The sequence below is a fragment of the Humulus lupulus genome, chromosome 3 (genome assembly GCF_963169125.1).
Source record: "Humulus lupulus chromosome 3, drHumLupu1.1, whole genome shotgun sequence".
NCBI lineage: Eukaryota > Viridiplantae > Streptophyta > Magnoliopsida > Rosales > Cannabaceae > Humulus > Humulus lupulus.
The window spans coordinates 24,051,907-24,123,415 of NC_084795.1; the positions used below are offsets into that span (position 1 = coordinate 24,051,907).

At 34.2% G+C, this 71,509-nt stretch overlaps 6 protein-coding genes across 9 annotated transcripts; 4 read left to right on the top strand and 2 right to left on the bottom strand.

The window, feature by feature from the left end:
* Positions 1-16,822: 16,822 nt before the first annotated feature.
* Positions 16,823-17,502, bottom strand: LOC133823795 (uncharacterized). Its single transcript, XM_062256645.1, has 2 exons — positions 17,211-17,502; positions 16,823-17,136 (listed from the first exon to the last, which is right to left on the bottom strand). Exons 1-2 carry the CDS (start codon positions 17,500-17,502, stop codon positions 16,823-16,825), a joined length of 606 nt encoding a protein of 201 aa, XP_062112629.1.
* An 837-nt stretch (positions 17,503-18,339) lies between these two features.
* On the top strand, positions 18,340-25,572 carry LOC133822331 (ATP-dependent DNA helicase Q-like 5). 2 transcript variants are annotated; one of them, XM_062254616.1, is made up of 21 exons: positions 18,342-19,859; positions 19,948-20,001; positions 20,182-20,294; positions 20,456-20,668; positions 20,768-20,846; positions 21,167-21,220; positions 21,305-21,379; positions 21,512-21,565; positions 21,753-21,797; positions 21,881-21,975; positions 22,054-22,183; positions 22,385-22,483; positions 22,824-22,879; positions 22,977-23,079; positions 23,461-23,589; positions 23,939-24,108; positions 24,282-24,306; positions 24,401-24,516; positions 24,895-25,013; positions 25,115-25,195; positions 25,398-25,572. In XM_062254616.1, exons 1-19 carry the CDS (start codon positions 18,669-18,671, stop codon positions 24,986-24,988), a joined length of 2,895 nt encoding a protein of 964 aa, XP_062110600.1. In that variant the 5' UTR covers positions 18,342-18,668; the 3' UTR covers positions 24,989-25,013; positions 25,115-25,195; positions 25,398-25,572. The 2 variants fall into 2 exon arrangements, with proteins under 2 accessions (XP_062110601.1, XP_062110600.1); XM_062254617.1 differs by lacking the exon at positions 23,461-23,589 and having other exon boundaries at positions 18,340-19,859.
* Positions 25,573-27,633: 2,061 nt separating this feature from the next.
* Positions 27,634-30,343, top strand: LOC133822333 (uncharacterized). The gene is made up of 5 exons (XM_062254620.1): positions 27,634-28,038; positions 28,730-28,886; positions 29,198-29,248; positions 29,432-29,524; positions 30,029-30,343. Exons 1-5 carry the CDS (start codon positions 27,899-27,901, stop codon positions 30,104-30,106), a joined length of 519 nt encoding a protein of 172 aa, XP_062110604.1. The 5' UTR covers positions 27,634-27,898; the 3' UTR covers positions 30,107-30,343.
* Positions 30,344-30,414: 71 nt separating this feature from the next.
* On the bottom strand, positions 30,415-34,405 carry LOC133822332 (uncharacterized). 2 transcript variants are annotated; one of them, XM_062254618.1, is made up of 11 exons: positions 34,028-34,405; positions 33,646-33,728; positions 33,429-33,564; positions 32,703-33,196; positions 32,573-32,620; positions 32,169-32,343; positions 31,823-31,935; positions 31,625-31,721; positions 31,306-31,522; positions 30,994-31,147; positions 30,415-30,893 (listed from the first exon to the last, which is right to left on the bottom strand). In XM_062254618.1, exons 1-11 carry the CDS (start codon positions 34,233-34,235, stop codon positions 30,489-30,491), a joined length of 2,130 nt encoding a protein of 709 aa, XP_062110602.1. In that variant the 5' UTR covers positions 34,236-34,405; the 3' UTR covers positions 30,415-30,488. The 2 variants fall into 2 exon arrangements, with proteins under 2 accessions (XP_062110602.1, XP_062110603.1); XM_062254619.1 differs by lacking the exon at positions 33,646-33,728 and having other exon boundaries at positions 34,028-34,151.
* Positions 34,406-42,123: 7,718 nt separating this feature from the next.
* LOC133823796 (uncharacterized) lies at positions 42,124-43,382 on the top strand. Its single transcript, XM_062256646.1, has 3 exons — positions 42,124-42,151; positions 42,239-42,747; positions 42,924-43,382. Exons 1-3 carry the CDS (start codon positions 42,124-42,126, stop codon positions 43,380-43,382), a joined length of 996 nt encoding a protein of 331 aa, XP_062112630.1.
* An 11,674-nt stretch (positions 43,383-55,056) lies between these two features.
* LOC133822334 (remorin 4.1) lies at positions 55,057-58,403 on the top strand. Of its 2 annotated transcripts, none has more exons than XM_062254621.1 (4): positions 55,057-55,478; positions 55,687-56,987; positions 57,155-57,236; positions 57,865-58,403. In XM_062254621.1, exons 2-4 carry the CDS (start codon positions 56,110-56,112, stop codon positions 58,072-58,074), a joined length of 1,170 nt encoding a protein of 389 aa, XP_062110605.1. In that variant the 5' UTR covers positions 55,057-55,478; positions 55,687-56,109; the 3' UTR covers positions 58,075-58,403. The 2 variants fall into 2 exon arrangements, with proteins under 2 accessions (XP_062110605.1, XP_062110606.1); XM_062254622.1 differs by having other exon boundaries at positions 55,057-55,270.
* Positions 58,404-71,509: the final 13,106 nt, after the last annotated feature.

The window sequence follows — 71,509 nt, forward strand, 5'->3', positions numbered from 1 at the left end:
CACTCCTACAATATATACACTCGCAACCCATCAAGACATGCCACAGAGCATGACCCTGGCAGTATTATCCTTCTACAATATATATAACCACTATTAACTAAAACATCTTTTTAAGTTATTTTCTTGCATGGCAACTCATACCAGCAGAAATGAGTTGATCAAAAGGTTTAAAAAGGAATGAAAGCCTTTTTTATAAAAAGTTTTGGTAGTGATTGATCATAACAAAATCAAGTTTTAGATGCTTTAATGTGGTAGAACTATAATATTCAATTCAAGAACTAACAGTTACACCCAAAATTGGGAGACTAAAATTAGACTGTATACTCTTTTATACAAAAACATAGTGTACAAACCAAGGTATTTTGTCTATTCAAATACAATCTAGGAATAGATTTAATATATATTTATATCAAATGAAGAAATATCAATCTTGGGAACACAATAAGTGTTGAAATAAAGATCAAATATAACCTAAACAGAAACCAGAAAGAAGAAAAGTGATGAAGTGAATGTCCAAAAATCAAATTCACAGATCATGACATGGAAAATTCTTGGAGTGAATTGAATTCAAAGGCATAACAAAGCTAATAATTAAGAGTGGGAGAGTTTATTACATAACCAATAAATGTCTCAACTTAACTAGATTCCAAAGAACTCAACTCATCGGTCCGATCCGCTTGTTCTTTCTTGAACTTTTCAATCTTTCATAACCACTACATTCATAGTATATATAACCACTATATATATTAGTATGCAAGTTCTCTCTTATTATTATTTTTATACAATCAGATATAGATGTAGTATATGCAACAGCAGCGGTAGCATAGCAGCAGGGCTGAGTTATTTCAAAGGTGTTTGAATTGAGAGAGAAAGAGAAGAATATGTATATATAATAGAAATAAGAAGTAGAGTTTATAGCTGACACCATGGAAAAGCCTCCTTCTCATCTCTCTCTGTATAAATATATGTACATATATATACGAAAAGCTAACAATATAATTACAAAATCTCTTTCGGCTATACATATTTGGGAATAATTAATACATTTACATATTATGTACTAAATGGCTATAGTGCAGTGCTATAGGAAATGTGATCTTCTACTGTGTATAAGTATAATTATTCTTAATACAAGTATTAAGAACTTTACTGAACCATGTTTATCATGGAAAACATATAGCTGTCTTTATTGACTAAATCAACCATGGAAAAGTTACATCAGAACCTCAAAATACTATATCAAATACTTCAAAGACAACCATTGTCGGTGAAATTTGATTAAGAGAACTCTCAAACTAGTAGTAGAGAGAAGAAGGTACATGTTGTTATATCTTCAATCTCTCATTCCCAATTTATTATTGATACTTTAACAATTTAGCATTGAGAACCAAAGACACAATAACTAACATAAAACACTACCAAATTAAGTATTTAAAAAAAAAAAAAGAATACCCATTTTGAGACTTAATTCACCTCTAAACCAAAAACTGTGAAACTAGAAAACTAAAAACATTCACATATTATTGAAGATTAGAACACTATTAATAATTGCAGAGTAGATATTCAATATATTTATATTAAATGCATTAACATATACTTCATTGAGAATTGTAAAGAACCTAAAATAAACTCAAAAGACTATAAAAGATGAAACTCCTATCGTTATATTGGCTACCTAAAAGACTATTATAAATAGACATCCTTGCATGGGTCTACTCAATCATCATTCAATCAATGGCCAGCAAAATACTTTCAATCATCATTCAATCAATGACCACTCCTTCCATTTGTCCCTTCTACTCAATTCTAAGGCCCTCACATGAAAACTGTTCAAAGCATAACCAGCAATGATTTTGCTATTACAAAAAAAAAAAAAAAAATGAACCTAACATCTTATACCATGTTTTCCTAAATCTCATTAGAGCATTATTACAAACATATGGTGGGCAGAGGCCAAAACTCTCTCAACTATAACGTGAATCATTTAACTTTACAACAAGCCAAGAAAAATTAATCAAACATTAATGTACATAAGCTGCCAAATCATTAGAACAAGAGCAAAACTTATACTAAAAATACAAAAAAAAAAAAAAAGACTCTAAAAGAAATGAGATAATTGACTATTAAGCTAAACTAAGCTATATTGAAATTGAGAGTGATGAAATTCTCATGGAAAATAAATCAACCAATAGAAGCTGGAAAATCATTCATAGAAGAAATTCAAAGATTCTTTCTCAGATTTGAATCTTTTTTCTAGGGCACAAAAAGAAAGAGATAAGAGAAAGATATGGATAAACCTTGATTGAGTGAAATGCTCAAGAGAATGGAGATGTTGAGGCTGAGATTAGTGTAGAACCATTGGAGCCAAAGCACTTCGTAGGGAAGAACTCCATTATTGCTCTCTCCTTTGCTCTTTGTTTGTTTTCTGAGAATTTTGAAAACACACTTAAGTTGTTTTCTGAATTTTCTATTTTTTATAACTCAGTTTTTAAAAGTTGTTCATAGAAAACAAAGCCAAACACTACTACTTGTTCTCTAAAAACATTTTTTTATTTTTTAGAACGGAAAACTATTTTTAAGTTATGAAGCCAAAGAGGCTCTATGAAACTATCAACTTTCATAACCCCAATGCAAAATATATTTTCCATCATCTAAGTTCTTATCTCTGCTTGATCAGTCCCAAATGAACAAACAAACAAACAATTCCATAAAGGGGGGAGACAGAGAACTGACATAGAAGAAACCCAGTTCAGAATAACTTAAAGTCAAAATTCATCAACTTAAAGTCTAAAACTCACTAAAAACTGCCATAATTTGACAAATGAACAAATTAATAAGAAAATAAAACTGCCAAAATTTTCATCACCATCAATCAAAACCGAAAAAAAGATACCTAAAAATACAGAGAGAGAGAAAAAAAATCATTTAAACTATCAATCAAAATACGAAGAAACGAATCCAAAACAGAACAATAGCTTGAACAATCTCAGGTATCCATAAACAAATGAATAGAAATTCAACATAATATTAAAAAAAAACCTGTTGCCGAGACCATATGCAACAGTGCTGCCGCCGAGACCCTCTGCTACAGTTGTCGGAGCCGAGAGAACCTAGGAGTCGTACGTGCCTTCTTCTCCGCCTTCGTACGCCTGCAGCAGGAACCCACATCGACGACAACACACCAGTCGACTTCACCGTCTGCAGCAGGATCCTTCGTGGTACGCGCGCCTGCCGTGGAGATCGTCGACGCCATCGCTGCCCTGCTGCCGTCGCCCCTGGTTTCAAACCCAGCAGCCGAGACCCTATTCTCTTCTTTGTGTGCTGAAAAATTTCTATGTGGATCCCTAAGTAAAAATCCCCAATTTCAAAAATATTTTAGTGTATTTATCAAATTTTAGTTAATAGTTAAAAGTTTTTAGGGCTCACTTTGGGAGTTAATATTTTTTTAGGACACTCAAAGTGAGTCCTTAAAAGTTATCACTCTTAAATATTTTATTCAGGTATTTTAGGATTCCCACATGTTTTTAAGACTCTTATTGCGAGTCCTAAAATGTGATTTTTAAGAACTCTCAATGAGAGTCCTAAAAACTCCAAAGACATTTTTTAGGACTTACATTTAGGTGCGTGTCCTAAAAAAGTGTCCCGTAAAGTATATTTTGTAGTAGTGACGTGTCCCAGCAGACCCACATTTCTTGTTAGGAAAATATGTGTTTTGCCTCAATGGAAATAATAATAAACTACAACTCTATCCAATATATTTCAAATAAATAATGATTGATTAAAAAGAGTTACAACTCTATAACTGAAAATTACAAATAAACAAAGAAAATGAGAAGATAATGAAGAAGAAGAGAATAGTAAAATACAACTCTAAGAAAAATGTTACAAATAAAGTAAAGTGTTTGAAACAAAAGAAAAGAAAAGATTTCAACTCTTGAACAATAAATACAAGTAAATAGAGAAGAACAATATAAATATGAAAAACAATAGAATGAAAGAAAGGAACAAGAAACAAAAGATAAACAACTCTCACTCACACTACCAAAGTGAAGAGTGTTGGGGATCACCAACTTGAACAAGGTTTGAAACCTTTGTCCAAAAGCTTATTTTCCCCTAACTCAAGCACTAAGGGATCTCTCATAGATTATAGGAAATGCTTTCTGGAATTATCAAGCCTCAAGGTGTTTCTAGCCAAGTGCTCTAATGGATCGAAATGTTGTGTCTTACAAGTGAGCTATAGGCTCCTATTTATAGAGTTTAGAGACAACCTTTGAATTTCAAATTCCATCAACCCCCATGGCTGTTACCAATGTTTAATTGGATTAATATGGAATTAAAAATGAGATTTGGGAGTTATTTGGGTTTTTTGAGCCGTTCAACAAAGATTGAAAAAACTGAAGAAAAAAAATGGTCAGTTTTTAGCCTGTGGCCGCGGCCACTAGCCTCTGTCCCACAGGTCGCGGCCACCGACCATTTTCAGCACTAAAAAATGTGCTGTTTTTCCAAACAGTTCCAAACCCTCCCAAATGATTTTGTAACTCCCAAAACACATTATTGGGGTTAAAATCATATCTCTAACAGCCATATCACATATGGCTTTATGAAATTCATCTCAATATTGTGTAACAAAAAATTTACACAATAAAGGGTAATATTTGGAAGTTACAAATTTGTAACACCAAATATGTTACATTATTTGGATACATCTCATATATCTAAATATTGTTACTCTCTATTATATGTTACAATATGTGACACTCTTTGTCACATTTATTTAATCTAAAACATTATATTATAAAATAATATAACATTCCCCCACTAGATTAAATAGTTATCTATTGTAACACTTATTTAATCAATCATTATATTTTAAAATATAACATATCCCCCACTTGATTAAATAAGAACTCTCTATTATAGGAGTCATTGCATTAGTGCATAAAGCAAAGTGTTTTTCAACTCAAACTTTACTATAGTGTAATTATCATAAAATTTGTCGAAAATTTGGTTGCACTAGGCATTGAACCATCTTTTCATGATAATAAATCAGTGATAACACACACACCTTTGCGATGTTCACTTGAGACCTCTATGTCTCGCTTTGCACCGTTAATGGCCATGTGCACTTTCCATTCATGGACGTTCTTTAGAATACTCTCAATTCTCATGAGAGGCGGTACCACCCCTAGGTCCATATAGGTAGAATTCTTACAGTATTTTGTTACAAAAAATACTTGTCTTTACAAGACTGAATTCTATTAAAAAACCTTTCGGTTTTAACCCTCCATTTGGTAACACACAAGTACTCAATATCTCATATGTGACTTGTTTTGAGTACAACTAATATTCACTTGATTAACTTGTTATTACCTATTGAACCTAACACTAGTTGAATAACTAGTGTTAAGATAGGTTACCATCAATCGTGAATCTCTTTAGGGAGTTTAAGTCTCATCCCTTGAGATGATGCGGCCACTAAATCCCTCGTTAGTGGCTTAGTGAAAGGATCCGCCAGATTTTCACTTGTTCTCACATAGGATATTGAGATGACTCCTCTTTGAATCAATTCTCTTACATATCCATGTCTTAGACTAATGTGTCTAGACTTCCCATTATACACTCCGATGTATGCTCTAGCCAATGTCGCTTGGCTATCATAATGTATCGATATAGTAGTACATTCTTTTTTATTAGGGGAATCTCTATCAACAGATCCCTTAACCATTCGGCCTCTTTGCTGGTAGCAGCTAGAGCTATGAACTCTACTTCCATAGTGGAATGAGATATACAGGTTTGTTTCTTGGAACCCCAAGAAATTGCACCTCCACCAAGTGTAAATACCCAACCAGTTGTGGACAAGTTGTCCCCAAGATTGGATATCCAACTTGCATCTGTATATCCTTCTAATATCGAAGGAAATTTGGAGTAGTAAAGGCTTAGTTGTAACGACCCGAATTTGCTAATAGGGCTTAGGGCCTTGATTAGTGTGCCGGGAGGGCAATAAATGATTTAATATGTGGATTTTTATGTGAATATATGATAATGATGCATGTTTAGTTGAGTTAAATGTGCATGTGAGCCCCGTTTGGATATTAGGGGTATAAATGTGATAAATGTTGTATATATGTGATATGTTTGTGTAGCACGATCCGAGACAGTCCTGAGGAGCGGTTAGTCAGAAAGTCACAACGGGGTGGAGAATCCGACTCGGGGCGAGTCGAGGGGTAATTTGGGCATTAGTTATTATACGGGGTTATCGGGTTAAGGAAATAAATATTTGGAGATATATTTGAGGATAGAATGTCCAGGAGGGAATATTGGGGAAATTAATATTTTGGACCTCAAGGACTTAGCGGGATTAGGTAAATGACTAAATTGCCCTTGAGTCAATTAAGGTTAGGGGCTAAGCTTAAGAGGGCAGCTTGGTCATTTTGTAAGGATAAAGTTAGATATAGTTAACTAAGGAAACTGCTGAAACAAAACAGAAGAATCATTTTCTTAAGCTTAATCCTCTCAAGTTCGGTTTATTGACTTGGACTGTGGCGTGTGAGCTTGGGAGAATTTCAGCTGAAATCCAAGGCTTGAGGCTTACTGTGAGAGAGCTTTGAAGGCAGAGGAGCAAAGAAGGCTAGGGATTATAAGCTGAGGTAAGGAGTTTAACCTTTAAATCTCTTGAGTTTCAGTTGAGTTGAAGTTAAATCATGAGCTGCATGTGATTTGAGATTATGATGTTAGGTTGGATTGTGAGCTGAGTTTCTTGGCTGTATGAACTTATAGCAAGTTTAGATGGTGTGGTTGGGAGACTTAAGCTTGATTTCCAGGTTAAATTGTTAGGTTAAGTTGATTGTGGATGAGCTGGTTTGAAGAAAGTACAGGAAAAGAAGGAAAATTCTGGGTTTGGAGGCTAGGGTCGCGGCCCGTGTGCGCGCGCAACCATGGGAGGCCGAGAAGTTCATGCGCGTCGCAGTCCGTGTGGGTGTCAGTGAGGTGCTAGCCTCTATTTTGAGGCTAGCCACGACGCTTGTGGGCAGGGTCGCGCCTCTTAGTGCCAGTTTGTGTTTTTAAGGGTGTTTAGGCTTGGGAACTCAATGGTTAAGGCTCGGGATGGATTTTATCACCCGGATTGATAGAATTCAAGGTCCCGAAGGTTAGAGTTAAGGCTCGAAGTTGTGACTAGGGTTTCGATGAGGCTCAAGTTAGAGGACTGTCCTCGGGACATCGGTGCTCGGAAAGCTCGGGACTCAGGTAAGAAAACCCTTGTTCCCATAGAGCTTGTATGCAGGGCTGAGCCCAATGTGTTTGAATAGAATTGGTATGCAGGGCTGAGCTCAATGTGTTCGAACTACAGGGCGTAGCCCTTTGACTGAATTTGCTAGAATTTTGTACTTGCTTATTATGCTATGAATGTTATTATGTGAATGATCGGCAAGAGCCGGGAACGGTGTAGGCCGGGGTCGGCAGGGGGCCGAGAACGGCATTAGGCACGATGAGTGCAAGGCCAAGTACGGCAAGGGGTCGGGAGCAGCGTTGAGCACGTGGAGTGCGAGTTGCCAGGGCGAGTCCCTAAAAGGATACCTGGGATATCCTCACGGTGTGGACCGCGAACCCAGGGCTTGGTAAACGCCTGGGACGGCTAGGCCGTATGTGTTTAGCCCATTGGTGGCCTGTTTATATGCTTGATATATGTGTTGCATATGCTATCTATTTGTGGGTTTTCTTGATGGGCTTCGGCTCGCAGATGCTCTGTGGTGCAGGTAAGGGTAAGGAGAAAGCCAACCAACCATGAGTGTAGCAGGCGTGAAGCGGCGTGTACATGTTGGGCCAGCTTGGCTCCCACAGCCAGAGGATATTGGGATATGGTTGTAAATAAACTTAGATTTTGTCGTTTAGTTGACTTGGTTCGATTTTGTCGTTTAGTTGACTTGGTTCGATTTATAAGATGTAAATGTTTCTAAACTGTATTTTGGGATCCCAGGTGTCAAACTTTTATGATTTTCAATGAAATGGAATTATTTCTAAAGTTTTTCCTCTGTTTATGGCTTAATGACACTATTTGTTCTAAAACCTCGATTAGCGAGTTGAATGCACATTTTTAAACTCACTTAGTAACGGCTCTAAGGAAGTAGGGCATTACATTAGTCCTTTAGTTTTCTTGAGATAACCTAGGACTCTTCCAATTGCCTTCCAGTGATCCACACTTGGATTACTTGTAAACCTACTAAATTTACTTACCGCAAATGCTATATCAGGTCTAGTACACTGGGCAACGTACATTAGACTCCATATAGCACTAGCATAGTCCAATTGAGCCACCGCTCTTCCTTCATTCTTCTCTAGTTTTACACTATGATTGAATGGAGTATTGGCATCTTTAACCTTAAGATGGTTAAATTTGTTCAATACTTTCTCAACATAGTGGGCTTGCCCTAACGCAAAACCCCCACTATGTTTCTTTACTTTGATATTGAGTATGGTGTCAACTTCTCCAAGATCTTTCATCTTGAAGGTTGATGATAGAAACCTCTTCGTTTCTTCTATCCCTTTCATGCTATTACTTAGAATAAGCATGTCATCCAAATATAAGCAAACAATGATCACATATCCCTTACAAGTTTTGGAATACAAACACTTGTCTCCATTGTTATGTCTAAACCCATTAGACATGATGGCTTGATCAAATTTCTCATGGCATTGCTTAGGAGCTTGTTTCAATCCATATAAGGATTTTACAAGTCTACAAACTTTATGTTCATATTTTAGTAGGACACACCCTTCGGGTTGTTCTATATAGACCTCCTCATTGAGGTCACCATTAAGGAATGCCGTTTTGACATCTATTTGATGAACATACAAGTTGTGTATAAAAGCTAAAGCGAACAAAATTCTTATAGAAGTTGTTCTTGCAACAGGCGCATAGGTATCGAAATAATCGATACCCTCTTTTTGCCTAAATCCTTTAGCTACTAACCTAGCTTTAAAGATTTGGATAGTGCCGTCAGTGTGGTATTTTCTCCTAAATACCCACTTACACCCAATTGGCTTAGACCCCGGTGGGAGGTCTACCAATTCCCAAGTGTTATTGGAAAGAATGGAATCCATCTCATCATTGATGGCTTCTTTCCAAAATGCACTATCTCTCGATTGCATAGCTTCTCTATAAGTCTTAGGATCATCCTCAACGAGAAGTACAATAGGAATTTTCCTAATGACTTCCTCTCTATTTCCTTCTACCATGTATAATGAAATTCATTGAGAATCTATCTCATCCACTACTAGACTTTTATGATTTTTAAGCCTTTGACTTCTTCTAGATTCAAAGGGTTGCTTTACATCCTTTTGAGAATTCTCCTCTTGAGAATCAACTTTGGATGTAGAAGCTTGAGAATTGTTCTCATATAACAAATTCTCCTTTAGAGATGTTGAAGCTTGAGAATTGTTGTCACATAACATATTCTCAAAAAAATCAACTTCTCTAGATTCAATCACAACATTAGACTCTAAGTCTAATAGCCTATAAGCTTTACTATTGTTGGCATAACCAACAAAAGCATACTTTATGGCTCTTGAACCTAACTTTGTTCTATTAGGTTCATTTTTCTTGCAATATGCAAGACACCCCCACACTTTGAAGTACTCTATGTTGGGTTTTCTTCCTTTCCATAACTCATATGGAGATATCTCATTTTTCTTCATCGGTATTCGATTAAGAATGTGATAAGCGGTTAAAAGCGCTTCACCCCATAAGTTGAAGTTCAACTTAGAAAACACCAACATAGAATTTATCATCTCTAGATAAGTCCTATTTTTCCTTTCGGCAACACCATTGTGTTGTGGTGTATAAGGTGCAGTGCACTCATGAATTATACCATTTTCTTCACAAAATGTATTGAATTCATTAGAGAAGTACTCTTATCCTCTATTACTTCTTAACACCTTAATCTTTTTATTTAGTTGATTTTCAACTTCTAATTTATACAATTTAAAAGCATCAAAAGTTTCATCTTTATGCTTTCAAAGAAACACATAGGTATATCTACTAAAATCATCTATAAAATTAAGAAAATACATTTTACCACCTCTAGTTAAAACATCATTTAATTCACAAAGATCACTATGGATTAAATCTAGTAAATTAGATGATCTTTCTACACTAGGAAATGATTTCTTAATCATTTTCGCCTTAACACATGTTTCACATTTACCATAGTTTTTAATATTGCATGCAATCATACCACATTTACTACTCTTTTCATGGTAGAAAAACCTATATGCGATAGTCTAAGATGCCACAAAAATAAAGAATCATACTCAATAATATAGGCGGAATTAGCATTTTTATTGATAAAATTGAAAGTTACATCATTGGTACACAATTTAATCATTCCCTCACAAGAGTACCATTTTCCCAAGAATAAATTTGGTAAGTATAAGTTTACCGGACTCAAAAACGGCTTTAATACCGGGCTTGCCAAGCAAATCACCACTTACCAAGTTTCTACTCATTTCGGGAACATAAAGTACATTCACTAATGTAACTTTCTTGCCGGAGGTGAAGTAGACTTCAATAGTACCTTCGCCAAGTACCTTGGATTTGCCCTCATTGCCCATTTGTATCTCATGGTTGCCATTTGACTCTTCAAAGGTCTTGAACAATGATTTGTCATAGGTGACATGGACGGTGGCACATGTATCATACCACCACCCTTTCACCTTGCCTTGGACCGCATTCACCTCACTAAGGGTAGCAACTGTGTTTTCCTCTTGAGTTGCGTTCACCTTAGGTCCTTGCTGGTCTTTTCTATGCCTACACTCTCTAGCATAGTGACCATTTTCCCACACACAAAGCAATGACCTTTCTCGCTCTTAAACTTGTTTGGGTTGGTTTTTGGACCCAAAGGTTTCTCATTACCCTTTTTCCCTTTATTTTTGGGATATTTTGGTTGTGACACCGCATTTTCTTTGGAAGTCTCTCCATTAGACCCCTCCACAAGTTTATCTCTACATATCGATTCCTCTTCGATTCGAATATGTTTTTGGATTTCCTCCAAAAAATAATCCTCATTTTTATGAAGGATTCTTTTCCTATAGATCTTCCAAGTTTGTGGTAATTTAGCCACTATAGCACCAACTTGAAAGGCCTCGGGAAGCTCAATCTTTAACACTTTCAATTTGTTAACAATTATTTGCAATTCATGAATTTGAGGAAGAATAGGTTTATCGCCAAAAAATTTGAAATCGAAGTATTGAGATATCAAAAACTTTTTGGTACCTTCCTCTTCCGCCTTAAACTTTTTCTCAAGTGCATCCCATATCTCCTTGACCGATTTGGTCTCGGTGTAGAGGTCATAGAGCCTATCGGTTGAGGATATGACCCCTACAAAGGAGATTGTCCTCCTCCCTCTTCCTTCTTTTCTCCACCTCCTCGGGAGTGCCTTTGTCGGATGGCTCGGCTAGAGGTGCCAAGGATGACTCAAGGATGTAGGCTATCTTAAGTGTTGTCAAAAGGAATTTCACCTTGTCTTGCCACCTAGTGAAATCGGATCCATCAAACCTATCCAACCTGACTAAGTCTTGGTTCATGATCTTGATGGTCTCACATTCCATTGAAACAAACAAGGGATAAGTTTTTGAATGTTAGGAAAATATGTATTTTGCCTCAATGGAAATAATAATAAATTACAACTCTATGCAATATATTACAAATAAATAATGATTGATTAAAAAGAGTTACAACTCTATAACTGAAAATTACAAATAAACAAAGAAAATGAAGAAGATAATGAAGAAGAAGAGAATAGTAAAATACAACTCTAATCAAAAGGTTACAAATAAAGTAAAGTGTTTGAAACAAAAGAAAAGAAAAGATTACAACTCTTGAACAAGAAATACAAGTAAATAGAGAAGAACAATATAAAGATGAAAAACAATAGAATGAAAGAAAGGAACAAGAAACAAAAGATAAACAACTCTCACTCACACTACCAAAGTGAAGAGTATTGGGGATCACCAACTTGAACAAGGTTTGAAACCTTTGTCCAAAAGCTTATTTCCCCCTAACTCAAGCACTAAGGGATCTCTCATAGATTATAGGAAATGCTTTCTGGAATTATCATGCCTCAAGGTATTTATAGCCAAGTGCTCTAATGGATAGAAATGTTGTGTCTTACAAGTGAGCTATAGGCTCCTATTTATAGAGTTTAGAGACACCCTTTGAATTTCAAATTCCACCAACCCCCATGGCTGTTACCAATGTTTAATTGGATTAATATGGAATTAAAAATGAGATTTGGGAGTTATTTGGGTTTTTTGAGCCGTTCAACAAAGATTGAAAAAATTGAAAAAAATGGTCAGTTTTTAGCCTGTGGTCGTGGCCAGGGACATTAGTGGCCGCGGCCACTAGCCTTTGTCCCACAGGCCGTGGCCACCGACCATTTTCAACACTAAAAAATGTGCTATTTTTCCAAACGGTTCCAAACCCTCCCAAATGATTTTGTAACTCCCAAATCACATTATTGGGGTTAAAATCATATCTCTAACAACCATATCACATATGGCTTTATGAAATTCATTTCAATATTATGTAACAACAAATTTACATAATAAAGGGTAATATTTGGAAGTTACAAATTTGTAACACCAAATATGTTACATTATTTGGATATATCTCATATATCTAAATATTGTAACTCTCTATTATATGTTACAATATGTGACACTCTTTGTCACATTTATTTAATCTAAAACATTATATTATAAAATAATATAATATTACATTATATTATATTATAAAATAATATAACATTTCTCCTCCTGCGTTGACCGGTCAAGCCAGCCTCCTCCTTTCCCTTCATTTGACCCACGTCTCACCTTCAGCAAAGTCCCAGCCGAGCTTCCCATCAAGCCTCCAACGCCACATAGCACCTCCAAGCAAGCCCAGCTCGACGGCTCTAGCAGGCCTAACGAACCTCCAGGCCCAAAGCCAGTCACAGTCCAGCACCACATTGGCCCAATGACATCTTCCAGCAGCCATTCAAAGCCCAGCCTTCAGCAGCCCATCCGAAGACCCAACTCTCCCAGCCAGCCACCTACGTGGCACCTCCCCATTAGCTGGGAGTGGGTCAAAACCCTCTTGTGTCACCAACCACTTTCAACCCATGTTGTGTGGGTATTGGGCTTTGCAAAATTGCTATTTTGAACTTTAAAGCTCATGTTTTTGTGGTATTTTAAAAAAGGGAAAAATGACCATACACCAAAATAGCTAGGTTAATATTAATAATAAGATTTGATTTTTCAAAATCATATTTTATTATTAATATTTCAGATTTATTTTGTAAACCCCATTTTGTTGTTTAATTTCTTTTTAGTCATTTTCTCCCTCTATAAATAGGGACTCATTCTTCACACTTAGTATGCAATTTTTAGAATAAAGAAACTATAGCAAAATTTCTACTCACTTTCTTCTTAGAATTTTGTGAGAATCATGAGCATAATGGCCTAATCTTCCTAGGAAGGTTAGAGATGATTCCATATGCTAGTGATGTTATTTTGCTACTTTGATTTACTATGTTCTTAATGTAAAATATTTGAGTTATTTATGTTCTTTCATCTCAATCTCTATTTTGTTATCTTAATTACTTATGCTAATAGTATATAGGATTAGTCATGCTCTTTCTATGTACTTCTAATTAGTAAAAGTAATATTGATACATAATTTTATGTATAATCTTTTATTGCATTATTGCCCTTGGGTATTTTGTCATTTTTAGATTTTTCATAAGATTAACATTGTGCTTTTAAAGTAAAGAACTTTATAACTCAAATGAACTTTTGTTAGAAAAGAATATGGACTTTAATGTTAGATTTTCCAAGTAAATGTTGGGATGTGAACTATTTACTTGTGTATTTTTGTAAATCAAGTAACTAAGTAACTAAGCAAGCATATGGATGATTCCTGAAACCTTTCCATTTCTCAAACTCTTGATTACATCTTACCTCTATTTCACTTATCTCATTTTATCACTTTATCAAAAAGACAATACCAAAATCTCAAACCTCTTTTCATTTCCATTCCTTATTTATTTCTTGTTACTAATTTTTTTTTATTTTCTACTAATCTTTTGATTTTAGGTTACCTCCTTGTGGATCGACCGCCCAATTATACTACAACCACTGCTTAGTTGTTGTCACGATTTGAGCATTAAACAAAATTTTAAGGAGACGTTTAAATTTTAAGTCTTGTGGTGGTTTAAATTTTAAAGAATCGTGGCTTAGAGTTTAAAAGATTATGATTTATATTTTATATGATCGTGGTTTTAGATTTTAAGTCTAGTGGTTTAACTTTAAGGCTTATAGTTTAAATTTTTACAAGTCATGGTTTAAATTTTAAGGCTTGTGGTTTAAATTTTAAAGAGTGATGGTTTATATTTTAAGCTTCGTGGTTTACATTTTGAAGAGTTGCGATTTATATTTTAAGCCTTGAGATTAAACTTTTAAAGGGTCGTGGTTTAAATTTTATGTCTAGAGGTTTATATTTTAAATGATTGTTGTTTACATTTTAAGATTTATTGTTTACATTTTAAGCCTTGATTTTTACATTTTAAAGAATAATTTTTCATAGATTGAATATATTCTTATAAATATAGTTGTCACACACACATATATATATATATATAACACATTACAATTAGAATGCATTTCCAATTTAACTATAATAGGACACATATAATACATATTACAACAACACTTAGAAACATGTGCTCAAATAATAGTAGTTTGGGAAGTCTCATGATAATAGTGGGTAAAGTTCAACTAAATATATTTACTGTCTAATTTTAGTTAACCGCTCCTAAAAGTGGGTAGTTGATTAGTGCTCAAAAATATCATTTTATTAATCTTAAAGTGTAAAATTAATTAAGTTTTAATTAATATTTTCATGGATTTATTGTCATATATTTTATATTTGAAAATATTAATTTTAATTTAATTTGTGTTTAATTTTCAGGAAATAAAATATATTTTTGACACAAAGAAAAAGAAAGGAGAAAGAAAGAATTAAAATTGAAGAAATCAAGAAGAAAATGACATTTTTGAAGATGATTTGGCCCAAAAAGAAGCCCAAAAACGGAGCCCAGCCCAAGCTTTCAGCAGCTGCCACGCTGCCACGTGGCAGCAGGCCATTAGCCCATCCGCCTGACGCGAGCCGTCAGCACTCCATCCGAGCCGAGCCGCGCCGAAGCCAGCCGCTGGCACACCTGACGCACACGACCAGTCCGTGTCTCCCATTTTCTTCAGCTTTTTAAGCCACTTTCCCACTATTTTATACACGGTTTTACACGATTTTGAGTCCTATTTACACTATAAATAGAGTACTAAATGGGGTAAAATCACATCAGATTGTGCAAGGGAATAGTAGAGAGTATTGGAGAGAAAAACACTTACTTTTCCTATTTTTCTTTTACATTTTCTTGAGTGAAAACAATGCCTATTTTAGGCTAAATTTTCTTGTGGAAAGGCTAGAGTGGAGTTCATGTTTAATATTATATTTTTAATATATTGATTCTTTATTTTGTTCTTCATTTCTATATATTTGTTACAATTAAATTTATTTTCTTCTAATTTTTGTTCTAAATTTATTATTATCTTTTACATAAGTCTAGTCATGCTCTTCTTATGTAATTTAGGTTTTTAATTTAATTTAGAATATTTGTTATATTATATGTTTTTTACTGCATTCTGCCATTGGTATTTTGTCGCTCTAATGTATATAATATGATAGGTTTTAAAATTAGAAGTTAGTATAATTTAATTAAAGAACATATTTTAAGGTGAGCTTTAATATATATATTTTCCAACTATAATTAATGGTGTAGAATTATAGTTGAGTATAATGAATCAATTTTATTAAAATATATATATGTTTGCATGAATGAAACTTATGCCTTCCATACTTTCTTTCTGATTCTAATCCCTCGATTTTATCCATTTAATGTTTATATTCTTTTTCAAATTCGCATTTTTCCAAAGTTTATTATTTTTAATTTACTAATCTTTCTTTTAATTTTGTACTTTACCTCTCTGTGGATACGACATAGCCCGATAACTACTGCGACCGCTTAGGAATTTATTGGGCGATATCAGTAGTTCTCAAATTTTCCCGCAAAAAAAATGTCTTTAACACGAGGGTATTTAGGGTTCGCTTTACTTAAGGTACAATCTCCAACAGTCCAATCTGTATTGTTTCACTTTTGCTTATATTTAAGTTATTTTTATTTTATAAAATTAACTATTAATCTAATAAAGTATTTTTTATCTTTTATTTTAGCAGTTTTGCCAGTTGTATTTAAGTTAGATATTTTATTATGTATTAATTTCAAATTTAAACTTTCACTCTGATATTGTTATGCATTGATCATTTTTGTTATCACCAAATAGATTAGCTAAAATATGTACTTTTTCTTATTAAATTTATTTCAAATACAGTAGGTTTAAATATATATTTATATTTATTATTATTATTATTATTTTATACTATTTATATTTAAAATTTCAATAATATTTTTCATTTTATTAATTTTTCTTTTAACTTTTTTTTTCTTCTTCTTTACTTTCTAATTATCCTTTTTAACGTCTATGATTTTTTTTTTCTGATATACACTTTTTCTAGTTTATGTAGTTTATTAATTCAAAAATTAAATCATAAGAGGTGAACATACACTTATTTTAATTATAATAACAATAGTTATATTTTTTTTTTGAGTGAAATTCATAGAATTTTATTGGGCAAACAGCCAAGATAAAGCAAAAACATCAAACATAAAGAGTTTTAAGGCCACAGACATGAAGGCAAACCAGGCCACCAAACTCTAGGAGAATCAAGAGATAATGCAAGTTTTGCTAAGGAATGAGTTGTAGAATTACTAGCTCTATTACAATGACCAATGGAAATAGACGAGAAAGAGCTCCATGCTTGATAAATGTCTTGGAGAACAATGCCATATTCTGAATTGTTAGCCTCCTTACGGGCAATGCTTTGGCAAACACGAAGACAGTCTGTACTAATCCGAATACGAAGGAAGCCAAGGCGAATACAGAGTAGCATCCCTTGAAGGGCAGCAGCTGCTTTAGCGACATGAGGCGCTAATGATGCCGTCAATGGAGTTGCAGCAGAGCAACGAACAATCCCCAAGCTATCAACCACACCGCCCCCATACCCACCATCCCTTTATCAACATCTAAACCAGCATCTACATGAACACTCATCTCTCCATCAGCCAAGGGAACCACTTGCGCAGCAGTAGGATGCGTAGAGGACCCACCACCACCTTCCTCAGTTCGGGTTTGGTTTTGTGCCTCTTGATAACGCCACAGAAAATTCAGAGCCCAAGGACCCACCATATCGTCATCAAGAAGCTTATTATCATGAACAAATTGGTTACGACGATACCAAATTCTCCAACACAACACCAAAAATTCCTCCACCTCTTTTTTCTCAAGAATCTTCATACACCCAATAAGAACTTCATAGAAAGAGGAAGCACTTCCCAACGGTTCCAAGCCTTTTACAAGCCATAATAGTTGTTATATTTGGTTGGAAGACTTTCCACTTGTACTTCCTTGTCCTTATCAATAAGTATTAGGTGATTCGTCAAAAAATAAAAAATAATATAATAATAATTATTGTTATAGTAATCATATTTTGCCTACATTGTATTTGTTATTTTATACTTGTTATTGTTATTGGTTATTCTGGCTTTGTTTATTGGAGTTTTATCAAAATATCATTATAGAGCCTAGATCAAATGGTAACACCTTCAAAGAGTTTTTTGATTCTTTGCTCTTTCCAAATTTTATATTGAAAGACTTTTATGAACAATGTAAGTTTTTATTATTATTATTTAGTAGCAGATTCACTTTTATTTGTTTATTGTGTATGTTACTATTCTATCCGCAAATAATAGATGTTATCCTTCTAGGTAGCTAATTCGGTGATCTTAATGTTGTTGATGTTGGGATATCATTGCTTGTTTGTTGTTTGTTGTATGTGTATTCATTCTCCCAAAGAATTAGAGGAATTAACTATTATTTATGATATTCAATGGTGTTTGAAGCATTGATTCAAAGCCACTTTTGTAGGGAATGCTTCGAAAGTTGTAGTAAATTCTGTCATTTCTTCCGATAAGATTGTTTCTTATTTCGGTTGTCTCCTTATGAATCTCAGAACATTGTTATCTATTTTTCTAGTTGTATGTCTGACTCATGTGTTGTGCAATGATAATGGATGAATTATGTAATACAAATTAGAAATTGAGGGTACTTTGCTGGAAGAGATTTCAACATGTATAATGACTTGTGTACTTAAAGATTCAATTTAGCTAATATTATGTCATTTGTAAAAAAAAAAAAAAAAACCTTCAAAATACCTCACCTCAATGCCATAATATCATTTGATAAAATATACAAAACCTTTTAAAAGGGCATGTCCTTATCACCAAACCTTTTTTCCCCATTTGTTTAGAAAAATCCAACAAAATTTTTGTAGAACAAATATTTCAGATAAAAATTAGTAAAACATATTTATTTATTATTAAAAAAAAGAAATGGCGGGAAATTTTGTATAGAATAAGGGCGGCATCGATGATCTTGCTAATCATTTCCCGGAACGGTCTTCCATGGATTCCGATTCAGATTCCGACGGTTCTCACGTCTCCACCACTCCCCCAAGAGTCTTCAAGCCTTCACCCCTGGCTCCGAAACCGGCACCGCCCCCGGCCCCTCCTTCACGGCATACCCTTTTCTCCACTAGCAAATCCAGAATCAAGGTAAAAGCCGCCTCATCTTCTTCACACTCCAAATCCGCTCCAAAACTCAAAAGTTCTTCTCAGAAGAAATCTAAGGCACCTGATCCGACCTCCGCCGAACCCGACCAGACACCGCCCGACGACCCATTTCCCATTCTCTCCCCAATTTTACCTTTCCAAATTCGTAACCGGGTTTCCGATCAGAACCCGATTTCTCTTGAGACCCTTCCAGCTGGGTTCTTCTCCAAGTCTGCATCTTTCTCAAAATTTCGACGTTCTAGTATTAGTTTTGATCCTATTAAAGATGACCCATGTCCTCCTTTGGCGTCAGATTTGCAACACAAGGTTCAGGTTGGTGGGTCTGATTGTTCAGAGACTGATTGGGTACTGCCAGAGCTCAAAGATGAAGCATCTGTTGGCTATGGGAACTCAGTGAAAGTTGGAAAGAGACATTCCAATTTGATTGGAAGCAATGTACCTATGCCGCAGGTGAAACTGCGAAAATGTGGCAACGAAGGGAATTTTGTGAAGTTGAATTTGAAGCGAAATAAGAAGTTTTTGAACAAGGGGAAAAGAGGGAATAGTACTTCATCAGGTGGCCGAAGATTTTTCAAAAAATATAAGAAAAAGTTAAAACCAGTAGGTGGGGGTGAGACGGAGGAGGGTGTTTGTGAGGAACTTGGTTCAGTTATGGAAAGCTTAACGAAAAAAAAGGAGAAGCAGGAGGGAAAAAAAGCTAAATTTGATTGTATATCGATTGAGGAAGCGATTTTGGCTGCTCGAAATGAGGCTTCGGAAGAGAACTTGGTGAAGTTGTTGAGCCTAACTCATGGTTATGATTCCTTCAGGGAAGGGCAATTGGAAGCAATAAAGATGGTGCTAGATGGGAAATCATCGATGCTTGTTTTGCCAACTGGTGCTGGTAAATCCCTGTGTTACCAGTTACCTGCAATGATTTTACCTGGGATAACTTTGGTTGTTAGTCCATTAGTTGCATTGATGATTGATCAGCTAAGACAGCTGCCTCCTATGATCCAGGGTGGTCTTTTTTGTAGCAGTCAGGTGATTATTGCTTCCTTTCTAATCCTTTCTGTCTCAAACATTAGCAAATATTTAGTAGTTAAAAATGCAATTTTTTTCGTTGTTTTAGACACCTGAAGAAGTTTCTGAGACAAAGATGTTGCTGCAACAAGGTGCCATAAAGGTGAGTATTGCTTTCCTAAGTGTGTTATCAATGCTTCAATATATTGTTGCGTGTGGTTATGATGGCTGAGTTTCTTCCTTTTATTGATAGACTCTGAGTCCAATTTGCATTAAATATATTGTGATTTTTCCATTTGAGTATTTTTTTTAAAATTGAGGCTTTGGTGGGTTTTGATTTCAGGTTCTTTTTGTTTCTCCAGAAAGATTCTTGAATGCTGAATTCTTGTCAATATTCTCTTCTACTGTACTTGTATCGCTTGTTGTGGTGGATGAAGCTCACTGTATATCCGAATGGTGAGTGTGATTACAACTGCCTCTTCACTCTTATATCCTTAGACATCATTACATCAAGATTTTCTTTTTATATCCGAATCATTTTTTATCCTGTTTTTTATTTTATTTTTCTTCTGGTAATGAATACGTATTCACTTTTATGAAGTTATGTATGATTCCAGGTCTCACAATTTCCGACCATCATACATGAGGCTCAGAGCATCATTGCTTAAAGAGAAGCTAAATGTTAACTGCATTCTGGCAATGACAGCTACCGCAACAACCACAACTTTGCATGCTGTTATGTCTGCTCTTGAGATTCCTCCAACTAGTCTCGTCCAAAAGGCCCATTTAAGGGATAATTTACATTTGTCTGTATCATTAAGTAAAGATAAGTAAGTACAGCTGCTCTTTCTTGCCTACATTTTATTTATTTGAATGGATAACTAGTTCTGTACAATATTCATCCTATTGAATTTCATGAACAAAACTAGAATGAAAGACCTGCTGGCATTGATCAAGTCTTCTCCATTCAAGGAAGTCAAGAGCATCATTGTATACTGCAAATTTCAGGTATATGCGAAGCTCACTTTATGTGCTCTTTCATATATAAATATAACATATTTTCCCAGCTATCTGTGATGACATCCAGACTGGCTCACTTAATTATGTATTTGTTTCTTGTTTTTCGACTTTTTGTTTCAGATGTATAATTTGCTTCTATATATTTGTGGTGTGATGAGTGTTACCTGAACAAAAGTGTATTTCTTGGCGGAAATATAATTCATTTAAATGCAATAAGTTAGAACTTTTATTTTTACTCATCAGATTAATAAACAAGTCAATACATATTCAGTTTTAAGAGACAACTAAGTCCATTCTAATTTTTGCAGTTTGAAACTGACATACTAAGCAGATATTTACGCGATTACAACATCTCTGCAAAGGTTAGTTTTCGTTTTTTCAGTTAACACAACTTTATTTGTCTTATCACAGAATTATAAATCTGACAACATTTTAAATTTATTTAGAGTTACCACAGCGGTATACCTGCAAAAGATCGTAGCCGTATACAGGAATTATTTTGTACAAACAAGATCAGAGTAGTGAGTATCACACCATCCTCAATCCATTTCGGCTTATATTATGAATATGTTTTAGATTTTGTTCATTGTCTTTTTATATTCTAAGAAAAACTTTCAATTTCTTCGGTTGTTAACAATTTGCTTCTATCAAAGGTTGTGGCAACTGTGGCATTTGGCATGGGGCTCAACAAGACGGATGTTGGAGCTGTAAGAAAAACTACTTATAATAACATATCTTTGTTGCATTATATTTAAATTAGATGTCACCTTAGAAAGACAACATCTAGTGCATTTATGCTTTTATCCAATTAAGACACAAGCCAACAGTATAAATGATCAGCTTCCTTTCTGTTGTTAAGATATTTTGAATACCAAGATTTTGCATCTGCTTCAGGTCATTCACTACAGCTTACCAGAAAGTTTGGAGGCATATGTTCAGGTTGAACTCTGGTTTCTTACCACTAGTTATTTGAAAGATATTTGAATTAACGTTTCCTATAAGATAAAGTTACACTTCTGTAGGAGATTGGGCGAGCAGGACGAGATGGTCGATCTTCGTATTGTCATCTTTTTTTGGATGATGACACGTATTTCAAGCTTCGTAGTCTTATGTTCAGGTAGTCAGATAAGAATCATACCTTGTCATTTTGCATAATGGTTTCATAAAACTTAAATTAGTAGTATTTTGTTCACAGTGAAGGAGTTGATCAATATGCAGTAGACAAATTCCTTTCTCAAGTTTTCACCGATGACAATAAATCAGAAGGGAAGATTTTCTCATTAGTAAAAGAATCTGCTTCTTGCAAACTTGATATGAAAGAAGAGGTTTTTTTCCTTATACTTTTCATGTTCAACTTTAGAGTTTATTATATAATTAGTCTTGAATGCTCTGTGGTTGGTAGTTCAGGTTCATGATATAGTCATGAAAGAGAAAGAATAAATTAGTAAGGGGGTTGTGCTTACTTTTTGATTCTCATAAGCTGTGACTCACTAAAGCATTCCATTGTGGTTTTTTGTCCTTTCCAGGTGATGTTCACACTTCTGACACAATTGGAATTGGGTGAAGTGCAATACTTGCGTTTGCTACCGCAGATAAATGTAACTTGTAGCTTGAGTTTTCATAAGGTGGGCAGAAAATTCATTAAAATCTTTGTTTACCTGGGAGTTCTACTGGCTGCAGGTGCTCTTGGAGTACCAGCCAGAAGCGATGAACATGTAACAAATGGCAGGAATTAATAAAGCCTTAGTCCAATTAAGTGAAAGTATTAACGATCTGATATAACTGTCTCACAATGCACCTAGAGAATAGTTCTTTTGGGATCGTTATTAGATAAATTAGTGCCACAGCATAAGTCTGGCCAAGTTTGGGCTAAAAGGGTATCTTTTTACAAGTTACTGTTTTTTTTTTAAATCAATTTTTTTGCTTATTTGATGCTTACCAATAGCAGTACTTGCACATTTGCAGACACCTCCTGATGTTCTTGCTGAAAGGGATATTGTTGTTGCTGAAATTCTGAAAAAGTGAGTATCTTAATGGTTAAAATACTAAAACTAGTAGAATACTATCTGTAGTCAAGAAGATTTTGGCTAATGAAATTATGACCATGGAGATTTTCAGATCTGAAATGAAGCAAGGAAAGTATGTGTTTCATATACCAACTTTAGCAAATAGCATCGGAGTTATGACAACTGATCTGACAACTCAGCTACAGAATCTGAAGGTATGGAACTATTTGAAAGGAGACCATGCTTTATACTTTTTAGCTATAATAAGAAAAATTAAGTCGAAAAAATCAATTAAATAGGTAAAGGTGTCTAAAGTGTAGGTTTTTTCAATTTTCTCTACAGCAAACCTTCATTTGTAGTTCTAGGATTATGATTTATAAAATTTTATTATTAATTTGCTTGGTAAGATTTAGGCCAATATTTTCCCTATCTCACCACATGTAACTTAGTCTTAATGTTTTATTTTCTCGTGACAATGATTTCTGCTTTGGCTTCTGGGTTTTCCTCTGTGTTTAGAGTCGAATGTTATACAAACAATCTTTTTATTTTTTTTGCTGATCTTTTCCGTGTGCTGAATCCTTGCGATCTTGTTTTAGTTCAAAGGGGAAGTAACATATGAGCTAAAGGACCAAGCCTTCTGCTATACAATTGTTAAAGTTCCTACGGATCTTTGCTCACTGTCAGCAGTTCTTACAAAATGGTTATCAGAGGTTGAAAGTTGTAAGGTATTATCATAAAAGACAGGACTAAGAAGCTAATTTTTCTTATGAATAAATCTGAAATAAACCGTCTATTGCAGCTGTTATTTCACAGCAATGTTTCTTCCCTTTTATTCTTTGAAAAAAGTCCTAAAGGCAAAGGTCCTTTGTCCTTTTTGTGGGTGTGTAAGGTCTTAACCGTCCAACAAAAACTGGTCATGTACATAATACATTTCTAAAAAAATGTCTGCTTTTCTCAATTTACAAAATCCAATTGATTTGGTTGTCTCATTATTTAATATTTTTTGATAAAAGCTAAGAATGTTTTTGCTTTTCCTGAATTCCAACCTATGAATAATTTCTGTTCTGGCTTTAGGTGTGGAAGTTTGATGCAATGCATGATGCTGTGGTATTTGCTGTTAATTCATGTGAGAAGTTGCATGGTTGTTGTGGTGCCGATCACACACCATGCTTGCAAAAGAAAATATTGGATTATTTTAACGAAAGTGATAATAATGATCATCCTAATAAGATGGGTCAAAGCAGGTTTGTCCAGATCTTATTTCTTAATGTTGTAGTACTATTAACACCAGATGATGATTCATCGTGGAAACTATTCCACAGCTCCTTCATATACTTAAATCATTAATTTGATTAATTTTTTTCTCTTAATCCTGTTATTGATTGTTATATACTGATAGTCTATTATTCCCATGCAGCCCATTTTTGCGAGCAGATATAAAAGTAAGAAGGTTTTAGCCTATAATCTATACTTGGATTCTGTAATCAGCAGATCCCTTCTAGTGATTTTAACTGGCTCTTTTTTTTGGAATAACAGGTATTTCTGCAGGGTAACTCACAAGTAAAATTTACTCCCAGATCTATTGCAAGGATAATGCATGGCATTGCCAGTCCATTATATCCGTCTACAATGTGGTCAAAAACTCACTTCTGGTATGTTAAACAAAGAGTAATTGGTGAAAATAATGACATTCTTTTGATAAGTCTTTGCAAAGTAGTCTTCCAAAGAAGGTTTCTGAGAAAATTTGTGTGTTCAACAGGTGTCGATTAGGCTACTTTGTAAAGAATTATTAAAAAAACTATTGCACAGAGTGACTATAAAATCTGACATTTCGCCAAGCACTCATTAAACAAAAGTGTATTGCTCATTTTGAACATAAATCCTTGAAGTTGATATGATATGAAAGACAGATCAGTCATTACTGATGGAAAACCAGTCAAGTTCTGATTAGTCTTACCTAATTTATGTTTATGGTTCTTTTGTTCATATTCAGTAATATTGTATTGGTAATAATAATTTCTGCACTGCAGGGGAAGGTATACACAAACAGACTTTCATGTTGTAATGGAAGCAGCAAGAGCAGAACTAATTAACTTGTCAGCAAAGACGCAACCCACCTTATAAGAATCAAACACACTGTTTCATAAAGGTGATTATAATATTTGAAAATCCCATCTGCTAATTTATTTTAATAAGTTAGCAAATATTTTTATTGAGCAAGAATCCAACCATACTGATCTGATGCCACAGTTCACTTGAAGATTAGGAACATGAGATTTGACATATTTTGATCAGCAGCATATAAAAGTAGTACAGATTACAAGTTGTGGGGTAAGCTGTCTGAGAATTACTCTCTTTGTTTTTCTTATCTCTTCTGAATGTTTGTATTATCAGGCAAACTCAATAATTGTGAAAATGTACAGAACTGGTCAAAAACTTGTATTGGTTGTCTAGATTTGGAAATGTCCTGTCATATATGGATTATAGTATTGAAAAGGATGCTTTCTTATTTTCTCATGCTTTTTCTTTGCAGTTTCCTGATGTAGTAGCACCCAAATGAAGGCTAACCAAACCTGTTATCGCCTAGGGGCTTGCCTGCAAACAATTTAGCTGTACAAGATGAAGAGAAAGTGGATTCAAATGTATAAGAAATAATTCATATAATAACAAAAAGAATTATCACATTAATATATATTTTTTCCTTTTAAGCGTGTAATTTTTATTTTTATTTTTTACATGTCATATATTTTATAATTCTTAAATGTCTCATTCAGTCCTTACCAATTTATTGTCGTTTTATATACATTTTTTTTAATATAGTGTCAAAAAAAAAATTCAATATTTATGCATGTCGTATTTAAATTATTGTCGTTCCTATGATTTATTGTCGTCTTATAAATAATTGTGTTTCTAAGCTTACATAAGTTCTCTAGTTAAATTGCTCTGTTATTTTCAAGTGAACAATTTTGGCTTGAAGTTCAGCAAGAATATATACACACAGGAAATTATAATGGTCCTCTCAATTCAAGTTAGTACTAAAAAAATTTCTTAAAAAAAAAAAAGCTAAAGAGAAACATTTTATTATTTTTAATAGTAAAAAATGACCTCCTCTGTAGGTTTTTAGTCAAAATTTTATCTAAAAAAAACAAATATACTCTAATTTAAGATGCATTAATATCTTTTTTTTATACGTATAAATATAGTTTATAAAATTTATTACAAAACATCAAATTTAAAAGAACTAAAATCCAAAAAAAAAAAAATTAGGTTTATAAACAAGTAAACTATACGTGTTTTAGTTTTAAATTTTAGTTATTTAGGTTTAAGTTTATTAATCAAATTTATAAATTGTTTACAAAATATTATAACCACATTAATGCACAAAAAATGACAAGTATAGTTTTTATTTTGGTTTTAATTTATTTTAACTTTTAAGTTTGGCTAATCAATTTTATAAATTAGTATTAATATTGGTGCATTTAAATTGAATATGTTTTTATCTTTTTAAATAAAATTTTGATTAAAAACATGAAAAGGATGCTATATTTAACATTTATATTTGTAAATAAAATAGTACACTTGTGTTTGGGGACTTCTATGCATTATTGACTTGGAAAAGATTGTAGTAATAGAATAGTGCACTTTTGTGTTTTGTTAAGTAGTGGCAAAATTTCACATGATGAATGCAAGTGTTGTCACTTGCTGCTAGTTTCTTTATCCATTTGTTTCTTCTTTGAGCCTAAGTTTGATGATCTATGTAACCACTATTCCCATGCATCTTGACATTTGTACCCATTTTGCTTGAGAAAATAAACTTTAAAGTTCCAAATCTAAACATTTGGGAATTGACTTTCATTCTTAGAGAAATTAACACTAAAACAAGTCATAGTATGTATATATATATGTGCGTGTGTGAGAGAGAGAGCTTGTATATTACCCTAATCATAATAGTAAACGATACAAAAATATCTATCTGACAAAATATATATGGCATTACTTTAGTCATTAGAAGAAGATTTGAAATTTGTGGTAAAGCAAGGGAGTAAAACACTAGATGCTTGAAAAAAAACAATGATGATGATGATAGGTAACATACATGCAAAAGTGTTTCGGGGCAAGTCTAGTGGCTGCAAAATATTATGCAAAAGTGTTTCGGGGCAAGTCTAGTGGCTGCAAAATATTAAAATAATGCTAATATCATCGTATTACAGTTCAACGAAATTATATTTGTCACACTATTATGCTATCAAGCTACCAAACTCTACCAAATATAGAGTAATGTAGCAATGATAAAAAAACTTATTTACTTTTTTGTTTTTTTATAGTAGTATTTAGTAATAAATATATATGTATATTATTTTATATATACATTTAATAATAAATACATTTAACTCTTTCCCTATTTTTTTTAATAATCTTAAAAGGTAAACTCCATTTGCAAAGATAGTCAAGTCAAACATATTTTTGAATGAATGCATTGATCCAACTCAATGATAAAGAAAAAGAAAGTAAAGTGTGTTTTGGAGTTTGAATAGAATTATTGAATGTGGAATTGGCCACTTTGTTGGTTAACTTCATTTGTTGGGTAAATAAGCCCAAATAGAAATAGAATATGACCCCAAATCCAAATCCAAACTCAAAATGACAAAAGTGGTATATTCTACCACATGGCATATCCCTTTTATTCACATTATTTGAGCTGAGGAAAAATAAATTATATTTCATAAAATTCAAATCCCAAAAATTTTAAAAAAAAATTAAGAATAAGAATAAGAGTATGCCAAAGGCTAAGACCGTTAGTTAAAATCAAGAAGTAGCAATTGAAATAGGTATTTTCATCAAAAACCACGATTTTTCTTCTTAGCTTTCCCGGGAAAATTCTACATATTAAAGCAACTTTCTTTCTCTTTAAACTTCGTTGAATCAGTCAGAGAGTGTCCATTTCGCGATTTTTTTAGCTGGGTTTTCGACATTTTTCCGGAATTTTGATTCGTTTCGAAGAATTGGGAACGAAAAGACGAGATTTTTAAAGTGATGGATGAGATGACGGCGACGTCTGTTACGGTGGTGAGAAATTCGTCTGTGTCTTCTTCGACAATCTTTACGAATTTCCCTCTTATCTCTGCTTTTCTTGCTTTCGTCATGGCTCAGACCATCAAGTTCTTCACTGCCTGGTACTTTATTCTCTCTCTTTGTTTTTCAATCTTTGGAATTGGGATCTGGTATTTCGTTTATTTAATATTATTTCTATTTGGACATCTGTTTTTATGTTGAGAAAGAACATAAAAATTAGAAATTGGCTTGTACAATGTCGTTTTCTTCTTGTGATCGCATTCGAACGTTATTTGATCGAGTTGCCGAGGGATTGTTTTTTATTTGGATCTGGTTTCGTTTGTTGGTGTTTGATTACTGCTTGTGCAAATCTTTTTATGTGGAAAATAAATCAATTGAGCATTCCAATTTATGGGTCGAATCATGAAAATTATCAAGACTGAAATTCTTGAAAAGCCAAGCAGTTAACTTGTTCTTAGCTCTATGAACTAGCATTTCCTTTCTTCTTTCTTTGTTTTTGGACTGTTAAAGTTTCAATTTTTGGGTGCTTGTGCTTATAGTTATAGCCGTTTGAGCTGCAAACACTAGTCTTATTGAATGAGTCATTGTTAAAATCTTTAAAAATTGGTTTCTATCTTCTTCTTCCTCTTCTTTTTTGATTGATGTGGGTAAAGGGCAAATAAGATATGGAAAGGAAACTTCAATGGGAATATTGTTTTCCTTTTAAGGGAAGAATATGTTCTTGGCTTTAACGGTGGGGAATTATGAAATTTCATAATGGTACAAGAGTCTAATGATTTCTTAGATTTGCAGGTATAAAGAAAGACGATGGGATCTCAAGCAACTTGTGGGGTCTGGTGGAATGCCATCGTCTCATTCTGCAACTGTTACTGCTCTTGCTGCTGCCATTGGGTTCCAAGAAGGCTTTGGAGGATCGGTGTTTGCGATTGCGTTGATCTTAGCGTGTGTTGTATTACCTCTTGTCCCCTCATTTTATTGTTATTCACAAAGAACTTGTACAAATGAAAATAGTTTATTATACAATTTAAAGGAGTTTATAATTATTTTCAGAGAACTGACATTAATGAAAAGAGTTGAAGTCTTAATTTCTGGTGGAAATATTATGATTCCATACTCCTTGCTATGTTTGCAGTCAGTTGATAATCACAGCCTTAACTTACTATAATATTTGTGATCAGGCGTTATAATTCTCTTGCCTTTTTAAGATAGTTCATGTTCTGGTGTTGTGGGAACATCTCTAATGTAAGATGCTTGTTGCAGGTCATGTATGATGCCACTGGTGTAAGACTACATGCTGGACGCCAAGCAGAGGTTAGACATTTTTCTTCTCTTGTTTTTTTTTTCTTTCTTATCCTTTATGCTGCTATTTCGTTCTGTTCATCTGTTTCTCTTTTGAGAAGCTTTGGTTTCAAGTGTTTGCAAGTTATCTGTTAGCTTCATAAGCTTTTCATGGTTTGAATTGATTTTATGTAACCATTATGTATTTTTTTTCAGGTCTTAAATCAAATTGTTTATGAACTTCCTGCTGAGCATCCTCTAGCTGAGAGCAGACCACTGCGTGAACTTCTTGGTCACACCCCTCCGCAGGTTTGCTACATACATTGCTTCCTAAAACTTGATTAATTAGAAGTACACAAAGATTTTGAAAAAGTATCCCTAAACATTGATTGATTAGAAATATGCAAGGATTATGAGAACTTTATTCTTAAACATTGAACTCCAATTCAAAAAAAAAAAAACTAATAATGCATGGAATTTTAATGGTTATTAGCGCTCTTTGTAGTGTTCCTACTTTTCATTGGATTTTGTTTCAATATTTTACGACCACTTCTGGTTCATAGCTTTCAAATTGTTAGTTTTTTTAGTCTAAAATTCCTGTTTTCTTATCAATTTTTGGCTTCAGTCAAATGATGGATTTTTGGACTTGTGATATTTTTCTGTCTATACTATATTTTCAGAGATATATGATGTAATAAAACATTTTTGCCTTGTAATATCTGTCAATGACATTGCGTGACTTGTAGCCTTGTTGGTTGTTACTTCCTTATTTTATCATCAACATGGATTTTAATAGCTTCGCATCATTTGCAGGTTGTTGCTGGTGGATTGCTTGGAATTGTCACAGCATCTATGGGCCATTTGCTTATCGTTCTGACTGGCCAAACTTGATGACAAAGAATATACCATTTAGTAGCATCTTTCAGGGATGGATCTTCATGAGTCTTTTGGACAAATACGTCTCAAAGAATCATAACAAAACATACATGGTTTGTTCAGGTTTAAATAGGAAAACCCCCCCTTTTTGTCCATTTTATAGCATATTCTTGGGTCAGAACTGTTCTTTACTTGTACAAAAACTAGAATTGGTTATTGGTAAATGTAATTCCATTAATTTCTGGTTTGATTCGAACATGCTCAAACCATTTACTATCTTAAATGCTTGCAATATGTGATCAAAATACATGGCAAGCATCGGAGAAAACAAAGAAATATTAAAAAAAATTATTTGATGCTCACAAGGCAATACAAAAATATTGCCTAATGTATAAATTCAGCTGACACCAAGAACAGCAGAAAAAACCCTTTTCATTTCCTTTACAGGATCCCCAACAAGTCCTGATTTCACACGCCAAGAGATGTGATCATCAGGCCTAACAAGGATGGCTCCTTTGTCAGTCATCTTGCATAGATCCCACCATGAAGATGAATTAGGTGACTTCTTTATCTCAAGAACATCTATGTAATGCTCCCAAGGTGCCAAAAACGCCTTACTTCCTACTTCAACTCCTTTTATACTATCAGCAGACCAGAGCACACATACTCTTACAGGCACCTTGAATTCCTCAGCCACCTCTAATGTAGCACGAGCAAGATGGTATGATGACTTGTTAGGCGCTACGATGAGAAGAAACTCAACTTTGTCCCCAGATATAAGATCCAGTGTTGAAGCTATTTCCTACATAATTTTATGCGATATTTTAAAGATCAGATTGGAAGGAATAGCCAAGTGAATGTGGAAACAGAATTGACAACAGGCAAACAGATAACCAGCATACCTTACTAGAGGAATTTGATAACACCCTTACATTCATATGGGGCAGTTTGCACCCTGGATCTGCAGTTGGAATATAATCCCTCCGACGTCCTGTAGGTGCTTCAGGAGTACCCGGCACACCATCACTCTCGGGAACTAGTGCTCCTTCAACATACCTAAACATCAGTGCCTAGAATGAGAAACTATTGAAAGGATGTTTAATTGATAGGTGGATAGTACTGATCGGATTGTGAATCAAATTGGTGTAGAAAACTGAAAAATTATATAGTATTGTTGAAGAGGTGTTGAGTTTCATAGAAAATCGTTATGATACCTGAAACCAAGATCCTCTGCAGGGAACTGGAGTTGAAGGCTCTTTCCTTCATCAAATATTTGTCTTAGCTTAGCAAGCCTTGAATGACCAAGTGGGTTCTTTTCATTCAAAACATATCCTGAGAGCTGTGCACGACCTATTGCAAATATTCCATCCAAAATTGCCCTCTGTAGTCCAGATGGTAGAACAGCACCAACTCCATTGATAACATGGTGGACTGCAAATTAATAGTCACAAACAGCTACAGTTTTCCAAAGAGAAAGCTATAATAATAACTAACCATGCTACAGATAAAAGGCAATAGGATGCTTTGGTTTACCTGAGTTCGCAACAGCTGGATCAAGACCAAGTGCAGCAGGAACTGACATGGCTGCTTTGAAGTTTTGAACGCTAAGCTCCGTGTTGAGAATGGCAATCTGACATTGATGGATAACATTGTATGTAGAAACCTTTACTTGGTTTTGGGAAATGAAATGGTATGATTAATACAATACAAGTGAAAAAGATAAATCAATACCGGCCTACGTTCTGATTCATAAGTATTAAGCATTGAAATTGGTGCAATACCCTTTACTACAGACGCTATTTTCCAGGCAAGATTATGAGAATCCTGAATTCCAGTGTTCATTCCTGCAAAAATTCATGGGCTCTGAGTGTATGTTCATGAAGCAGGTAATAAATAGGCCTCTGAGTTTTATCTAGAATCTTTCAGAACTAAAAGCTATCCCCACTTGATAATTAACATAGGGAAAATAAATTTACTAATTATATCTATCAAGTACATGTAGCAACTAAGATACAATGTCAAAATTAATACTGATCCATGCTAGTAGAATTTCATTCTCAACTTAACCAACACATACCAAATCCCCCAGCAGGAGGGAAACGATGAGCAGCATCGCCAGCAAGTAATATCCGGTTGTCATGACATAGAAACTTCTCAACCACTTCAGCATGCATAACCCATGGCTTTATATCAATCACATTTAGGTCTCCGAGCTTTCGACCAACTAATTTAAGAATTAACTCCTCACACACCTGGAATAATTTGAATTTAAAAAAAAATAAAAGGTCAAACAAAACTCAAGAGCCTCAAATATGGCAATCAGGTTTATCATATTGTTGCACTTGCACATAAATATGTCAATAGCACATTCTCATTTCTCATTCTTAAATCCAATAAACATCCTTCGCCATTCAAGTAAAACTTTTCTGAGAACACTACAACAAATATTTTATTAAACCCATCTGTAATGTAAAAGAGTACCTTAGGAGTGAAATCTTGAAAGTTATGCTGAGGTGGATAGAATGGTATCTGCAGGAACATGAGATAATTAGAACATTTGTACATGGTAAGAATGCTCTTCTAAAATATATCCATTTAGAAAATGGGATACCTGGAAAACAAATTCACCTTCATTGAGATCATGAGCAACAAGGACCCCAATGGCTTCAGTATTGAAAATAAAAAACAGCATACCAGGTCTCTCACTGAGCAAGTACTGTCCAAGGTCTTTGCTCAAAAAATGGACACTTATAAGCTTTTGCAACTCTCTTTCACCTTTCATATCTATTCCCACAAGCCTACGTACAGTACTTCCAGCACCATCTGCACCAACAAGGATATTACATCTGATGTCTTTCTCCATTAACTTCCCATCCTTGACAAAAGAAGCAGTTACAGTAACATAGTCATTATTAAAATCAATGGCTAAACACTCATGCCCCATCAATATTTGCCTTTCCCTAAGGATCCCATGGCTGATGCCTTCCAATCCTTCAGATCTGCAAACCTGGAATTTAAGATTTTCAAGCTGCTTAAGCAGTAACCTTGACAACTTGTACTGGGAGAAGTGTGCAACAGAAACTGGGCTGACAACTTGCTCAAAATCTGGTGATAAAATTAAAATCACGGCAGAAATGTTCAATATCACTATGTTCACATTTTCTGTAATCTAGCATTTTTTTGGAATATTATGCTATCTACTTATAAGAATGCAAGGATATTCTAAAGCTACAACTATGAAGACCTTAAAATAAACGTAATGTTGCTCAATTTCTGCAGTCTACTAAATAAGATTTGAAAGTGGCAAGATTTAAAAGTAATATAATCAACTCAGCACCTTGAGGTTTCATATGGTCAACTGAGCCAAGAATTGAACCAGAGAGTGAAGTGCAATATATGAACTTTCTCCATAATTCCACTGGTGGTTGGGACCTCTGAATCTCCTCTGCAAGGCCATCCAATTTGCGAAACACCTAGCAACAAGACAGTTCAAATGAAGCCTAAAATTCCAAGTAACCCATTTGAATTATATCTCCCACTTAAAAAAAATCAACCTCCATGGTTCGGTTGTTGATGAAGTGTGCCTGTGGATGCTTAGAAAAATTCCTACTTTTCTCCAAAACCGCACATTTAACCCCTAAAAGAGAAGTAACATTAACGTATGATCCACTTTCAACATTCATACTCCAACTCAACAAGATTAACATTTGTCAATAAGAGGAACAAACACTAAGCTAACGTATTGTATCACCACCAATATCTCAACTCCCAGTAAACAAAGCACTAAAGCATTAGAACACCATAAAGGAGAAAACTGATCATAGAAATATACATATCTTTTAACACAAAAGCAAGCATAAGAGTTTTACATTCCTTCCCAATAATTTCGGAGCCACCCGGAGCAAAATGATCGAATTAAGAGTATAGAGTGTATACCCAATTTGGTTAAAAGTATAGAAAGAACGAGACCCACTGGCCCTGCTCCGACGATTAAAACTGGAAGCACCGTATCGTCGCCATTGCTGAAAATTTTCGAGCTTGACGACAAGGTCCTTCTCTGAATGTCCCCAAGTGGGAAAGCTTTGATTCTGGACCTTCCCCATTGATGGGTATGGAAACTTTTGATGACCTTGAAAAACCCCATGACCCAGAAGCTGAAACGAAGTCTAGAGCATGGCCATGGAAGGTGGTAGTATGAACCAACGAGAAGTGAAGCAGAGGTGGTTAGTAGTTGTCCACGACGGTGATGGTTGGTTGGTTAAAGTCGGTTTGAATTATGGGACGAATCTTTTGGGCTAGGGCGAACAATCGCAGACAGACCTGGTATTTCCGCCCATTTCACTTTTAAAGCCCATTATGGGCCCACTGCTTTGGGGATTTTGCATAAATATGGCTTTTTAGCTATAATTGTGCAAAAATATGGGAATCAATCTTTTTATAATATGTATGGAAGATTTCATATAAGGAAAACTTAGATTATGGGAAAATTAAGTACATACCACAATTGAAATTTAAACAACAACACATCAGCACAAAACAGGGGTACAAATGTAATTACCAATTCAATCATCATCCGCTCATTTGTTCATGCCTAAAACACGATCAAACTTTTCTCCAAAAACCACGTAACAATCTGCAGATTCCTTCCATCTTCGGCACTCCATTCTCCGGTGATAGCTTTCTTCTCCGGCAACAAATCGTATCTCCGGCGATCACCACAACAATCGACCAACTCTAGCAAAGGTTTGACCTCAGCTTCTGCCAAAAAAATTTAAGAAAAATCTGATCACTAAAGCACTGGTCCCTTTCTGCAGAAATCAAAAAAATTCCAACATTCTTCCAATCATACGAGCTGCAATCTTTGAAGATTCCAACGACCTGCATATCCACTGCACGATCAAGAACCAAGGTTTGCAAGAAACCGTATCCTCTGTCAACTCTGTTCTATTGTCATTTTTTTTTTTGCAAACTATCTTAAATCTTCTACATAAAACTATATTATTTGCATACAAAATCAAAAATTATAGATGAACTATTATCTTGATTATAATGAAAATGACCATGATCATAACGTGCTTGCTGAAAAACACAAACAATTTATAAACTAAAAAATAGAAAAAAATTACCCAAGCTCACTGGTTTGTGTACATTGATTAACCAAAAAAAAAAAAACAAGAGACAAGAACTCTGAAATTTTTACATCCTAATTTGTCTTTACAATAAAAAGAATAATTTGATATTAGTGTGAATTTTAATAGCCAAAACATTCAGAAACATTAGGACAACTAGTTACTTGGAAAAACAATCAATAAATTCAACTAAATGTTTCAGTAGGGTATGGGACTACAGATTAAGGGAACCAGTTACCTTCACACTGGTTTGTGTACATTGATTAACAAAAAAAAATAGACAACAAACAAGAACTCTAAAAATTTTACATTCAAATTTGTCTTTACAATAAAAAAAAAAAAAAAATTTGATGTAGCTGTGATGATTTACTGCAATAGGGTAACCAGTTACCCTGAAAAACAGCCAATATATAAAACTAAGAGGAAATTACAACTATATAAAACTAAGTGTAAAAATAGGCAATATATGATTCAATATTAAGGTAACCAGTTACCCTGCAAAAAAAAAAAAGTCAATGTGTAAAACTGAGTGTAACAAGTTAACCTGCAACAACAGTCAATATATATAACTAATTGGAAAAACAAAAAATATATAAAACAAAGTGTGACCAGTTACCCTACAAAAGCTAAATGTTTCAGAAGAAGATGTGATTAAATATTAAGTAAACCAGTTACCTAGCCCATTTAGAACCAACTAACTACTTAAAAAATTGCCATATTTTACAGATATGGACAATATTACTTCTTAAGTTCAATATGGAGGCAATTGGAATGAAAATAATGAGTACCAAGGGTACACAATGACTGGGATATTAATACCACCAAATTGTTCTTTTGACAACTTGGTGAATTTGATAAAAAAGGAGATAAAGGAAAAAACAGCAACTATTGAAGTTTCTTATCAAGTAGAAAAAGGAACACCACCAATGAAGGTTGTAACAGACAATTCAGTGTTGTTCTTTCTGGAAATAAAGAAAAAAGTTGCTACTAAAATAACAGACTTACCATTGTGTGTCACTATAGTTCAAGAATCAAGCAATGAAAATGACCTTCTTCTATTAGCAAATCAGAAAGCTACGCAGAAATGGAGGTGGGGACATTATTAATGCAAGCAAACCAAGCTTCCATCAATGAACAAATGTTTCTTGAAGAAGGAATGTCAAGCACAACAAATGAGGGCATAAATGTGTCATACATGCCTCATTTTGCTGAAGAAGTAGCTGATTTCATAATTGAGGACTATACAAGAAGAAAAAAGAAGTTGGATGAAATCCAACTAGTAATATCTGATTACAGAGTGAACACAATAGAGCATGGGAAAATTTACAAGGATAAGAACACAGTCAAATCAGCTCTTAGCCACTATGCAATGCTGCATAACTTCCAGTTCAAAACAAAAAGATCAGAACCTAGAGAGTACCTAGTTACTTGCGCAGATGAAACATGCAAATGGTTGGTGAGAGCATCTAAGTACAGAAATCAAGATTTATTCAAGGTACGGAAATGCAATCCAAATCACACTTGCTCTGTTGAAATTGTTTTGGAAGACCATAGGCAAGCAAAAAGCATCGTAGTTGGGGAATTAATAAAGAATAAGTACAAGTCAATCAAAAGAAATTACACTCAAAATGACATCATGAATGATATGAATGATGACTTCGGAGTAACTATGGGATACACAAAAGCATGGAGATCAAGAGAGAAAGCTTTGCGTCTAGTAAGAGGGAACCCCGATGATTCATATCAAAAGTTGCCAATATATCTTTACATGTTGAAGCAAGCAAATCCAGGAACAATAACACACCTACTCACAGACAAGGAAGATAGATTCAAATACCTATACATAGTTTTCTCTAACTCAATCAAGAGTTGGAGATACTTGAGGCCTATAATTGTTGTTGATGGAACTTTCTTGAAAAATGCACATGGTGGTACCCTATTTTCGTGTTGGCTTTTGGAATAGCAGACTCTGAAAATGATAACTCATGGCTTTGGTTCTTCTCCAAACTGTGAGACACCTATGGAGAACCCGAAGGTATGATAGCTTCAACAATATATTCTTTTTTTTTTTTGGTAAATCAGAGAAAATTTATTAAGCTCAAAACAAATTACAAACACCAATTAATTACAAATATAACTGTCCCACCCAATCTAAATCTTTTTGACTCATCTTCTTTTTGTTCATATAACAGACCCTGTTACAGACATCTTTTTTAACCTTTTGAACAACACTGCTAACCATTGGCACCCAGTGATTCCACAAAGCTTCATTCCTAGCTTTCCAAATGTGATATATACAAGCCACTAACACACAACAGCACACCTTCCTACAACATGAAGACTGCCTATTCCTTCTAATCCAGTTCATAATGCCATCAACCTCATATCTATTAGATCCTAAGCCTAACCATCTCAGGATATCAGAGATACAAAGCTTACTAAACTCACAAACAAAAAATAAATGTTTATGAGTTTCCTCTGTCTTTCCATAGATAATACAACAGTTATCTTTCACACAACCAAATCTGAGAAGACGATCCTTTGTTGGTAATCTTTTTTTTAAAACCAGCCAGGTCACAAATTTGTGTTTCGGAATTCCAAGTCTGTCCCAAATGAAAGAATATTGCCACTTCACATTTGACTTATCCTTCTGCAACTTGTATAACTGAGCAATGGAACAAGCAGGCCAAACATGGATATTGTGCATCAGAATTTCCTTGAATTCATTCTTTATGTTAACTACTTTTTTCCAGTACCAACTACTAGTTGTAGGAGCCATATAGCCCCACCAGTCTGCCTCCTTAATATACACCGAATGAACCCACTTCACCCAAAGGTTATCCTCCTTCTTAGCTATAGCCCAAAAATATTTCCCAATAGCACACCGGTTCCACAAACCAATGTTTGAAAAGCCCAGACCTCCAACATTTTTACTCTTCTCAATCTCAGACCAAGATACACGACCTGGCCCTTCCATATACTCTGAACCTTTCCAAAGAAAAGCTCTGCATATTTGCTTGATTCTTCTAATCACCATTTGGGGCAAAATAATCAATTGAGACCATTACAAATTAATAGAAAGCAGGACAGAATTGATAAGAATACATCTCCCTGCAAAGGAGAGATTTCTTGAGCTCCAACTCCTAATTCTTTTAACCATCTTCTCAACTAAACAATCATAATCAGCTGGAGTTATTCTAGCATTGCTTATGGTCATTCCTAAATATTTGAAAGGAAGCTTACCTCTACTAAACCCAGTCATATCAGTGATCCTATTCCAATCTCCATCATTCAATCCAACACCATATATGGCTGACTTAGCTTTGTTAGCTTTTAAACCAGAAGCATCTGTAAACAACTGAAATCCCCTGAGTAAAATATGGATAGCTTTAAAGGTTCCTTTGCTAAATAGAAGCAAATCATCTGCAAAGCAGAGATGATTTAACTCCAAAAAATCACATCTTGGATGATATTTAAAATCCTTATGATTCCCAACTGCCACCATTATCCTCGACAGATACTCCATACTGATTACAAACAACAAAAGGGATAATGGATCCCCTTGCCTTAAACCTCTCCTAGACTTCAAGCATCCTGTTTGAGCCCCATTGATCATGAAAGAGAATCTTGGAGTAGTAACACAGACCATAATCAAATTGATAAACTTAGATGGGAAATTAAGAGCTATCATCATTTCTTGCAAAAAATTCCAATCCAAGGTGTCATAAGCTTTTTGAAGGTCTATTTTAATCATACAAGATGAGCTAGTACTTTTCCTCCCATAACCCTTCACTAAGTCTTGGCATATCATAATATTATGAGCTATATTTCTGCCTTGAACGAAACCACTTTGACTATCAGAGATAATTGTAGGTAAAATCACTCTAAGTCTTGAACAAATAAGTTTGGTGGCTATTTTACAGACCACATTGCAACAAGAAATTGGTCTATAATCACTAACATTCTTGGGGCATCTAGATTTAGGAATAAGGGTTATATTGGTTGTATTGAGTTCCTTAATCAGCTTACCCGAATGCAGGAAAGAAAGAACTGCTTTAATAACATCCTGTCCAGTAATATGCCAAGTGTGTTTAAAAAAAGCACTACTATACCCATCAGGACCCGGTGCCTTCTCATCAGGAATGGAAAAAAGAGCATCTTTCACTTCATCTTTGGTGTACTGCTTCAACAGAAAATCTGCCTGATGCTCAGAGACTAACTTCCCAGCTTTGACCACCCTGTCCAAAACAGCTTTCCTCCCATTTGAAACAGAACCAAATAACTCTGAATAATAATCATTGAAAACCTGAGTCGCTCCTTCCTGTGTATCAAACCAACGACCCTTCATATCCCTTATAGAATGAAAAGAGTTTTGAATCCTTCTATTTCTGATACTCCTGTGAAACAATTTTGTATTTTCATCTCCATGCTTGATCCAATCCACTTTTGCTTTCTGCTTTAAAAAATTAATCATATTCTGGTGCGCAAGATGGTAATCAACTCTACAACTAATTTTCTCATTCATCAATTGAGTATTACCAGGGGATTCATTAATTTTTCCTTGAATCTCCAGCAGCTTCTGAAAAGTCTCAGCATCTTTAACAAAGACACCCCCCTTTCCCTCCTTATTAAGCTTAGTTAAAACTCCCCTAAGCTTTTTTAACTTGGTAATTAAACAAAACATAGGGGTTCCTGTAATTTCTTCATTCCAACATAAAGAAACCTTATTCAAGAAATCTTTACGACTACTCCAAAAATTGAAATATCTGAAGGGTTTTCGGATCTCACACTCTGAAGAAAAAGTCACCAAACAAGGACTATGGTCAAAATCCCCTTCAGGAAAGAATATAGCCTCAGCATTAGAAATTTTTTCCAGCCATTGATCATTTACCAACACTCTGTCAAGCTTTGCATACACACGAGAACTATCATCTTGCTTATTATTCCAAGTAAAAAAGTTCCCAATAAATTTCATATCTACTAACCCACACTTCTCCACACAGCTTTGAAACGGGACCATTTCAGATCCATTTCCACTATAGTGTAATCGATCTGAAGGAGATAAAACAGAGTTAAAATCCCCCATTATCATCCAAGGACAACTAGTAATACTGCCTATGTTCTTCATATCCTCCCAAAGCCTTTCTCTGTCATTCATATCATTTAAATCATAAACCACAGTGACTGCAAACTGGATTCCATGCTTAATCTGAACTAGAAAGTGCATCCATTGACTTGAGCTACCCCGAATATCCACCATAAAACTATTCGGATTCCAAGCTACAACAATCCGACCATTAGGATGATTAGCTAAATTGCAAGTGAAACACCAACCTTGAAACATATTAAGGTATAAGGCCCCCATTTTAGAAACCTTAACCCTTGTTTCTAGGAGACTAACAAAACCAATTCGTTTATTGGATATCATTCTCATGACATCATTTTGCTTGTTAGTTTTGTTAAGTCCCTTAACATTCCAGCAAAACAATCTATCCATTAATTAATGGAGGATCTCCCCCTCCATCAATATTGGACCTCATCTCTTGAAGAGCTACTCCCACATGCAATTTTGCATCAGAAAACTGATCTAAAGCCTTAAACGAGTTACTCACATTCACTTCTGTGTCTTTTGGTATCTGCATTTTTGAGCCTTTAGCTTGGCAAAAACCATCTGGGTCCTTCTTTCTTTCAATCTGCCCCTGTGCTCGAGTAACCTTCCTTGTTGTATCAGTTTGCTACAGACTAGTAGTTTTCGGTTGCCAAATTTGAGATATCCCTGCTTTGTCTATCCTCTTCCTGCAGTCGCTTTTGACATGGCCAATTCCACTGCACTGAGAACAAGCATCTGGTTTCCATTCATAGTAAACTTCCACATGCACAAGCTCTCCTTTCTCGTCTTCAAATTTGATTTGAGCTGGTAATTCTTTAGCTAAACTCACTTCAATAAGCACCCTAGCAAACTGAAGTTTATCTCTGTTCCCTGTTGCTCTGTCCTGACGAATCATCTTCCCAATTGTGCTCACTATTTTAGCCATAGTTCTCTCCCCCCAATACTTAAGTTCCAGGTTTCTTAATTGAACCCAAATTGGGACTGTCAACACTGTGTCCTTGGTGAATTTAACATCTGGATCCCATCTTTTCATAATGATAGGCTTCCTGTCAAAAAAGAAGTATCCAGCATCCAAAATTCCATCTTTAACTTCTACCTTTTGAAATCGAATCAGGAAAATACCTTGAGCCAACAGCCCTATTTTATCTATCCCTTTGTCTCTCCAAATTCTGCGAACGAAACCTTCCATCACCGAAAGAGGAGGATTGGCCCCCAAAACATAACACACAATGGAAGAATTCCAGAATTGAACTTCATCTTTTATGTCATTAACCTCTATTTTGACAACATCAGTCTCCATCTTCAAAATAGGTGTAGAGTTACCTGTATTCCATGCTTTTCCTTTTGAACCTGATATGTCACCCTTCAGAACTCCCAACCAGTCAATAAGGGTTTTTTTAACCACCGATCGACATTCCAGTTCTCCAACATCAACCTCTGGTCCTCCCCTAGCATCTGTAATTTCTTGAGACTCAGGATCCTCCATTGCCAACTCTGTCCCCTTTTGACCGAAGACATCATCATCGTCCAGATTAAGAGCCTCCACCCCCAGAATTTCATCAATGGATTTTAGTTTCTTGATTGGATCTGTTGATGAAGGTCCTTTTTTCTTCTTCACCGGCGTCTTCTTCTTCAATTTTGGTCTCCCTGCCATGGCACCAGCTCAAGCTGAAGAGAGAGCAAAAAATTGGCGCGAAAAAAATTTCGAAAAAAGTTTTAATGTTTTCCAACAACGATATATTCTTGTTTATAAACAAATAGGAACATTTTACCAAAACAAAATACACAAATACATGCTATTTCTTTTAGAATCTGAACAAAGTAACTGGTTACCTTCACCAAAATAAAAAAAAAATTGAAAAATACTTAATTTTTGTTTTTTGATTTTAAAATATTTGTACTCCACAGGATTGGCTATAGTTTCTGACAGACATAAGAGCATAGACAATGCAGTACATATGGTGTACCCAAATGCTTTCCATGGAGTTTGCATGTTTCACTTACTCAATAATTTGAAAGGCAAGTATGGGAGCCATGGAGAAGAGCTACAAATGAAATTCATTGCAGCAGCAAAAGCATACACAAAGACAGAATGTGAACACTACATGAGAGGCCTTGATAGAATTGATAGACACATTAGGCCCTATTTAGAAAAAGCCAAGTATGAAACTTGGGCAAGATCATACTCGCCAACAAAAAGATATACCATGATGACATCCAACATCGCAGAATCACTCAACACTACACTAAAAGCTGCAAGAAATCTCCCCATTGATATCTTGGTTGAATGCCTTAGAAGTTTGGTTCAAAAGTGGGTTTGGAACAACTCAAATAATGCAAATGGAACATTCACAAAAGTCTCTACAGCAACAGAGAATGAATTGAGACATGGCATTGTTTCAAAAATGAAGTATGAGGTATGCAACTAAACATATTCTTACAAATCCTTATTCGGTCAATAGATGGTAACTAGTTACCTTCCATAAGAACAGGAAAATTTTTTTTTACACAGAAGCATAACTAGTTACTTTAAATCTTAAGTCTAGTTAAAATGTTTATTATCTGATTCTATTTCATGACAAACTATTTTTAGGTCTTGCCTTTCAACACAATAGAATACCAAGTTCGTGATCAAAAGGGGATAAATTTCACAGTAAATATACATAATAGAACAGGTACTTGCAATAGGTTCCAAGAAGATGAAATACTTTGTGGCCATGCAGTAGCTGCCATTGCAAAGAGAAACTTGAGTGTGTATGATTATTGTGCAAAATTCTACAGAACAGAAACGTTGAAAGCATTGTATCAAGAAAATGTTCATCCTTTGCCCCATAAAGATGAATGGAATCTCCCACAACACTTGGACATAATAGTGCTGCCTCCAAATGCAACAATCCCTGCAGGAAGACCAAGAAAGAAACGAATAAGATCAAGAGGGGAACATAAAGTAATAATCACCTGTGGGAAATGTGCACAACCAGAACATAACAGGAAGACTTGCAGGAATCCTCCATTTGAGAAGCCAAACAAACAGAAAAAGCCAAAGACATAGATTCATATTCTACAGCAAAACAAACCTTTCATAGCTTTACTCATTGAAAGAGAGACTTTCATATTCATCAAGTATCATTCAGTATTTTAATAAGATTGTTTCAAAATGAAACACATTGATTGATTATGCAAACTTATAAAATCCTTTCAAAATAATTTCTTGGATTTGTTTGCTTCTAATTTTTCAATGCTACCATCACTATAAATAAACCATGACGAAAAAAAAATGATCGTACCCAGTTACCAAAAATTAACAACAAAAACAACGATATGGTAACTGGTTACCCTGAAGTTTCAATACAAGATAAATTACCCCACTATAACAATCTAAAAGCCAGTTAAGTAACCAGTTACCCTCGGTATATTAGGAAACAAACAGCCTGAGTACCTGGTTACTCTCAAAATCATTCTTGCTTGAATATCACCAATAAAATTAGTTAAACAACCCAACTGGGGACTAGTTTCCCTCAAACTATTCCATAAAACAATGGAAAAAAATACAAAAACAAACAGAAAGCTAGCTACCTGCTTTAAAGTGTTATCTAAAATATATATTAATAATTGTAATTAACAAACAACAAACCACTGGGGAAAAAACAAAAAAAAAAAACAATTAAGTAACCAGTTACCCTCGGTATGTTAGCAAAGAAACAACCTGGGTACCTGGTTACCCTCTAAATCATTCTTCCAAACGCTTACAGCAAAAGAATTAACAAAACGATATACTAATATGTATATCTAAAATGACCTTAAGAATCCCAATGTTTTACATAAGCAGAAATTTAAAAAAGCTAACTGTTAAACTATAAATTGATTCATCATTTAATTATAGTTGTAGCAAAAATAAAAAAGCAAAAGAAATATAATATTACTAAAAGCCTATGCAACAATTTTCATTCTTTTCTGTCTCCTCTCCAGAAGCTTCTCAGTGAACTCATCGCTAGTTAAGTATCCCTCAAGTTCTTTGTTCTTTCCATGATAGTACAAGCTGACAGCAATGTCTTTGCAAAGGAGACGAACATCAATATGTTTAGGCATCTCATTCTCCTTCCCAAGAATTATTTGCTCAGCAAAATAAGTAGAAAACACCCCACAATCACTGCATAATAGAAAAAAATAAAAAAAAACAACTAAGAACATATAAACAAAACAGAACACAAAAAAAAAAAAAAAAACTAAAATCAAATAAACAAACTAACTAATCAGTCTGTTGAGGAATGCCTTTAGCAATGCTCAACTTCAAAGCCTCATTCTCTGCCACGTCATACAGGCTAACATCAAGATTAATATCTTTACGAACATAGAAATCAATCATCTCCAATAGAAGAGGAATCAAAACAGCAAATGCCTCAACGACAGGTAAAGTCTGATTTTCATGCTTTGCACTAGACATTGAATCATACATCGTAAGAGATCTCTGCTGTACATTAAAGTGCAACAAAATCCAATGCATAAGACCCTTCACATTAACAGGCATGACAACATCATCAAGCAAATTCCAATGAGTTGCACAAAACATGGATTCCCCCTTCATTATCTTCAAAGCAACGCAGCTCTCATCTATTTTAAATGCACCACTGCCTTTTTTCTTAAAATCTTCATACATAAACACTATGTTTTGCCCAAAACAAGTGTCAGTCGTAGATACTCTTCTCTTCAAATCTTTAGACAATCTAACATTTCTCCTCAAGTAATACATCATCACATCAATATGCTGCATAATAAAAAAATACATGATTATAAAATGATATGGGTAGAAACAAATCTACTATGACAGTCAAGAAAACTTTGTCACACAAGGGTAACTGGTGACCATCATCAACACAAAACCAGTTACAATGTTTGGGTAACCAGTTACCCAATGAACTACAACAAAGCAAACAGTAAGGGAACTGGTTACCCAATAACATCATAATATATAGCATAAATAGATCACTAGACTTATTACCTTATAAAAAAAAGAAAAAAATACTCCAACATGAAAAACCAGATAAATTAAAAATGGAGAATCTCACTGATGAATCAACGAATTGCCCAGAGGAATAAAGGCTATGAAACCAAGTCTTCTCAGAAATATGAACAAAAGTGAAGTTAATTGGTGGGTCCACAGAATTATCATCATATTTTTTGAACCTGAACAATACATTAAAAAAAAAAAAAAGGTTAACAAATTAATCATACATATTACACATATAACAAACTTTAAAACAAATAATGGTTGTACATACTTGTTCCTTTTCTTCAAATCACGATTAATCCAGGAATCAAACTCAGACAGTTGTTCTTTAGTGTGATTATCACCAAGTTCATTGGAAAAGGGACAAATATTATCCAATATCGTCCTCTTTCTTTTTTGTTTCACTCCAACTTCAGAAGATCCAAATTTTGTTAAGAAAGGAGATTTTACAACAGCGCTCGACTTCGCTTGCCTTTTCCTTCCCAAAATCAGTCCAGTATCAACTACTTGTGCATCATCATACATCACAATTGACCACTTACTTTTATCCTCCAAAGAACTACTCTCTTTAAGTGGCCTCTCAATCGAATCATTAATAACTCTCCATATTGCATTAGAGACATGAAATGTGGGAGTTCGAGGACTTGAGCATACACTTGAGTCAACTTTAATTGGCTCCTAAAAAAGAAATAAAAATATACAACCAATACTACATTACAAACAAGAAAACACGGAGGAAATAAACCAATTGCTTAAACAAATAAAACGAAAATAAGATCTTACTTTAACAGTAGTAAAAAATTGTGAAGCAATCTGAACGGAATGCTCCAAATCAGCCCCCAACTCCTCACCAATATCAACATTTTGGTAACCCTTAGAGGAATGGCCATCAAAAAAATCCTAAAAATACAAAAACCAGCAATTTTTAAACAAAATAGAACCAAATTAGACATCATAAAAGGGAAACACACAGCACAATAGAAACCAGTTACCTTAGAAGAAGCCTCAGCATGCATAGGATCTTCAAACTCTCCACCAACATTATGATTACCAGCTGCCATAAATGCCTTAATATCATCCAACAAAGATATAATAGAAGCAAAATCAGATGCAAAGGATGCCTTCAATTCAGAAATTGCAATCAATATAGACTTATGGGAATCTTGCACTTCAACCAATTTTGATTGAATGGCAATAAGATCCTGATGCATATCTGAGGAACTAGCAGCATCGTCATCGGGTGGATCTGTTGGCAAAAACTTGCTTTCAAAAGACAACCCTCTCAGAATAGGCAGTCTCATTTCTTCAGTAGTAGGGATTATGACATTAACATCATACTGCAAGAATCTATTTTTTTTTTTTTAAACAGACGACACAAAATAACTGTAACAAAGTAATTAGTTACCCAACTATAAAACAAACATAATAAAAAATAGAAAGAGAATGACAAATTTAAAAAAAAAAAAAAAACAAAATCATTACCTCTTCCTCCAACAGAACGTTATCAACCAAATACTGATATGACACACTTCCCCTGCTTGTCCAATTCAGAATCCTTGGAAACAAACAATTAACCCGCCTACACAACGCTTGAGAACAAGAAGGAATTGTCTCATATATCCATATAAGGAAAGCAATAGGGAAACCATAGCACTTATAACTATAGTTATCCAGTGACCCATCAGCTTTCCTAGGAACATAATCATACATGGCGTACCAATCTTTCAAAAATGCCTGCATCACACACCTAGTTCTTTGCCACAACACTTTCCCAAAAGCAAACTTTTTCATCTCAGCGAAATTAGTATCAACCATGGCAAAGAAGGAGTTGTCAACACGAGTCTCAGTTTGTGTCCCGAACAAAAAATTGGCTAACAAATGAACAATAGCCAACTTAACGACAACCTCATCACCTTTCTTCTTTAAATTTTTATCATTAAATGCACATGCAACCTCCTCTTTCCTAAGTTTTTCTTCCTTCCTGGGTTTACCTTCGTACAACGGAAAAAGAGATTTCATAAGCCCTAAATCAGCCTCTTTGAACATGCCAAAGTCAACACTGCCCACACATTTCAAACCAGTAATGAGGGCAAACTCACTGATTGAGAACCTAACTAATGTGCCACCCAAGTTAAACCAAAACTCAGATTTTTTGTTTTTTAATAAACCTCCCGAAGCAAAACACTATGAAATAACTATGCCTGAAATGTGATATCAGGCATATCCAAAAAGTGACCGAATGGAGTTCTTCGAAACATTGCTTTTTGTTTCGAACTTAAAACTGCCTTAATCTCACTAATAACAGAAGGCTTATTCCACTGTTGGACTTTACTACCAAAACGCCTATCAGGTTTAATTCTGAAATGCGCATCCTAAAAACAAACATGAGAATCAATTACACATTGATAACATAACACTAAACAGAATAAAGAAACTATGAATAATATAAAGGGGGGAAAACAAACAAGGTAACTAGGTACCTATTATAAAACAATAAACATAAACAACTAACTCGGTACCTATAAATCCAACAAAAAATTATAAAAAATAAAATGAAAAGAAAAGTGGAAAACATACAGAACAATGAAAATTTAACATTAAAATAACAAAAAATTATAAAAGAAAATCAACACAAAAGTAACTAGGGACCACATGATAACACATTACAAGACACTAAAACTTAAGAAACATAATAATACGATTAAACCATAAAAAGTAAACAGGAACCACAAAAAGAAAAGCAATGCCAAACACATATAAACTATTAACTTAAAAAAAAAACACTAAACATCAACAACTAACTAGGAACCTAAAAAGGCCAAAAAAAATTATAAAAAAAGAAAAAGAAAAGTGCATAACATAGATAACAGGGAAACTTAAAACATTAAAATAACAACAAATGATAAAAGTAAATCAATTGAAAAGAAACTAGGGACCACATAAGAACACATGACAAAAAAACTAAACATAATAAACATAATCATACACTTAAACCATATCAAAGAAACAAGGGACCACAAACAGAAAACAATACCTGTAGAATGCACTTTAAACTTTGTTTATATGTATGTTTTTCTAGTTACCTAGTTACTTTGAACCTTGTTAAATGTATAAATGTGAATGTATGAAATCAGTAGTATACGTCAAGGAGTATGAGCAAGTTCTATCATTATTTAATTAACAAAACCACACACAAACACACATTTAGATATTTATATATATATATATATAAATACATGCTCTAAAACTTGAAGTTACAGCAAGCCAGAGCCAGTTACATCAAAATCTGATATCAAGATGAAGGCATATGATATTAATCATATATGTGGGAATTACATATATCATATAAGATTTCCCTCAAGGGAAAGATGCAGCAAAAAGGAAAAACATACACATACACATCGAAAACAAAAATCAAGGTAACTAGGTACCTTAACTCTACTCTGACGATCTTTCTTTGTCCCAGCAGCAGTTCTCTTGATCCTTGAAGAATCCTTAACTTGAGGGGAAGAACTCGAACCATGATGGACCCTAAACGGGTATGTTTAAAAATTTATATATCGCAAGCGCACGAATCGTCCATATAGAATAGTGATCGTAAGCAAGGATGTCGAACCCAAAGGAGTTGTCTAAAATCGAAAATGAAACTATTTTAAATCAAAAGTAATAAATTCTAACCTAGTTCCAAAGATTGATAAGTTTTAATAGTATGAACATAAAATGAAATATTGAAAAATAAAGCTTTTTAAGATAATGAAAATAAACCAATAATGAGTTGAAAATAAGTATTAAAAGAAAAGATTATTAAGATACTAGAATCCACAAAATGTAAGTTTAATAATATTTATTAGTATATTGATTCCCAAGTTTTAGTGATAGTTAAAATAATTTAAACTATCATTTTCCAAAAATATTTATAATTTTAAGCACAATTTTCTTATAAAAAGATAGGATTTTTCTTCACTTTTCAAAATTATAATTTCAAAGCATTTAGTGTAAATCAATCTAATGAAATAACAAATAAATCAATGAACATTATTTATAAGGCAAAACATAATATTTTTGTTCTAAGCATGGATGTGTACAATTTAATGACACATCTTACACAAAGAATATTATGTTTATGCACTAATGAAGAACAAAGTGTAAAAATGTTCTAACAATCTAAAATACAAGATATTTAAGATGAAAGAAATATATGAAGAAGAAAAATCCATAGACTTTGTTGCATTACAAGGGAAATCAACATACAACATAAATATTACCTAGTTACAAGTTGCTTCATCATGATCTTAATAATCTTATGAAAAAGATTAGAAGCACATAACTAGAATAGAAATTACAAAATAAATGACATACATACTTGCAAAATGCTCTTGAAAAACCCAAATGGAAGAGAGAATGGTAGAGAGAAAATGAGAGAAAAAGATGGTAACCAAAAAATTAAGCACACCAAAAATGGTCTTGAAAGTCCATATTTATAGCCAAAGTGAGTTTATTAAAATAATCAATTTAAATTAATTAAATTGATTAGATTAATTAAATAAAATAAATATGGTATGTAGAGGTAAATTATAGGGTGTAATGATGATGTTGTGGTGAAAATGTGTAGGAAAAAGGGTAAAAAGTTGGCATTTTTGTCATAGGGGACAAAGGGACAAATTGCATTTTTGTTGGGCTCAATAAGGGAAATGGCAGCAATGTGGTGGTTGGGTGTTGGAGGGGGGGCCACGGGTTGGGCCTAGAGTGGGCCTCACGTGGTTGGGCTTTTGGAGAAACACCATTTTTCTTGTTACTTTCTTTCAAAATTACCATCTTTCCTTTGATTTTCTTGCTTTTCAAGGGCAATAATTTTCCTACACAATAAATTATAAACTTAATTAAAATTAAATATTTTCATTAATAAAATATATCATATAACTCCCATGAAAACATTAATTAAAATTTAATTTACATAACATTTAATTTCAATAAAATCATATTTTTAGCATTCAAACTAACAATACTAATTTTAAATAATTAAACTACAACATATTATAATAACATATCTATAAAAACATATAAAAATCTAGAAAACTACAATAAGACTAATAAATTAAAAATTACATAAAAACTTAATAAGTTAATTAAAAACTCATGAACTAAGCAACAATTAGCATGTAAAACATGGTAAAATAACTCTATTTTGTAGAGTTATCAAACCACCATCAACACTTGTTGATGAAGAACCAACATTACCTCCCTTAAAAACATAAACATAAATACAAAAAATGAATATGAACAATGAAAACAACATACAAAGAAATATATGATTCCAACTCAAATAAACAAAAATCAAACTAACAACCAAACCAAAACACTGAAAGAAACCAGATACCTTAACGTTAGGTCCTGCATTGTTGGCAAGAACTGTCGGAGTTCGAGGAGAACGACGCATACCGACGGCGTTCAAGACCGTTAGCCAAAATTTCTGAAAATTCCAGCCGACCAAACTCCCATTCAACAACTCCGATGACCGAAAACAACTCCGATCACCCCAAAATACTCATCAACAACACCGATCACCAAACCCAAAATGCATGCAAAAAACTGAAAAAAAAAAAAAAAAAAAAAAAAAAGGAAGAACACTCAAGAACAAAGGAAAAAAACTGAACCGAAAAAAGGTAAAGTAAAAGTAAAACTAAAAAAGTTAAATGCCTTTGTAAAATTTTAAAAACTTAAATCAAAGAAAATTACATAACTACCCCTGGATTTGTAAAAAAAATCATTAGAAACAAACATATGGCAAAATAAGACATCTTAACAAAAATATGGGAAAAAAAACCACAAAAGTGATTAAAAAGTATAAAAAGCCATAAAAAAAAGTTAAGTTGAAAAAAAAGCCATATTTTTTAAAATATCAATTAAAAGTCCATATAAAATGTAATTTCCACCAATTAATTTCATCGTAACTACCTCAGAATTTAATGAGATATATACATCGGGCATGGTGCAAAATCATGGTGTGTTAAGTAAATGTTGATATTTTTAATTTTTGTAGTAAAATAGTGTAACATTTTTTTAACACTACATATTACTAAATATGTTTTTTTAGTAAATTAATATTTTATTTTAATATTATGATATATATTATTTTTGTTTAATTAATTTTTATTTTAAAGATATTTTGATTTTTTTTCATTTTTTATGGGTTATTGAATGATATATCACACCACAAAATATATATACTGAGTTGAAAAATAATATACCAATAAAACTTATAAGATTATTACTAAAAAATGTATAAATTATGCTAACAAAATTATATATTACCATTAAAATGTATATACCATGATACAAAACTATATACTACCATTATGTATAATAAGATAGAAACTAAATATCATAAAAAAAATGATATACCATACCACAAAAAATATATATACTAATTGGAAAATAATATATCAACAACCCATAAAAAACTTTAAAAAATCAATATAACTTTAAAATTAAAAATAATTAAACAAAACTAATATACATATACCACTATATTAAAGTCATACACTCCTAAATAAATAAAAAAAATTATAAAAAATGAAAATTTAAGTAATCAACAATGTAAAATAGTCATTTCTCTACAATTTTAAAAATAAGGACATCACTTCTTGATGCCATTATTTTGGGCAATTTCCTATAATTTTTCTGTATACATTCGTTGGGATTTTTAATAAAAACATAATGGTTGCGTTTGGTAACACTTAAAAAACTAGTTTTTTATTTAATTAATTAAAAATTTGAAAATTAAACATAAAATGTGTTTGGTAACTCTATTTTTATTTATTATTTTTTTTAAATTTTAATTAAAATTTATTAAATTTTAAAAATAGATTTTTTTCACTTTCAATTTTTTTTTAAATAGTTTTCAATTTTTCCTTTTTTTTTTCTTCTCTTCTTCAAATCAACACCTTATATTGTTAAACAAAAAATAAAAATAAAAGTTATCAAACGCGTTTATTATTTTTTATTTTTAAATAAAAAACAAAAATAGTTACCAAACATATTTTTATTTTTTAAAAATAAAGAAACAAAAATAAAATAATATTTATATTTTTGTGTTTAAAAAATTCAATATTTTTTTTTACCAAACGGGCCTAATATATATTTTACGCTTAAAAAAAATCGGCATATGTTTGCATGATAAATATTTGCAAGGTAAATTATTCAATTTTTAAAAAAATTTACATGATATCTTAAATTATTATAATGTACATTGTAAAAAAATAGAATTATATAACTATTCACTTACCGAAAACTCCAAGAGTACAACGGTGTACTCCTTTTTTAATAATACATTTTAGAATTCGCCTAAAAAAACATTTGAAATAAGAAACTTAAAAATTGCATTTTTATAAATTCAACACCATATTTTAAAATATATATATATATATATAAGAATTTAGCCTCTTTTTTTTTTTTTTTTTTAAATCTCTAATTTAATAATCTAGAAGGATTGGTCATTGAACTATGACAATAGTTAAGGTCTTTAAAATTTTAATGTTAACAATTTAGTTTTTCTAATATGATTTTATAACAATTAAAGTTTTGACTTGATCACCCATACTAAATTTAAGGCAAAAAGATCGAAGTGTAATACTTTATAAAAATTGAAGATGGAGACTAAGAGGAAATTAAGTGTGTCCTTGAACTTAAAAATAAATATATAATTAACTCTTTGATAAATATTGGTTGAAAATCATATTATAACAAAAAATTCTTTAATTCACTACAACCTCATAGATCTTCAATACAATTTAAAATTAGTCCATCAACAAAAGTGGTTCTATTGACATTTTTTTTCCTTTTTCTCTATTTGTTTATCCCAAAAATAGATAAGATGACGTGGCATGACAAAATGATAGGTGACATTAGATACGTTACTTACTAGTTTTGGTCGAATAGGCTCGACCAGAAGATAAAGAGTTGCCTCCTTGAGTTCATCCGATTATGACTAAGGTTTGCTGATCAAAGAATTGCAAGCTGACTACATGTAACCAACTTGAAAAAAATGTTGGACATATGAAGATAACAGAAGCAACTCCAATGACCAAATCAATCTGCATTTCACGATATATTTATTTAAATATATTTTGATTGTATTATTTTTATTACATATTGAGTTGTAAAAGTCTCACAATATGAGTGTTGGGTCAATTTCATACTTGTAAGGCCCATGACCTAATAGAAGTTTTATAAATAAAATCTCTCACTATCATTATGGGGGATCCCGAATCTATGTTCTATAATACACACTTACACACAAAAATTATGTAAAATTGTATCTTTTTTCTCAGGCTTAAGAAACTCAGTTGGCTCCGGTTCACTTAATTTTAAGTTCGAGACCTTCGTAATTAATATAAGTACAAGTAAACGTAGGTCATTAACAACTCTTGAGGTCGAACCATTATAAAAAAATTTGTCATTTATTTTAGTTCAATTTTTTTTATCATTTATCATCGGTGGTCAAGTCTCTTCATACTATTTTAATTAAAAATAATATTAGGCGTATATTTATTCATTTATTTTTTAAAAAGTTTACACACTCAAAATGCATAATGTGACATACATTATAAACAATTTAGTTTTATTAAATTGATACCATAGAATGCTAAATCATTGTGTGCAATTTATAGAATAAATATGTTACAAATATGCACTTATTACTTATACAAATTGACATAAATGTCCTCATGTTATTATAAAATATATATTTTATTTCTTAACTCACCATTTTTCAATATATATAATAACATTCATAAAATTAGGTTATTAATTTTAAGTTTCTTCATATGCATTATTATATCATTTATTAGATAATAAATCCATGAATAATTTTGTCAAACAAAAAATCCATGAATAATAAAGGATAAGATAAGAAAATAAACTTTTTCCAATATTTTTTTATTAACAATTAATTTTGTACTTAAAAGACAATTTGGAAAGTATGTGAAAAGAAATTATAAAATTATAAACTTCAATAAGAAATTTATTTAGAAAACAAAAAATAAATGTCAATATAGAACTACTTTCACAAACCCTTATTTTACAAAATTTTATTTATTTGTTTGTTTTTTGTAAATATGACCCTACTGCATTTATTTATGTAATATTTTTTTTTTGAAAAACCTACTGCATTTATTTGAACAGCCTGAAACTATTTGAATAATATTTGCATCATAAAAATAACATATATACTAAAAAAAGAAGAAGCATTTTTGATGCATTCCACCAAAATAGTAAAGTGACTATAAAGCGACTCAGTTACTACATATCTAGTAGTAGTTAGCAACAGCTATCTACAACTGCACAAACAAGCTGAGAATAATAGGAAGAGGAAAGTGACCTAACTAGAATCCAATCAACTTACAGTGTAACAGTATAAATATATGTGTATTATATATGTATAACGATCATTTATTATTAACCAATTATGAACACAGTCACACACAGCCCATTCTGGCCACGTGAAACAGAGCCAGAAGCCCACATCTCCATCGTCGTCATCCTCTCCTCATCATAATAAAAAAAACTATTTCTTTACTCTGTTTCTGCTCTGTTCTGACATGCCCACTTCATCTTCACCGTCCACGTGTCATCATCTCAACACATCTAACAACACCTAGTATCCGTTATAAGGACAACTATCACTACTGCTACTATACTCTCTAGGGACTAGTAGTAGTAGTTGCAGAGTCGTACTACTGTGCCATGGCAGAGAACTATAACATTATTTTAAAACTCAATTGTTTATTTATTTTTCTTCTCTGAAACTGAGTCACAGCAAGACCCTTTTCCGAGATCCCGTTTCTGAACGAGTTGAGTGAGTCAAACACCGAATTGAAAGGCTGTGCAAGTTGCCATTGTAACCCACCAACACCTGGACGGAGTCTTAGACAGTAGTACTAATATTCACTATATTTTATTCCACCAATTCCTACGTTACGTACTTTTTTATGTGCTTTTTTTTTATTATTATTATTGTATTAACTTATATTATTACTGCCATGTGTTTGCCTTGGTTGGTCCAAGTTTCCACCATATATGTGTTTGTTTTTAACATATGTAAACAGTGGATCTGAGCTTCATCTCTACTAATAAACTCGTGTAAGTCTCAAACTTCAATGCGGCTTTTAAGGTTTATTATTTCTTCTTTTATCAGTACTGTTCATCAAGCTCAGCAACACCCACTTGGCAATTTTTCCTGTACCTGCATTGTTATTGTTATTTGGTTCGTTTACTGTTTGTGAAATTGTAGAGTACAACTATTTCACTTTGGAGATTAATTTTTTTTTGGTTTTTGGATAAATCCCAGATGGGTCCCCTTTGTTGCAGCACTGGAGCCGGAAGTTTCAGATATCTCTGTGGGTTTCTGTGAAGTAACATTAATACTTTTTGTTTGATTATATACACACACATATTGCTATTAAAAGGCATGCCATATGTTTGACATAATTTACAAGTAGTATTATTATCATTTTATGCTGTTGAGTTTTATTTCAATGGCTATCTTTTGAGCTCATTTCATGGTTGTTTTGCTTCTTTTTATCCATAAGGGGTAGCAAGTCTTTGTTGAGAAATTTCAACTTGGAACAGTTCTGGTCTCGTTAGATCTACTTCTCTAAGAAGTTTAAGGGAAGGATTGGTAGCTAAGAAATTATCTAAAGCTCATTGTTTGGTGTGAGTGAAAATTAAGAGGGAGAAAGGTAGAGAGGTTTAGTCTTTGCTTTGAGGGAAAATGAGATCTATAGAGGATAAGGGGTGCTACAACCATGGACCAGTGCAAGAGAATCTATCAAGTAGCAGTGGTTTAGGCTTTGAGTTTCACAAAGGGAATAATGGAGGGAATAATCGTATGTCTCACCACCATGGCCACCACCATCGAACAGCCTTAGGCAAATCAACGCCGTCGAAATGGGACGATGCACAAAAGTGGCTAGTTGGGTTGTCAAGAGGGGTAGAGAAAAACCAGTCCTCCAAAACCAAACCCAGAAACTCAAATGCAGATGATTTGAGACTAATAGCTCCTGTACCACAAAAGGAACAAGGAAACTCTAGTGGTGATGAAGAAGAAGATGAAGATGAAAGAGTACAAGAAGAGGTTCATGGTTGTGCTAGTTCTGTTAAAATGGCTCAGTATGATGTTGAGACTACAAAGAAGGTAGATGGCAACTATGAGTCGGTATGGCGAGTTAACAAGCCTGTGGACAACTCAACAGCAATTGTCAGATCGATATGTGTTAGGGACATGGGCACTGAGATGACTCCTATTGCTAGTCAGGAGCCTTCAAGAACTGGTACTCCTCTCAGGGCCACAACTCCTGTGGTAAGAAGCCCAATATCTTCAGGCTCTTCCACTCCGGCGAGGTGTCAGCATCGGCTGCCGCCTACTATGGAGGGCCAGCAAACTTGTCCATTGTCATCAGATGGCAGAGGTGAGGCCAACCCTTCTTCTGGCAGGGGAAATGGTTCCACCAGAAGGTATGTAGAAGAAGCAAATGAGTGCAGGAATAAGGTTGATCCGAGCCAAAATTTAGATGAGGGTGGGAAGCTGAATCCATTGGAAACCCGAGCAGTGGCTTGGGATGAGGCTGAGCGGGCCAAATACATGGCAAGGTAACTTATTGATGTCATTCACTTCGGGCTGCCAAGGCAGCCTAATTTTTTATTGATAGGCAGAGTTGTTAAGTATTCTCCACTCTTTCTTAAAATATGTTAAAAGGGTATCAATTAGCAGCTGGTCATGGAGAACTTTTTGTGTTTATAATGTTTGTACTTTGTAGGTATAAGCGTGAAGAGGTTAAGATCCAAGCATGGGAGAATCACGAGAAGAGGAAAGCTGAAATGGAGATGAGAAAAATGGAAGTAAGTTTTCTCTGGATTCATAGTTTTTCATCTCAATCCACTCTTATTCTTTTCTACTTTTCTTCAATAATTTCTTACTGGTTAACAAAAAAGGATAACGTGTTACTTGTTATTCTCTTTTCTTTTGGCAAACGGCTTAGAGAACTGAGCTGTATAATATTTATGCATTGTTCTTCATATCAAATAAAAGAGGCCTACTTCCTAAGAGTGACCGCTCAAATGTTTGGTTCGACTCCTTCTCGAGCACCTACATAGGCATAGTTAGTTTTCTGTTCTCCAAATATTGTAGGACAATGCGCGAAGCCTAGTATCAAAAAGGGGAAAAAAGAAAAAGAAATAAAAACCTATTATAAGTCTTGTCCTTTTAGTTGGGGTCAAATGTTGGATTAGGCTTTTTATAGTTTCTATAGTAACACATGGAGACAGATTTTTGTGCAATGTCATACAATTGTCTTCAGATAGTTCTGCTTTAAGATTTCTGGACTAACCCATTAAAGCTTCAATCCTAGTTTGATCAATTTTGATATTGGTGGCTTGCTGCTAAGGCATTTGATATGCATGGTTTGTTGAATTCTTGCATAGTTGTTCAGCTTCCTAAGTGCAGTTTTGGGTACTTTTTTTTCTTCAGGTCAAGGCTGAGAGAATTAAAGCCAGGGCAGAAGAAAGGCTGGCTAACAAGATTGCATCCACTAGAAGAATAGCAGAAGAAAAACGCGCGAATGCAGAGGCAGAACTGAATGAGAAAGCTGTAAGAACTTCAGAAAGAGCAGATTACATTAGAAGAACTGGTCACTTGCCTTCTTCATTCTCTTTCAAGTTACCTTCCCTTTGCTGGTAGCTAGAGATGTCAATGGGGCGGGTTTCGGGGTGGGGAATAAAAACCGCCCCGCCCCATTTAATACCAAGCAAAACTGCCCCACCCCCTTTAATACATGGAAAAACCGCCCCCGATGGGGTAAATTGCCAAGACTGCTGGTAGCAAATCCATCAATGGAAGCTTGTTTTTCCAACTCTTTTTTTAAATATACATATGGAAGCATGTTATTTTTTCTGAAATCTGTCATAAAAGTGTTACATTCTGTAGTAAATGCCTTGTGTTTTAAGTTAAATATTGAATCAACTTACTGCGATTGATTATGAAAATTACTTATCTTTGCTTTATTCTTACATATTTAGCTTATAATTGAATAGTGAGCTGGTGCCTGATCAGGCTGCTTTATTTGGGTGATTTGAATATTTTGGTCTTTTGAGTATAAAGCTATTAACACTTTATATATAGTTGAAGGCAGCCAAAGAATATTCTTTGTGTTTGTTCTGTTCTATTATCTGACATTGCTTAAGGTTTAAACTTTTAATGTTTAAAAAAAGAAACCCAAAAAGAAGAAGAACTAATATTCTTTGATACAAAACTTGAATCTTTCAATGAAAATTCTTAGTCTTGAATGCAAAAGGCTGAGCCTTACAAAAGCAGCAACAGTTTGCAACAAATAACATTGACAAGCATTAATTAAGGTTACATTAATTAGATATCATACAAATTATTGTTAATAAATAGAAACAACAAAATATTATTCGAGTAAATTGAAAAATAATGTAATAGTGTCATTTTTGTTTGGATATCCGATTATTTGTATTAAAATGGTTAAATGGCCAAAATCATCAAGGAGTTCCACTAGATCCCACTAATGCTCAACCCAAGCATTTTCAAATTATCATTCACTATATGTTATGCACATGGTGGGTTGGGATATAATGGTACCTGTAGGAAGTTAGTAGTTGCACCTTTAAAATATCATGATTTATATTAGAAAATTTTATTTGTATTATCATTTTTGTCAAAAAAAAATATATATTTATATACTTTGTAGGGTTTTAATTTTTATTTTAAAGACTTTCTATATGTGTGATATATATTTTACTATATATTCTTTATACAATTAATATTAATTCAAAAGTGTATTTTGAATTTTTTTTATTTTATGAAATCGTAAAAGTCATGCGTACATTTATAAATGCTATTTATGATTTTTGCTCACGAATTATGACTAATATATTATTGTGTCCTCTAATTTTTTTGAGTCATTAAAAATTACTCACAAATTATTCACAATATTGTAAAGTGGGACTTATGATAAGTTTTATCCTATGTGGCTAACGGATTGCTGACTTATCATTATCACGCCAACCCATTTGTATAATTTAAAATAAAAAATAATTTAAAATTAAAAAATATATATTTCTTATAAAATATTAAAACTAAAAATATTTCAAAAATTAAAAAAAAAAATTCTTTTAAATTCTTAAAAGATTAATTTTTTTTGATAAATTCTTAAAAGATTAATTAAATAAATGTTCAAATATTAAAAAAATAATCTGAAAATGATCTATTTTTTTTATAAATCTTAAACTAATCTAATTTAAAATTTATTAATTCCATCATTATTAAAAATAAATAATTTAATTTTGTCAAACAAAAAAAAATTATATGAGTTTCAGTTTATTTTTTTAATATTTGAAAATTTTATTTAATTAATCTTTTAAGAATTTTTTTAAAACAATTATTCTTTTAAGAATTAAAAAGAAAAAAGATATTTTTGAATTATTTTTAATTTTAATATATTATAAATTTTTTTTTTTTTAATTTTAGATTATTTTTTATTTTAAATTATACATATGACGCTGATGTGGCAATAATAAGTCATCAATCTGTTAGCCACATAGAATAAAACTTAACATAAGTCCCACTTTACAACACTTTGAATAATTCAATAGTAATTTTTAAAGACTCGAAAAAATTAAGGGGCACGATAATGTATTGGTTATAGTTCGGAAGCAAAAATTATAAATAGTCATTTTTAAAAGATAGATTTTATATTTTTTAAGAATATTTTTATAGTAGTTGTGGGGTAATTCTTACAACTTTTTATAACATATTACTAACAGCCTATAGTTGCAACCACCACTCCAACAAATTTTACGGCCAATATTCAATTGTAATAGCAGTTAGTTATCAAGGTGTTAAGTGGCTATATAAGTCTATTATTTATTTCATTTGATAGGTTGATTCATATTTAAGACCTAAGAGAGATCCACTGTAACGAGAGAGTTTCTTCTGAGCATTTCATAATTCTTGTAGTACTGTGTGAGAGTTTTCTTGTAATACTGTGAGAGAGTTAAGGTGCATGGTTGAAGAGAAATCTTGGCTGAGGTTTTGTACTCAAGAAATAGTTGCCAAAAAAAGAAGGGTGATCTTTGTGATTATGCTGATCTTTATAGTGGACTAACACTAGTGATGTAAGCAACAAATTGTTGCTAAACTATGATAATTCCAATGTGTTCTTTCCATTATTTATTTTTCTATTTCGTTTTGCACTCTAATTGAATGAATTAAGCTCTGTTTTAATTGATTTTTGGTTTGCACTTGAGTTTTCTATATTTGTTGCATCTGTGAGTTTTAGTATTAAATATATGTTCAACAAAGTTCTAATTTACAGAGTTTTCTAAATTTGTTGCACTTGTGAGTCTTAATCATAGACAAAAATAATTACAACGAAAATATATAGAGAATTTGCACTTTTCACTACAAAATTCACACAAAAATGTACACTAGCATTGATAAATATAATTCCAACTTACATAAATACAATTCAAAATTTGCAAAATATCGATTGAAAACTCCTAAATAATCTTTATTTTCTTCTTCAACATTAGATCTACTTCTTCTTCGACACATTCACCATTGTTAACTTCTTCTTTTAAATTAGATTGACATCACAAAAACATTATTTTTTTAATCATTCCAAAAGTTTAAGTAATTTTTGAAATAAAACTCTAATTCATTATGAATTTGACATAACTTTTTTTTGGATTTTGTAATGTTAAATTGAGAACTTTCTTATTGCAACCAGTGGCGGACCCAGGAATTAGTTGAAGGGGGGCACAAATTTTTTTTTTCAAAAAAAAATATAATATGCTAAAAAGTTGTTTTTCATCCATTAAAGCTTCACATTTCTTGTAACACTTGTAATGACTACTGTTGTGATTTCCGACATGTTTTTTAAGTATGCTCATTTTCTTCCAATTTGAAAAACCCTCACTAACAAATGTGTTGCCACCATGAAGTCACCTACCACCTGAGAAGATCAAAGCATTGATCGACATGAAGTCACCTACCACAATCAAAGAAATGCAAAGCTTAACAGGGAGAGCAGCTGCCCTCAGTAGGTTCATATCAAAGTTTACGGACAAGTGTGTCCCTTTCTTCAACTTACTGACGGGCAGCAAGAAGATCCAATGGACCGAGGAACGTGAGGACGCCTTCCAAGCCTTGAAGGAGCATCTCGCTCAACCTCCCGTCCTAGCAAAGCCAATATATGGTGAAGTACTATTCATCTATTTGGTAAACACCGAGCATGCAATCAACGCTGCTTTGGTAAAATAAGAGAACAGGGTAGAACACCTTGTGTACTATATCAGTAAAAGGCTAGTAGGTGCGGAGTCTAGGTCTCCCCCTCTTGAAAAGCTAGCCTACTATTTAGTAATCGCCTCTCGGAAGCTGCGTCCATACTTCCAAGCTCACTCGATCCGAGTCCTTACCGATCAACCACTGAGATAATTTCTTCAGAAACCAGAGGCCTCGGAACGAATACTCAAATGGGCAGTGAAAGTAGGACAATTTGATACCACTTATCATTCGAGGACGGCAATAAACGGACAAGCATTGGAAGACTTCCTAGTCGAAGGCACCAACCTTGAAGACCCTTCCTACCAATCGGAGAATGGAGATACCGAGAAGGAAGGAAATATTCCCGTATGGAAGCTGTATGTTGACGAAGCATCCAATGAACACAACTCAGGCGCAAGAATCATACTGATCACTCTAGAGAATCACCGAATTCACTGTGCTCTCAGATTTGGATTCAACGCTTCAAACAACGAGGCTGAGTACGAGGCATTATTAGCAAGATTACGCTTGTTTCGAGATGTGTATGCACAGTCCCTGGAGATATTTAGTGATTCCCAGCTAGTGGTGTACCAGGTACTGGGGGAGTATCAAGCCGAGGGACTTAGGATGGTGTAGTACCTGAAAAAAGGTGAAGGATTTGTTGACACAATTCAAGAGATAACTCGATTATACAAGTCCCTAAGGAGCAGAAGGCCAATGTTGATGCCTTACCCAAGCTTGCCAGTGCCAAAGAACCAAGATCGAACATTATCCATTAATTTGGAGACAAGGTCCTAGGACCTATCTCTTTTGTTGATCGTGTTGGTCGATAGGTTCCTCAAGAACCAGGATCGAACATGATCAATAAATTTAGCGACAAGGTCCTAGGACACTTTAGTGTGGTAGGACACTTTAGTGGAGGTATTTTATATATTAGAGAATATATAGAACTGAACCATATATGTGCATTAATCCTTAGTTAAATACAGTTTCGAAGTATTAATTAAATATATCAACTGATGATTATATTCAAATAGATCTTAATCCTGAAGTTACTATGAACTCCTGTTTATGTTATATGAGTTTTTTGATTCACTCGTTAGGGTCTGTCAGAATGATCAGGCTAAAAACTTTTATTTTGGGAACTCATTAATGTAGATGGTTGGGGACATAGTATACAGATATGGAATCTATGACTTCTCATAAGAGATTGAATAATGGTTCTCTTAAGGGTTGACTTTTGGGACTGAAAGGTTATTGAGCTCAAATTCATAATTAAGTTATGAATTAACCTTCACTAGTAAAGTCAACGGTACTTAAGAAAACAAGAGATAATTAAAATAGTAAAACGGTAATTTTATTCCCGATTAATTATGAATCATTATTAGAGGGTCAATTTGTATACAATGATTATATCAATGGACGCTTTATAATTATAAAGTACTCAGTAAATGAAATGTCTATAATTACAAAAGTGCAATCTCATATTTATAGTGGAATAATCATGAGATTAATAAATTAAGATTATTTAATTAAAGAGTTTAATTAATAATCTCAAATTTATTGGAGCTTGGAATTATAGGTCTCATAGCGGCTTTATCAACACTATTCAATGTAAGAGTTGATATGAAGGGAAAAATAGTTTAAAGACATATTTAAGAAGAAATTTGTTCTTTGGGCCAAATATGCAATTATATGATAATAGTGATTAATTAATTATTTATAAATTAGTTGTAGTTAACAAAATTAATTAATATTTAACTATTGTATAATTTTCAAAATTATATTAAATAATTAAATTAATTTCAAATTTTAATTAATTAATTATAATTTTCTAAATTATAATGATTTAAATATTTATTTTCGAAAATATTGGATTTAATTAATTAGTATAATTAATTAAATATATTTATTTGAGTGGGAGATAATAATCTGATAAGTTCAAATTGGATTTGAATTTAAAAGATTAATATTTATTCAAATAATTAATTATATTTGATAATTAGTTAAAAAGATTGTTGACCCTCAAATTGGTCAACGACACAGAGTCAGATAAACGTTAAAGAATGAGATGAAAGCAAAAAATTAAATGGAAAGAAAATGACACAAACGATTTATAGTGGTTCGGCCCCAATTGGATGGTAATGACCTACGTCCACTTAGTGTTCTTATTGATATTGAATCCCAACGCTGTGATCAATGAACTAGGGTTCACGAGTTTCACAAGCCTTGGGGAGATTACAACTTCGGTGACAATCACCCTATATTCTTCTCTCAGGATACAAAGATCAAAAGTTCCAAAAGTCCATTCCCTTGAGCCATTTGAGTCTTATTTATAGGCTCAAGAAGGTTACATGGGCCGAAGGGCCTTAATTATAATTAAGACTTGCGTATCATGGTAATAAAGAGAAAATATAATTAATGTCAATATCACAAAATTGCATATCCAAAAGGAAGTAAATGAAAGTATGCGACCAGACTGGTCGCGCCTAAGCATGAGGCTTGCTAAATCAATAACTCTCTAGTCGATGGTCGAACAGGAATCATCACTTAAAGTTGCCACGTACCTGCCACGTGTAGGGCGATCTTGCCACGTCATCAGAAGCCATTTTTGGGTAAATAAGGATATTTAATTTAAATTTAAATTAGTTATCAAGTTGTTAGATCTTATCTAACAAAGTAGTTTGAATAAATAATTAAATAAAAATAGAAAAATCAAATACCCCTAAAAATAGGGGTGGTACACGTGCACACACAGTCGTGTACTGCTATTTTTCAGGGATATGATTTTCATTTTTATTTAATTAATTAATGGATAATTCAAAAAAATAGTTTTTGGATGTTTTCATTAATAAAAGTAATTAATTAATTAAAAAGTAAATTGTAAGTTGGTTATAGATTTATTTTTTAAAAAAATTGAATATTTTCTTTTAAGTATGACTAATAAGAAAATATACAGATAACTCGGATATCTCAGACAACTCAGTCTATTCGCTCTGTGAAAAATAGAATGATATTTTTCTCTCCCTGAAAAATAAAGAACCAATTCTCAGGCCTATTCTCTTGATCTCATGTGTTAAGTACATCAAGTATAATCACAAATAAACTATCCTTCATTCTCTAAGTGCCCACACACTTCTTGAGGTGTAGAGAACGCTTTGGAAGATCTTGGTGTGAGTACGCAGCTTGGATAGGAAGATCGTTCTAATTACGAAAAGATAGCAATGACACTTGATAGGCTTCAAGAGGTATCATTTCTATTCTTAACTTGCTTATGATTAATGTATGTATATTAATGGATCTGCATATTTAAAGGTATTTTAAATATGTTACAAAAATTTTGTTGTACACTGGGCCAACCCCACCACTATTCCGCTACGTATTAGGAAACTCGTTCCTAACATAATCCTGCTAATAATGTCTCGTACTCAGCCTAATTGTTTGAAGCGTTGAATCCAAATATGAGAGCGCAATGGATTCGATGATTCTCCGGAGTGATTAGTATGATTCATGTGCCTGAGTTGTGTTCATTGGATGCTCCATCAACATATAGCTTCCATACATGAGTATCTCCTTCTCGGTATCTCCATTTTCCGATTGGTAGGAAGGGTCTTCAAGGTTGGTGCCTTCGACTATGAAGTCTGTCAATGCTTGTCCTTTTATCACCGCCCCCGAATGATAAGTGATATCAAACTGTCCTAGTTCCTCTGCCCACTTGAGTAATCATCCCGAGGCCTCTGGTTTCTGAAGAACCTGTCTCAGCGGTTGATCGGTTAGGACTCGGATCGAGTGAGCTTGGAAATATGGACCCAGCTTTCGAGAGGCGATTACTAAACCGTAGGCTAGTTTTTCAAGAGGGGGATACCTAGACTCTGCACCTACTAGCCTTTTATTGATATAGTATACAAGGTGATGTACCCTGTTCTCTTCCTTTACCAAAGCAGCACTAATCGCATGCTCGGTGATAGCCCAATAGATGAATAGTAGTTCACCATATATTGGCTTTGCTAGGACGGGAGGTTGGGCGAGGTGCTCCTTCAGCGCTTGGAAAGCGTCCTCACATTGCTCGGCCATTGGATCTTCTTGCTGCCCCTCAGTAAGTTAAAGAAAGGGACACACTTGTTCGTAGACTTTGATATGAACCTACTGAGGGCAGCTACTCTTCCGGTTAAGCTTTGAACTTCTTTGATTGTGGTAGGTGACTTCATGTCGATCAATGCTTTGATCTTTTCGAGGTTAGCCTCGATTCCACGTGAATTGACTATGTATCCGAGAAATTTACCATAACCAACTCCAAATGAACACTTGAGGGAGTTTAGCTTCATGCTATACTTTCTAAGTATTGCAAAATATTCCTCCAAGTCTTGAACATTCCCTCCAGCTTCTTTAGACTTGACCAATCATTTCATCGACGTATACCTCCATATTTTTTTTGATCAAGTCTCGAAACATGCCATTCACTAAACGCTAGTAGGTGGCTCCTGCATTTTCAATCTGAATGGCATCACCTTATAACAGTATAGTCCCTTGTCTGTCCGGAAGCTGGTATGTTCCTCGTCTGGAGGGTGCATAGTTGTAATGCCCCGAAATCTCTAATGCGGTTTAATGGCTGGGTTAGTAGGTCGGGAGGGCCATAATTGTTTAATTATGCCATTAACTGATAATATGCATGTTTATGTGAATTATATTATAATATGATGTTATATGCATGCATGTGGGTCCACATTTGATTATTAGGATATTTTGGTAATTTGGCTCATTGAGGACATATTTGTGTATTTGGGTGCATATTGTGATTTGTGAATGAGATCTCATTATTATGGAGATATATTCGAGCTATTCGACATGAGACGGTCTTATATTATAAATTAGCAGTTTTGTCATAACGGGGTCTTTTATTGGGATATTGAGTCATGAGGATGTTATTTGATGTTAAATTGGGAGTTATTGAAATCAGGAGGAAATTCTGGGAGTTTTGACTATAATGTCCCCGGGGGTGTTTTTGGGACCCCGAGCACTAGGTTTTATTTGAGGTTACTTAAGCTTGAAGAAGCTTGTCAGATAGAACCGTACGTTAGAAAACCTCTATTTCCCTTCCTGATAGTTCATTTTACCGTTTGAAGCATTTTCGAAGAAATCTCGAGTTCTAGAAGTCAGAATCAAGCGAGGATCGAGGCATAGCGATCCTAGGGAAGATTAGAAGCTTATTAGCCGAAGGACTTAGTTGGAAACAACTCAATTGGAGATAATTCAAGTTTTAAGTTTTTAAGCTTAGAATTGGAATTTGTGAATCGTTGAGTTATTTGGTTCGCTTGAGCCTCGGGATTTTATGGTTTTGAATCATTGGGAAGCTTTGGAACTTTGATTTGATGATTTGGAAGTGTTTAGGTATGTTTTTGGAAGGCTTGGGATGAAGAAAATTGGGTTTATGGATGGCTCTGGGTTGGGGGCCGCAGCCCTGTTCTTGGGCGCTGCGGCCCTAACTCGAAGAAGCTGGTGGAGCAAGTTTGGCCTTGCTGGGCGCCACGGCCCTAGGTGTAGGGCGTCACGGCCCTTGCTCCTAGAGTGGCTGGGGGCCGCGGACCAAGGTGTTAGGGTCGCAGCCTTTGGACAGGTTTGAGCCCGTTTGAGTGTTTTGGCCCCGGGAACTTGGTTTTAGGCCTCGGGATTGTTCTTACTACCCGGATTAGTGGGGATTGATGTCTCGGAGGCTAGATCTTGGTTTGGGAACCCTTGTTATTCATTTTATTGATGGTGTCCTATATTTGGTTATGACTAGGTGACCGCTAAAGGGCTAAAAGTCAGATCGTTCTCAATGGTCGTTCTTTTATTCATTCTCGCTCGAATTAGAGATAAGAAAACTGCACCCTGTGTATATGTTACATGCATGGTTATTCTTGATGCATGTTGGATGGTTAAATGTTTCATGTATGGTTATTGTTGGGGCATGTCAAGTGATTAAATGTGATGCATGTGATGTACGAGAAACATGTGATTAGGGCATGCTATGAATATTGATTATAAGATTGATCAAAGCTTGAGTCTCTATAATTGTGCATGATTATAATTATGCTTTTGATTACTGAGTGAGCATGCCAAATGCCTTATATCTGAATATTTGGCATATGATATATGTCTGTTTGTATTACCTAAATGAGGAAGCACTGACTTATTAGTCAGAGATTGACAATGGTGTCAATATCAACTGTGAAGCTGTGACTCATTAGTCAAGTTCAGCAGTGGCATTGAGCACTGGTCACATGGGATTGATTTATAAGTCATGTACGGCCTTAGCGTGTTTAACACAAACTGATTAAAGATTAGATCTAATCGACATCTGCATTGAATGACTCAAACGAGCATTAATGCCGGACCGACCCTAAGGTCGATGAAACTCATAAGCGCTTGTCTAGTCTAAGGGCTAGTTAATTAGAGCCAGAGCTAGAAAGGCTAAGGTGACCTACATGTCACATGGATAGGAGGGTATGGGACCTCCAGAGTGTGACTTATTAGTCATCTATACAGAGTGTGACTCATTAGTCACCTATACGGGGTATGACTCATTAGTTATCCACACAGAGATTGACTTATTAGTCATCTATACCGAGTGTGACTTGTTAGTCACTAATACAGAGTGTGACTCATTAGTCACCTATACAGGGTATGACTCATTAGTCATCCACATAGAGATAGACTTGTTAGTCATCTATACAGGGTGTGGCTTATAAGTCACCTATACAAAGTGTGACTCATTAGTCACCTAGACAGAGATGGACTCATTAGTCATCTACACATGGTATGGCTTAGTAGTCATCTATACAGAGTGTGACTCATAAGTCACCTATACAGGGTGTGACTCATTAGTCACCCACTCCGAGATCGACTTATTAGTCATCTATTTAAGAAGCAGGTCCTCAGAGAATGACTCATTAGTCTTCAATTCAGATGCAGGACCCCATAATCATTTATTTGAACTTATTTGGATGCATGACGGGAGCTATTATTGCTAGGCATGCACATTATGATTCAATGACATGTTATTACTATTCATGAGCATGTTGAGTTTTCATGCTGGGCTTCGGCTCATGGGTGCTATGTGGTGCAGGTAAAGGCAAAAGAAAGTTGGACCATCCTTGAGTTGGAGAGCTTAGGTGACGACGTGTACATATGCGGCTGCTCGACTGCCACGGCTGAAGGTTGAAAGAGGAACTAGGGTTAAACCCTATTTTGCCGCTTAGGTCGGCTTGTTGTAAATATTTTCTTGTAATAGACCTTTAAATTATATTTTTGGGATCCCAATGTATACAGTAAACGTTCTAATGAAACGTTATATCTTAACCAAAACTTTTAATCCCTAAACCGCTAATCATACTTAGTTACACGATTTTGGCCAAATGACTCGATTAGCGAGTTTAGCACTGTTTACAAGGCACACCGTAACGGTCCCTGGAGTTTAGGGCGTTACAATAATTATTTGATTATACCCAGAATACACATCCATGAATGAGAGTATTTCATGTCCTGTCGTTGCATCGACCAGTTGGTCTATTCTGGGTAGTGGGAAGCAGTCTTTGGGGCAGGCCTTGTTCAGATCTATGAAGTCCACACATGTTCTCCACTTCCCATTTGGTTTTGGGATGAACACGGGGTTTGATACCCAATCAGGGTAGTAGGCCTCCCTTATAAAACCGTTTTCCTTGAGCCGCTCGACCTCCTCCTTCAGGGCTTGAGATTGGTCTTTGTCAAGCAGTCTCCTTTTTTGCTACACGGGTGGGTAGTTCTTGTCTATATTGAGGACATGACTTATTACGGATGGCAAAATTCCAACCAAGTCCTTATGTGACCAGGCAAAGACGTCCTGGTTTTTCTTCAAAAATTCCACCAATCGTGCTTTAATTTCCACCTTTAACTCCTTCTCGACTTTGTTTACTCTAGTTGGGTCCTCCTCATCTAGTAGGAGTTCGTTAAGATCTTCAACTGGTCCCACCCCCATGACGTCATCCCCAAAGTGAGGATCGATGTCGTTTCCCTCGTTTTGGGAAACTTTCTATAATAACAAATCTTCGTTAAAAGGAGCCTTCGGCTCCAGTAGAATGTTTCTTTCAACGTCAACTCTCATGTTGACAACCTCATCGGTTCCTTCACTCTCTTTGCAGCAGGTTACTATCATGTTGTTTACGCATGGTTCTTTCTTTGCCTTGACCACTGATGCACTATAGCATTCTCATGCTTCCCTTTGGTTACCCTATACGCATCCTTGCCCTGCGCTGGTGGGGAACTTCAAAGATAGATGCCAGATAGATACTGCTGCGTGTAATGCCATCAGGAGGGGTCTCCCGAGTACTACATTGTAAGCCGATGAGCAATCTACCACCAGGAACTCTGTCATCACAGTCTCGTGCCTGAGGGCATACCCCACTGTGACCGGTAGTTTGATAGTTCCTGCTGGTGCTAGGCATTCTCCCATGAACCCATATATCACTTGGGAACACGGTGTCAGGTCCTTGACCGTGATGTTCATCTTCTCGAGGGATGATTTGTAGATGATATCTACTGAGCTTCCTGTATCCACCAAGCACATCTTCACTCGGGCATTGGCGATTTGAATGGTAAGGACTAGAGGGTCATTGTGGGGGTACCTCATGTGTCTGGCGTCATCCTCTATAAAAGTGAGTGTTTCACTTTCGTACTTTGGATTTTTTGGAGACCGCTCCTCAACCTCCATACACTGGGAAGACTCCCCTACCTCATGCCTTAGGGTCCTTGCATATCGCTTGCGAGCATTGTTACTGTTGCCTGCTATGTGGGACCCTCCACATATGGTATCTGTGACAGTCAAAATCCTGTGATCCGTGGGGGGAAAGACCGGGTAAAGCTATGCAATCCCACATCGCCTGGGGAAGGTAATGTGATGATTCTAAGACTGTGTAGGTATGAGACTACACAGTTGAAGAGGGCTTCAATGGATTGATGGGTACTACCTATGCCAGCAAGAAGCATCTTCTTTTCGGTAGCCCATCACTTGAGAACTCCAAAGTTAAGCGTGCTTGACCTGGAGTAATCTATAAATGGGTGACCTCTTGGGAAGTTTTCCCAGGAAGCGTGGGAGTGAGGACAAAGCACGCTGGAAAGACTCGTGTTGGTTTGTAGGGCCAGTCGTCATGCCAGGAAGTAGCCATAGTGAAGTGGGGCGTTACAGTATCCAGTGTGAAGTCTACAGCCGCTGGCTCCAGTGGTCGACTCCTTTGCCTTCGGGGTTCCTGCCTGAGGTCTTGGTCTTGCCTCGGTACCTCGAGAGTTTTCCTGATCAGAGAAGAAACTCTTTCTCATCCTTCAATTGTTTGCACTCATTTGTATCATGCCCATAATCATTATGAAAACGACAAAACTTATTCCTGTCATTTTTTCCTTCTGAACGCAAGGGTGGTGGCTTTCGGTATAGTACCTCCTGGTATGTTGCCAAGCAAATCTCAGCTCTTGATGTGGTCAGGATGGTATAATTGGTGAACCTGGGCTGGTAGGGTTAATGTTTAGCTTGTTTATCAGCAGGTGCTGACTTACCTTTCTTTTATTTCCCTTGCTCGGCCCTTGAGGTATTCCTCTTCTTACTGTTTCCCCCACTGCCGCCCTGAGGGTTTGCGCCGTTCTTATTTTCCTTGACAGTGGTCGGATGGTTTATGCCTTTTTCTTCCTTCATGATAGCATCATCTAGCTTCATATATTTGTCAACTTGGTCCAGGAACTCCTGCAAAGTGTTGATAGGGTTCATGTGTATAATATCCCACAAGGGACTTCGATAAGTTATTCCGACCAAGATGGCAACAAACTT

Excerpts from the sequence above, each read along its gene's own strand:
- LOC133822333 (XM_062254620.1), top strand. The coding sequence starts at position 27,899 with ATGGATGAGATGACGGCGACGTCTGTTACGGTGGTGAGAAATTCGTCT. Across the intron at positions 28,887-29,197 it reads CGTTGATCTTAGCGTGTGTT|GTCATGTATGATGCCACTGG; the intron begins GTATTACCTCTT and ends TGCTTGTTGCAG. Across the intron at positions 29,525-30,028 it reads TTGGTCACACCCCTCCGCAG|GTTGTTGCTGGTGGATTGCT; the intron begins GTTTGCTACATA and ends CATCATTTGCAG.
- LOC133823796 (XM_062256646.1), top strand. The coding sequence starts at position 42,124 with ATGCTATTTCTTTTAGAATCTGAACAAA. Across the intron at positions 42,152-42,238 it reads TCTTTTAGAATCTGAACAAA|GATTGGCTATAGTTTCTGAC; the intron begins GTAACTGGTTAC and ends TGTACTCCACAG. Across the intron at positions 42,748-42,923 it reads TTTCAAAAATGAAGTATGAG|GTCTTGCCTTTCAACACAAT; the intron begins GTATGCAACTAA and ends AACTATTTTTAG.
- LOC133822331 (XM_062254616.1), top strand. The coding sequence starts at position 18,669 with ATGGATTCCGATTCAGATTCCGACGGTTCTCACGTCTCCACCACTCCC. Across the intron at positions 19,860-19,947 it reads GTCTTTTTTGTAGCAGTCAG|ACACCTGAAGAAGTTTCTGA; the intron begins GTGATTATTGCT and ends TCGTTGTTTTAG. Across the intron at positions 21,798-21,880 it reads GTTTGGAGGCATATGTTCAG|GAGATTGGGCGAGCAGGACG; the intron begins GTTGAACTCTGG and ends ACACTTCTGTAG.
- LOC133823795 (XM_062256645.1), bottom strand. The coding sequence starts at position 17,502 with ATGAAGATTCTTGAGAAAAAAGAGGTGGAGGAATTTTTGGTGTTGTGT. Across the intron at positions 17,137-17,210 it reads TGTTGATAAAGGGATGGTGG|CGCCTCATGTCGCTAAAGCA; the intron begins GTATGGGGGCGG and ends CGGCATCATTAG.
- LOC133822332 (XM_062254618.1), bottom strand. The coding sequence starts at position 34,235 with ATGGGGTTTTTCAAGGTCATCAAAAGTTTCCATACCCATCAATGGGGA. Across the intron at positions 31,148-31,305 it reads GCAGAGGATCTTGGTTTCAG|GTATGTTGAAGGAGCACTAG; the intron begins GTATCATAACGA and ends ACTGATGTTTAG. Across the intron at positions 30,894-30,993 it reads TATCAAATTCCTCTAGTAAG|GAAATAGCTTCAACACTGGA; the intron begins GTATGCTGGTTA and ends AAAATTATGTAG.
- LOC133822334 (XM_062254621.1), top strand. The coding sequence starts at position 56,110 with ATGAGATCTATAGAGGATAAGGGGTGCTACAACCATGGACCAGTGCAA. Across the intron at positions 56,988-57,154 it reads CGGGCCAAATACATGGCAAG|GTATAAGCGTGAAGAGGTTA; the intron begins GTAACTTATTGA and ends TGTACTTTGTAG. Across the intron at positions 57,237-57,864 it reads TGGAGATGAGAAAAATGGAA|GTCAAGGCTGAGAGAATTAA; the intron begins GTAAGTTTTCTC and ends TTTTTTCTTCAG.